Source organism: Lithobates pipiens, unplaced genomic scaffold (genome assembly GCF_037356315.1).
Source record: "Lithobates pipiens isolate NorthernLeopardFrog02 unplaced genomic scaffold, aLitPip1_a1.2 Scaffold_19, whole genome shotgun sequence".
NCBI classification, from domain to species: domain Eukaryota; kingdom Metazoa; phylum Chordata; class Amphibia; order Anura; family Ranidae; genus Lithobates; species Lithobates pipiens.
The window spans coordinates 267,413,602-267,485,690 of NW_027507764.1; positions in this window are offsets into that span (position 1 = coordinate 267,413,602).

Here is a 72,089-nt window from a genome sequence, read left to right on the forward strand (position 1 = left end):
TCTGATGACAGTGAAATGATGACTTGCCCTGTGTGAGCTCCCTCCCTGTTCATGAGCCCTGAGATAGTATCTGAGCAGCAGGACCTCTGAGCAGTGTTTTTTTTTTTTTAAATGCCTGCAGCCTTAAACATCTTCTAGGATTTAGATTGAGCCACAACTCTGTCCTTGGAAGGACTCTGTAAACTAGGTGAGGTCTGGGTAAAGCCAGAAGAGATGTGTGGTGCACATATTATTGAAGACTCTTCACAAATAGTAGCTACATCAATTGGCTAAAGCCACAAGACAGTAAGAGTTTGACACTCTGCTGCCTTCTATATAGGATATATAGCCCTTTGCCCCGGTTGTAAAACTGTAACCTCAGAAAAATGGGTAAAACAAACTGAGAAATTACCACACTTCAAAGAGATCCTCCCTGGGCCCAGGGATTAGCTTTTTTTTTAGAACGAATGCAAAAAGAGAGCTCAAAAAAGGAGAAACAGCTACTCAAGTGTGTGTATAATACAAAGGACATAAAAGGGCCTGATATACACGATTCCTCTCAAAGCTCTAGCTTTTTTATTTTTTTCAGAAATATCCGAATTGTTGTGATAACATATTAAATAACTACCTTAAGGATGTATTAGATTTCCTTCAAAGAAAAGGCAATAGCTACTCAAAAAATAAATAAATTATTGTTTTCCTTTATATCAAAGCTCTTTAAATAGAAGCTGTAGACAAAAACAATCAGGGCATCCCTGCTCAAGTAGCTAAAAAATATTGGGTTACTATGCTTAGAAATAGAGATAAACAAAACCAAAAAAGTTTGATTTGCAGGGAGTTTGATTAACCCGGGGAAAAAAATCCTCTAAACCCGAATATAGCACCAACTCCTATTAAAGTATATAGGAAAAAAATTGGACACTGCCATAAGGGAAATGTACCAATGCAAAAAAACAAAATACCATTTAGTAGGGACAATCTTTTGATATAGCTTAAAAGACAACATTAAAAATACATAAATCCTTTAAATATTTGAATGCTTTGGGGTTGCAGAGCAGTACAATATACACCTTTTAAAAGTGATTTTTTTACAGACAACGGGCAGCGATTTGCTCTTTCGCAGAGGTAGCACTATTAATATGACAGATGCCCACTGGCTTATGTTTGTCAGCAATCCAGGTGATCTGTTATTTAGGCAGTGACACTACCGCCACTAAATGTCTGATACTTATCAGCAAGATTGATGAAAGAATAAGTATCAATGAAAAATCCATGGCCCACCTAATTTTTCTCTAAACTTGAATTCACAAGATTTGGAAAACCTATAATTTGTTTTGTTTTATTTTTTACCCCACGTGGAGTACTGATACCAAGGCACTGGAAACAATAACAGATTCCAATAATAAAGAAATGTATTCAAGGACATAATATGCCTAAAGAAATTGAAAGGTTTATTCTATATGTATATAATAAGTATGCCCTTGAATTGAATTATAAATAATGGACAATTGTTCTTTATTTGGAGGAACATTAAGGAAAATTGTTGCCCATACTTACCATAATTTTTCCTTTCCTGGATCCTCCCCATGTCAGCCAACTATGGATCAGCTCCACCCCCCCTCTGACTCCTCTAGGACCACCTTTTTTCTAGCCCATAAAGGGCGGCTGTCTGACCAGCTCAATGTTCAAATACCCTTCCTCGAGACAGAAGATAGGGTGGGAATCCCCAGCTGACATGAGGAGGATCCAGGAAAGGAAAATTACAGTAAGTATGGGCAACAATTTTCCTTATTCCTGGATCTCCCTATGTCAGCCTACTATGGGATGTACCAAGCAACCTTCGCTAAATGAGGGAAAGAACAAAATAACTCAGAGATAACACTGCTGCTAAACAAATTTAATGGCCAACAGCCGCAAAAATAACAGAAGTACCAAACGTTTCTGCAGGAGAGAGGGCTACATTTAGCCTATAATGCTGGATAAAAGTGTTGGGTGCGCTCTAACTAGCTGCTCTGCACACTACCTCGGGTGATACCTTTGCATAAGCTGCCCATGATGCTGCCATACCCCTGGTTGAATGTGCTCTAATCTCTGCAGGAGAGGAAAGGCCCAGGGACTCGTAGGCGATCTGGATGGTCTTCACATCCAGGATGAGACAATTTTAGGCAGAGCCGCCATGCCCTTTTTAGGTCCCACAGGAAGGATGAATAGATAGTCTTGCTTGCGAAACTTCTCAGTCCGCTTCAAGTAAGCTGAAATAGAGGAGACCAAGTCTAGACTGTCTCTCAATTCATGTGAAAAGCAGTAGAGACGTTTGGTAGAAAGCTAGGAACCGATCTGAGAATAATCTCGTCAGGGAAAAAAAATCACACAAAAAGGCTCTTTGGATGAAAAGGCACATTATTCGGAAACTCTCCTGGCGGAGGCTATGGCCGTCAAGAACATTGTCCTCAATGCTAAATGAAATAAAGAACAGGATGATGTCGGGTCAAAGGAGGAGCCAACAAGGCTTTTAAAACCAGAGTCAGGTCCCATTTGGGAAAGTTAGACTTCAGGGGAGGTCTAATTTTAATGGCTACCTTCAGGAAACAGACCACGTCAGGATGTAATGCCCACCTGGAATTCGTCATCGCTGAAAGGGCAGAAATCTAGACCTTCAGAGAATTATAAGCCAGGCCATCATCCAGTCCCTGCTGGAGTAATTCCAAGATGTTTGAGACTCAAAGAGATCGGGCTCCTCCAGGTCGAGGTTGTAGATTTTTTATGAGACTGTAACAAGGTTCTCAACACTCGCTCTGAGAAGCCTAAATCCGACAGAGATCTCCTCTCAATTTCCATGCCTTTAGTCTCAGCTTCCTGGGGTTTAGGTGACATATTCCGTTCTGGAGCAGGAGATCCCTACAAGGTGGTAGTGGGATTGGTTGACACATCTTCATTATCCACACCAACGGAAACCATAGCCTTCTGGGCCAAAACGATAGAATTGCTATGGCTTTGACCCTCTCCCTGTAAATCTTCAATAAGGTCTTGAGGATTAAAGGAAGTGGAGGGAACACATACACCAGGGGGGATTCCCATGGTTTTGACAGAGCATCTTGGCCGTAAGCTTGTGGATAGTATGTTCTGGAGAAGAAGCAAGTAAGCTGGGTGTTCCTCACTGATGCTATGAGGTCTATTACAGGCAACCCCCAAACTCTGAAGATCCTTCGCAGGAATTTCGGATTCAAGGCCCATTCGCCGGGATCCAAAAAGCTCGGACTTAAATGGTCTGCTAAGGTATTCTCTGGCCCTGGGAGATAGGCTGCCATCGGGGAAATTAGATTTTTCTCTGCCCACTGGAATATCTGGCATGCGACTCAAAGTAGGACCCGGCTCTTGGTCCTCCCCTGGCGGGACACGTACACGACAGTGGTCTTGTTGTCGGACAATATTTTGACAGCTCGATCTTTCAAGAGTGGTCGGAAGGCTAGAAGAGCGCACCGTACGGCCTCCAATTCTATTAAGTTTGATGTTTGTGAGATGTGGGAGGGCCACCGACCCTGAGCTTGCTGGCCCAGGCAGTGGGCTCCCCAACCCAGGAGACTGGCATCAGTAGTCAGTACCACTGGCTCCGGAGGCGGAAGGGATATGCCCCAGGCAAGGTTGCGTGAGACTGTCCACCAAAGCAGGGATTGACTTATTGACATCGGAATATGTATGCTCTGACAATCCCATTGGAGAAGGAAATTGCATTGGAAAGTTCTTCTTCTCTACCTGGCCCATGGGACTACCGGGATCATGGCTGATAATACCCTGAGATAGCGCATTCATTCTCTCGCTGCAAGGAATGAAATTGGTCATTACTCTCCTGGTTTGGATCTGAATGTCCCAAATTTTCCTCTGAGGGAGAGAGACTTGACCCCTATTTGTGTCGAACTTCACCCCCAAGTATTCTAAAACCTGGGTTGGCTGCATTTGGCTTTTCCAATAGTTGATTAGCCAGCCGAACTGAGCCAGTGTTTCACAGATGAGGGCCACATTGTCAGGTCACCTAGAGCCCAGGTAAAAGATGCACACCGTAGGGCTTAGGAGTGCACCGCAAGGTTGTGGACCCTACGGCTGACTGCTGCGGACAGGGGTCAAGGTGATAGGAAGGCAGGGCCGCCAGAACACCAAGATGGATCCCCCCGAGGTTAGAGCGTAAGATTCCCTGGGGCGTGGAGCCAGCAGGTGTTCACCAGAGCCTCGAGTGGTGAGGATGGACTTGGCTGCAACTGGCTCCAGGTCGCGACCCCCAGGGTACCCCAGCTCACCCCCACAGTAGGCAACAGGAGGGTAGGGATGGTGAGGGACAAAGCCAATGTCGGGGTCGCAAGCAGACAAGAATAGTCAGGGACACGCCAAAAGGTCAGGATCACAGGCAAACAGGGATAGTCAGGACACGCCAAAGTCGGTAACGGAAACACACACAAAGGTTGATCAGCAGGATTGGCTAGCAGTGCACAGGTTAATATAGAGTAGTCTGATAGGAGCTAGGGTGGAGCCATGCCAGAGGATGGATTATAAAAGCAGTCAGGTGAGGCTCGGCTGGTCTCTAGAAATGAACACATGGAGACAGGTAAGAAGACGAACTCTATTGCATAACCATGACAGTACCCCCCTCTTACGAGGCCTCCCCCTTCCCCGCCTGGGACCAGGTTTAGAGGGGAACTTCAAATGAAATTTCCTCAACAGACGAGGTGCAAAGACCTCGGAAGCCGAAATCCACGTCCTCTCCTCAGGACCAAAATCTTTCCAGTGCACAAGGTACTGGAGAATGCCTCTACAGAGTCGGGAATCCAAAATTTGGCTAACCTCATACTCCTGATCATCCTCAGAGACCGGTGCTACGGTAGAGGGAGGACGAGAGAACTTATTGAGGACTAAAGGCTTCAGAAGGGCAACATGGAAGGAGTTAGAGATTTTGAGGCTTTTAGGAATCTGGAGCTTGAAAAAAAAACGGATTCAGTTTAGAAATTATGGTGTATGGACCAATGAATCTTGGGGCAAATTTGAGAGAAGGAACCCGGAGTTGGATGTTCCTGGTGGAGAGCCAGACTTTGTCTCCTGGCTGAAGAGAAGGTGGCTTACACCTGCGACGGTCATCAAAACTCTTGAATTTGTTGGCAGCTTTCTGGAGGGAATCATGAACCTCAGCCCACATGGAATTGAATGATTCCTGATCAGTAGCCAAAGCTGGAATGTCAGAAGAACAAGTCATAGGAAGAGGAAGCTGAGGATGTCTTCCATAAACAGTGACAAAGGGTGTTTTCTGAGAACTGACGTTAACATGATTATTGTGGGAGAACTCAGCCCACGGTAATAGTGATGCCCAATCATCATGATGGGCAGAGACAAAGGTACGGAGAAAGACCTCCAACTCCTGATTAACTCTCTCAGTCTGGCCATTGGATTGGGGATGATAAGAAGAGGTAAAATCCAAGGTAATGTCGAGGGATTTGCAAAAGGCTCTCCAAAAATGAGAAGTAAACTGCACACCCCTGTCCGAAACGACATGAGAAGGAACACCATGAAGGCGGAAAATCTCTCGTACAAAAATGGGAACCAAGGCAGGGGCAGAAGGGAGACCGGTAAGAGGAACAAAATGAGCCATCTTGGAGAACCGATCGATTACTACCCAAATGGCCGTATTATTCTCCGACAGTGGAAGATCAGTGATAAAATCCATGGCGATATGAGACCAGGGCTCCTTAGGAATGGATAAGGGCATGAGAAGACCAGCAGGGGCTAGAGTGGAAGATTTAGACTGAGCACAGACGTGACAAGCCTTAACATAGTCTTTAACATCTGAGCGGAGATTAGGCCACCAGTAGTGACGACTGATGAGCAGGAAGGATTGGAGGAACCCAGAATGACCTGCCACCTTGGAATCATGTCCCCAACGAAGGATCTTAGTTCTTAGCTCCGTGGGAACAAAGGTCTTACCAGGAGGAATTTTTGATTCCAGGGTGGTAGAATGGGCAACAATGCATGAGGTAGGAATGATCGGCTCAGGATCAGGGTTGGACTCCTCGTCCAAAGTGTCAAATGACCTAGAGAGCGCATCAGCTCGACCGTTGCAGGAACCAGGTTTGTACGTAATCGTGAATTTAAAACGAGAAAAGAAGAGATTCCACCTGGCCTGTCTGGGGTTCAGACGTTTAGCATTCTGTAGGTACTGTAGATTCTTATGATCAGTAAAGATCGTTATGGAGTGAGGGGAACCTTCCAAGAGATGACACCACTCCTCCAACGCCAATTTAATTGTGAGGAGTTCACGATCACCAATGGCATAATTTCTCTCTGCCTGAGAATTTTTTTTGGAGAAGAACGCACATGGTTGACGTTTCTTCTCAAAGTCCTGAAGAAGCACAGCTCCCACCCCCATCGAAGAAGCGTCTACTTCAATAAAAAATGGGTCCTCAGGATTTGGTCTCCTCAAGAGGGGTCCAGAGACAAAGGCCTGTTTCAGATCGTGAAATGCAGAGACAGCCTCGGGAGGCCAGTCTTTGGCATTCGCACCCTTCTTGGTCAAAGCGATAATAGGCACAGCAATGGAAGAGTAATTCCTTATGAACTGCCTATAATAATTTGTGAAGCCAAGAAAGCGCTGTGTGGCCTTGAGGCTAGCGGGAAGGGACCAGTTGGTAATGGCTGAGACCTTTCCGGGATCCATGCGAAGACCCGCACTAGAAACAAAACATCCCAGAAACAGGACCTCGGAACATTCAAAAAAACATTTCTCCATCTTGGCATAGAGATTGTTCTCTCTAAGGCGCTGAAGTACGGTGCGTACATGGTTTCTGTGAGCAGGCAGATTTTCGGAAAATATGAGAATATCATTCAGATAGATGACAACAAACTGGTACAGTAGATCCCTGAATATTTCATCTACAAAGTTCTGGAACACAGCTGGAGCATTACACAAACCAAAAGGCATAACCAGGTATTCGTAATGCCCGTCCCTAGTGTTAAACACGGTCTTCCATTTGTCACCTTCCCGTATTCGAATGAGATTGTATGCATCTCTGAGATCCAACTTAGTGAAAATGGAAGCCCCCTTCAACCTGTCAAATAGCTCAGATATTAGAGGTAAGGGGTAACGGTTTTTAATAGTCACAGCGTTTAAACCTCTATAGTCGATGCAGGGTCTGAGGGTACTATCCTTTTTGGCAACTAAAAAGAACCCTGCTCCTGCAGGCGATGAGGATTTCCGGATGAAACCTCTCTCCAGATTCTCGGCGACATACTCAGACATGGCCTGGGTCTCTGGAATGGACAAAGGGTAGGTACGACCCCTGGGCAGGGTTGCTCCAGGGACAAGGTCAATAGCACAGTCAAAAGATCTGTGGGGAGGAAGCACCTCAGCAGACTTCTTGCAGAACACATCTCGGAAATCGCTGTATGCAGCGGGAAGATTGGACGATACAGATGTGGTAGCAAGGGGAAGTTTCCTCTTGGGGGTCACCTTGGGAAGACAGGATGAGAAACACGAAGGGCCCCAAGCCAGGATCTGCCCCGAGACCCAGTCCACATGTGGCGAGTGGAGCTGTAGCCAAGGAAGGCCCAATACAATGGGGGTAGAGGCCTTGGGTAGGATGAGGAAGGAGATCCACTCCTGGTGGAGTATCCCTACCGACATCCTAATAGGTAGCGTCTGGAAATGGATAGGGCCCCCTGGGAGCACAGTGCCATCAATAGCCGAGACTACCAGTGGAGTAGCGAGGGGAGAGTTCTCCAGTCCATAAAATTGCCAGCAGCCCCAGAGGCCAGATATGCTAGGACCGATTGGGGAGAAGTGCCTACATGGAGGAACACCGGAAGAAGGAAACGAGAAGGTGATGTTTCTGGGTCCAATACTCCACCTTCCCAATGTATTAGACCCGGACGGAGCGAGCAGGAGTCATGAAAATGACCCTTGCCCCCACAATAAAGACACAAGCCCAGAGTTCTGTGTCTAGCACGTTCTTCGGGGGTTAGTCTGGTCCGGCCCAGCTGCATGGGTTCCTCAGCAGACAGAGGATGTTCCACAGGGCGATGGGGAAAAAGCTCAGGCTGACTAGGACCTAGGGGGTGCTGGTGTCTTTTTTCTAAGGACCTCTCCTGGAAACAAATGTCAATCTGATTGCATAAGGAAATTACATCGTCCAGACCGGCGGGGATAGCTCTTCCTGCTAATTCGTCCTTCACTCGGTCAGAGAGGCCATGTAAAAAGGTTGCGACCAGGGCCTCATTGTTCCAGCTCAATTCCGCTATAAGGATACGGAACTGAAGTGCATATTGTCCCACTGAACAAGATTCTTGGCAAAGGCGTAAAAGGGCACTAGCCGCAGAAGAAACCCGAGCTGGCTCCTCGAAGATGTTACGAAAGAGCTTCAAGAAGTTGGGCAGGCTGGAAACCACTGGATCATTTTTCTCCCACAGGGGAGCAGCCCAGGCTAAAGCATCACCGGAGAGGAGGGAAATTATATAGGCTACCTTTGCCCGATCAGACAGAAAGTTTTGAGGCTGGAGCTCAAAATGAATGGTGCATTGGCTGAGGAAGCCCCTGCAGGTCTTGGAGTCCCCAGAGAAACGAGACGGAGCTGGCAGTACTAATGAATGTGTGGATGCGACTGGTGCGATAGGTGCAGTCGCAGACTGTACTTGAGGCTGCAGGTTCGGGGTCCCCAAGGAAGCCTGTAGCTGCTCGAAGCGGGAAGCCAGATCTTGAAGGAATCGCATCACCTGAGTCTGATTAGATTCCTGGGTTTCAAGTCTCTGAACTATGCCCTGCAAAGGATCGACTGCAGGAAGCGGCACGTCAGCCGGGTCCATGGATGATCAAACTGTCAGGTCACCTAGAGCCCAGGTGACAGATGCACACCGTAGGGCTTAGGAGTGCACCGCAAGGTTGTGGACCCTACGGCTGACTGCTGCGGACAGGGGTCAAGGTGATAGGAAGGCAGGGCCGCTAGAACACCAAGATGGATCCCACCGAGGTTAGAGCGTAAGATTCCCTGGAGCGCAGAGTCTAAGAGCCAGCAGGTGTTCACCAGAGCCTTGAGTGGTGAGGATAGACTTGGCTGCAACTGGCTCCAGGTCGCGACCCCCAGGGTCCCCCAGCTCACACCCACAGTAGGCACCAGGAGGATAGGGATGGTGAGGGACAAAGCCAAGGTCGGGGCCACAAGCAGACAAGAATAGTCGGGGACACGCCAAAAGGTCAGGATCACAGGCAAACAGGGATAGTCAGGACACGCCAAAGTCGGTAATGGAAAACAGTAGAAGAGCACACGGCAGGTAACAGGAAGCTAACACACAAAGGTTGATCAGCAGGATTGGCTAGCAGTGCACAGATTAATATAGAGTAGTCTGATAGGAGCTAGGGTGGAGCCATGCCAGAGGATGGATTATAAAAGCAGTCAGGTGAGGCTCGGCTGGTCTCTAGAAATGAACACATGGAGACAGGTAAGCAGACGAACTTTATTGCATAACCATGACACACATGTTAAAGGAGAAGATGTTCTGAAGAGGCTAGCAGTAACAGATCATCCAAATAATGAAAGATTTGAACGTCTCTGAGTCTGAGGGTCGCGATGTCGGCTGAGAGCACTTTCAAAAATGTTCTGGGTGCTGTGCAAAGGCCAAATGGGAGGCACCAAAAGTGAGAGCCTTCCACCGCAAACCTGAGGAAATGATGATGAGCTGGATGGATGGGAACATGTAAATAGGCGTCCGCTAGGTCAATGGAGGCCATCCAGTCTCCCTCTTTCACCACGGATATGATTGTCTCCGACTCCATCTTGAAAGGCAGGACCCTCATATAAGAATTTAGAGCCTTCAGATCTAACACTGGTCTGAAACCTGCCAAAGCTTGCGTTACAAGGAACAATGGGGAATAGACTCCTAGACCCCGCTCTCGCCTTGGTACCGGGATAATAGCTCTCACTGTCAGCAATCCGTCTATATAATTTTGCAAACAGTGCCTCTTCTCCAAAGAAGCTGGAACTTGGGTTTCCATAAACAGAGACTGCGGAGATCTTGACCCAAACGAGACGACAGCTATCTCGAATTATGACCAAAATCTGAATTTCATCTGCCCAAACCCCCTCAAACTGAGGGAGCCTCACTCCCACATGAGGGTCTTGGGTGGAGAAGCCTTAAAAAGGTCTTATTGGAGGCCTTTGAGGATTGGCCAGGTTTGGACTTGGAAGCCTTCAGAAAGGATGAACCAGCTGATCTCCATTGCCTGGAGAATGGCCTGCCAGGCCTGTAGGAACTTGCTTCCTTCAAATTTACCCTGGACCTTCTTGCTGGGCGAAAGGGCTGTCGCTGTCTTCTCCTTTCTTGTGGAAGTAAGCCCAATTTACCCCCGGATACCACGTTGGATCTCTGACTCCAAGGGTTTACTGAAGAGTAGTTTACCATCGAATGGCACCAAAGATAGGCTATATTTTGAAGAATTGTCTGCCGACCAGTGTCTTAACCACAGCGCTCTTCAGGCTGTCACAGCGTGGGCCATGATTTTCACCGTCATTCTGGCCTGGTCAAAGACCGCTTCTGCCAGGAACTTGACAGCTGTTTTAATGAATTGCAGGGGCGAGGAACTGCCAGCTCCAAGCTCCTCAGAGGAACAACCATCCAATTCTGCTACCCAAGTTTTGAGGGCTGCTGCTACAGAAGTGAGGGCCAACGCCAGCCTGCACACCGCCCCTGCTACTGAATACAATCACTTTAAATCTGTGTCCACTCTCCAATCCATGGGAAAAAAAGAGTCTGAATCTTCTAATGGAAGAGTGATATGGCGGGCCAAATGCTGCAGAGAGGCATCCACCCTGGGGGTAGTGTCCCATAACTGAGCATCCTTTAAACTGAATGGATACAACTTTGAAAATCTGTTGTTGATGTTAAGCTTCCTTTCCAGCCTAGCCCATTCCCCCTCCAGTATTTCTTGGATCTTCAGTCTCCTCCTGACACTGCAATGCATCCTTCACTGCTTCCACCAAGAGGGGAATTTAAGCAAAATCTAAAGTGTGTTATTCAGGGGTCACCTCGGCCTCTGAGGAATTGGATTCGGACTCTCTGCCTGCCTCCAGATCCGAATCTGCCGAAGAAGATGCTGAATTTTTCTTGGATGCACCTCTTAGCCCTTCTCTGACTGCAGATTTAACATAGGACTTCACTTCACAAGCTTCAGATGCGTTATCTCGTGCAGCTTCTTTAAGACAAGAGGTGCACACCAAGGGCTTCAGCCACACAACAGCCTGCTTCCTCCAATTGGCTTGGGGAGGAAGACCTGGATGAAGAGGAAGACTGCCCCATGTGCTTGTGACTGGATCTGGAAGAAAGCATAGGTAAAAAATTTCCATGGGTTCTTCAGTGCAAACAGGCAGAGAACACAGGCAAGAATATGGACTTGGAAGGCAATGGTGAGTATCAATGCACAGTGTACAGCGGTATCAGGTAACAGAATCAAGCCTGCAATATCAGTAGGGAGACAGCCTACCTTTTAGGCAGAGCAGCAGATGCCGAGCTGGAGCGCTGAGAGAAATGCAGGGAAGCCCAGAGTGGGGAGAATCACCTCTTAAGACTAATCAGTGGTGTGAGACAGCGCAGAATGCCCAGGCGGTTGCTAGGCAACCAAAAGAGGAGGGAAGCCGGCGTGACGTCACCTGCCCGGCTCAGCGCCACTCTGAGGTACACGAGGGGTGCACTGCAGAGCCCAGAAGACTGCTAGACACCAGGGAAAGAAGGTAACAAGCTGCATACCTGTGTGCAAACAGTGCCTGACAAAACAACAGCCCCACAACCTGCCTGCTTCTTAGCTGCCAAATACACCACACCGTTCTTTAAACTGTTTAGCATATGTCCCTGCACCATGGGAACCCACCTCCTTGGGATATTTACAGCCCATATGGGGGGGCTTTCTGTGTCGGGAGAGGCTGAACCCGAACAAGAACCACATAAAGTCAACCCATATTCTTCACTCACATTTAAAGTGGTTGTAAACACTTACAAACCACTTTGACCTACAGGTAAGCCTAGATTAAGGCTTACCTGTAGGTCCAAGCAATATCTCCTAAACCTATATGGTTTAGGAGATATTTGCCCGAAAACGGGCACCGCTGTCTACGGCGCATGCGCCGTAGACAGCGGCGCGCAGGCGCACTGAGCGCAGCATTCTCAGTGACGGAGCTGCCGTGCGTGTCGGCTCCCGTGCGCATGCGCGGGAGTGATGTCATCGCGGCTTCGACCAACAAGATGGATGCGGCGGACTACAGGGGACAGCGGCGACTTCGCTGGCTCCTGTGTCAGGTAAGTGACACATAATGGGCTACTATGCGATGCATATTAGTCCATTATGCTTTGCCTTTGCAGGGAATGAAAGAGGAAGTAAACTCATCAGGGTTTACTTCCTCTTTAAGTATTATATATATATATATATATATATTTTTTTTTTAAAGGTGTCTAGATCGAGGATGAAAAAAGAACAATGAGCTGGTCCGATAGCCACCCTTTATGGGCTAGAAAAAGGTGGTCCTGGAGGGGTCAGAGGGGGCGGAGCTGACCCGCTACATATCCCTGGCACTGGGGAGAAAGGGGGGTTGCTGATTGGGACAGGGCTTTTTTTCATTTTGTCCCTTTTTTGTTGCTTTGGAAAATTAGGGGGCATTTATTTTATTTATGCATGTATTTATGTCTAGTTGTAAACTAGCAATATATACATGGCAAAAAACAGAAGTTAAGCTTACATTTCTTCCCAATTTCTTTATACTTTAAGAAACATTCTTACAATTTTGGAAATGTTTTTACATAGTACAGTATTTTTCTATCAATTAATACAATCCATTACCCAATTTGGTAATCACTTTAATGTTTCACCAAATCATAGTTTTTTATGCCATAGTCAATCATTGTATTTTACAGTATACAGTATATTATCTTTTAATAAAAATATGTTCATATTGAATGTTTCTAATTTATGGAATATTTCTATTAAACTACTTACTCACAATTTCTCTAACTGCCAAAATAACTGACAAAATGATTATGTCTTTATTATTTTAATTGAAAGGGAAAGAAAATATTTGAATGTCAGTAAAATCTTCTTGCTTCCAAATTACCAGTTTATTTTGGAATCTGTTTACTCTCACAGAATAAGAGCATATGATGTAAATGTATTTATTCTGACCTATTGTAGAATCTGGCAAAATGGTTGACTGAAATGGATGCTAAATTTAATATTTTAGGTGAATCTCCACTGAGACAGAAAATTAGCTTTCCGTTTTAGCTATAAATATTTGACTTTTTGGTGGAAATATTCTCTGAATGGCTCAGTCTTTCATAGCAAGTTTACATAATCTGTTTTCATTCCCAATCAGTTCCTTTAGGATCAATTATATTTCATATTTAATACTTGCATAATATTGCCTATTTTTTTCCAATCCCATATGTGTAAATGAGAAAACTAGAATTTGTGAGGGGATGTAATTTAGCTTGTTGAAATATTTAACATATCAATTAAATAGATAAGAGAAGTTACATGGATAAATCTAAAGCATACTTCTCTTGAAAGTTAGATATACCACTCCAGGATGAAATCTAGGATTGCCATTAGTTTAAATATTAAAACCTGGGGGACAGGTAGCAGGTAGCTGGGATGAGCAGTCTTTTAGACACAGATACAAAATCCAGTGAGATAGTAACAAACAGTGCAGTGTTTATTTTTGATGCATACAAGTCTATTTACCGGTGCTGTACAGTGTTCCAGAAAACAAATAGGAACATAAATAGCCAAACAAAACCTAGCCGTGTCTCAGCACTAACTATACAATATTTACGGGTCTTAACTACAAAGCAAGCCTACAGCTTGTCAGCTTCCACATACACAGCTTAAAAGCTTTTACCAACCTTCTACTCTCCTAGACAGAAGTTATCTGAGGTTCCCAGGCCAAGAGATTCCCAGGCCCAGGCTGTCTGTCTCAGGCTGTCTGTCTCAGGTGGGCCTGAGGGGAGAGGACCAAGATCCGAACTGGACCATGGCTCAGAGATCCCTGAATGTGTATGAGAGGAACCTGGGAGAGGTATAAACCCCTGAACAGGACTTTTCCTGGCTCTCTGGGACGCTCTGCTAGATATCCTCCCCCTTGTTTCAACCCCAGGGTTGGAACACCTGTGGCCCAGGAGTGAACACGGGACATGGCATCTACATTCCCCATCTCAACACCTGTGTTTTACAGTGAAGGAATAATCCTGCAGAGCCAGAAACCACTGGTTTACCCATCTATTAGTCTCCTTCTTTTGGGTCATCCATTTCAGGGGAGCATGGTGGGTTATTAAGTCAAACTGGCGTCCTAACAAATAGTACCTTAGCATGTCTAAGGCCCACTTTATGGCTAAACTTTCCTTTTCACTGACTGCATACTTTTTCTCATGGTCATTGAGCTTTCTGGTTAGGTACACCACAGGGTGTTCATCCCCGTTGGGTACCTGTGACAATACTGCCCCGATACCTACATCAGACGCAGCTGTCTGAACCAAAAAGTCTTTGGAAAAATTGGGGAGTACAGTACTGGCTGTGTACAAAGAGCCTTCTTCAGGAATTGGAGAGATTCCTCTGCTACTGGGGACGATTTCAGCATTACGGAGTCTTTCCCTTTTGTAAGGTCTGTAATTGGGGCAGCTATAGTTGCAAAATTTGGGATAAACCTTCTATAATACCTTTCAATCCCAAGAAATGCCCTGACCTGCTTATTGTTTGCAGGATGTAGCCACGCCTGATTGGCTTCTATTTTATTCACTTGAGGTTTTAGGACACCACGGCCAATAGTGTAGCCCAAATACTTGGCTTCCTCTAAACCAATGGCACATTTTTTTGGATTTGCCGTAAAACCTTCTTTGAAGAGGCAATCAAGGACAGCCTGGACATGGGGCAGATGAGACTTCATAGTTACATAGTAGGTGAAGTTGAAAAAAGACACAAGTCCATCAAGTTTAACCTATGTGTGTGATTATATATCAGTATTACATTTTATATCCCTGTATGTAGTGGTCGTTCAGGTGCTTATCTAATAGTTTCTTGAAACTATCAATGCCCCTCGCTGAGACCACCACCTGTGGAAGGGAATTCCACATATTTGCCGCTCTTCCAGTCAGTGCTATGTACCACTATGTCATCTAGATAGGCTGCTGTATACTGTTGGTGGGGGTCTTAGGGTCCTGTCCATGGCCCTCTGAAATGTTGCAGGGGCATTTTGCAACCCAAAGGGTATTTTTTTCATATTAAAAGGAACCCTCCGGGGTCACAAATGCAGTCTTCTCTTTGGCGCTACCAGTAAGGAGTATTTGACAATAACCTTTTGTCAAGTTCAAAGTGGTCAGATAGCGGGCCTTGCCAAGTCAGTCTATAAGTTTGTGTACCCTGAGCATTGGGTACGTGTCAAACTTTGTCACTGTATTAAGTTTCCTGAAGTCGTTACAGAACCTCCAAGTGCCATCCAGTTTTCGGACTAAAATGATGGGGCTAGACCAGTCACTATTGGATTCTTCAATGAAATCTAGCTCCAACATCCTTCATCACTGATGTCCTTTATTCTATCTTCAGGAATTTGGTATGTTTGAGCTTGACAACGACCCCAAGTTCAGTAACAATATCATGCTGAACTGCTGAAGTCGTGCCAGCTAACCCTGAAAATTTCTCTTGATTCCTTATCAGGAACTCTCTAACTTCCTGCTTTTGGCAATAGACAGGGTATCTGGAATCGTGACTTCGGGGATCAGAGGGGACTCAGTACCCTTAGGCATTACCAGAAGGGACCTCGCAGTTAATGCCAGTCTATCCTTCCAGGGTTTTAACAGGTTTATGTGGTAAATCTGTTTGAGCTTCCTTTTACCTGGTTGATATACTTTGTAATTGACCTCCCAACTCTTTCAATTACTTTGAAGGGACCCTGCCACTTAGCCAGGAACTTGCTCCCAACAGTGGGAACTAACACCAGGACCCTGTCACCAGGTGAGAAAACATGGAATTGGGCCACCCTGTTGTATATTCTATGTTGGGCCGCTTGGGCCTGCAGTAAGTGTTCTTTTACCATTGGCATGATTGCTGCAATCCTGTCCTGCATTTAAGCGATATGCTCAATGACACTTTTGTGGGGTGTCTGTCCCCCCCTTCCATGTTTTTTGCCATTGTCTAAGAGTCCCAGAGTATGTGTCCCATAAAGCAACTCAAATAGAGAGTACCCCATAGAGGACTAAGGAACCTCCCTGATGGCAAAGCATTCCACCAAGCCATCAGTTTGAGGCTAGTACACAGAGGTTTGCAACTGCATCAGTAAAGGACTTCGGAAGTTGGGTAGTGGGGCTGACATTTGACACACAGGACAGGATTGACAATACTTCTCAATATCTTTCTGTATCTCTGGCCAGTAAAACCTGTGCTACACCCTTTCTGTGGTTTTCTCAACCCCAGAAATTACCTCCTCGAAAGTGCCCATGGGCAAGTTCCAACACCACCCATCTGTATGGCTTAGGGACCACCAACTGTTCAACAATTTAATCACTCTTTTTACATACATGATACAGTAAATCCTCATTGCTGCTGAAATAATGAAAACAGGGCCTGTCCCCTGGTTCGCACATTAAGGTCAGAAAACTCTAGTGTAGCCTGTAGCCTGTAGACTGTAGAGTCAGCAGATGGCTGTCCACCTGCACTGGTTGTGGGGACTTCCTCAGGCTCCTCCAGTTTTCCTGCCATAACTGAGAGAGGAAGACCTGGGGGAACACTGAGAGAAGGCTCCTGAACCCACATTGTCAGTGGTGACGAGGAGTTCTGGCTCTGCTACTGAGTCAGTTACTGTGACGGGACAATCCCAGAGTTCAAAAAACTTAGGGAAGTACCTACCAATGAGTGGGGCACAAGTCTGACCAGATGGGTCACTGTACCTAAGTCAGTTTTAAAGATAACAGTGCCTATAGGATACTCCCGGGTATCCCCATGTACACAGATCACAGCAACTTTTTTTTGTATGAAAATTCAAAGTTTCAACCATCTCAGATTTAACCAAAGTCACTAGATTTCCAGAGTCCAGCATGCTATAATAGGCTTATCATTAACAGTCATTTGGCACATGTGTTTTCCTACACTTGGTGCTGCAGCGCATGAAACAGCAGCAAGCATAGACTGCCTTCTATAAGATACATCTCACTGCATAGGTTCATCTGTCAATGGACAGTTTGCTGCAACATGTCCCTGTTCCTGGCAACGGAAGCACCTGATATTGCCCCAGTTTGGTTTGCTGACAGGCAGTGGCCTACCTTGTTTGGGACGCCAAACTTCATTTCTGGCACAAAAAAATCCTCCCCCCATCTCCTTGCCATGCTTACCACCCACTTCTCCTGGAGCAGTCTTACCAGTTTCCTAGGGAGACCGTGGCTTTGGGTGGAAAGTCCATATGGCTCTGGGGGTGGTGACCCAGTGGTTTCAGGCCAACCTTCCCTCTCAGTGGTGCATTCAAATGTTAGCAGAAAAGCTTCTGAATCATCATCTGCAGTGATCTTGGAAAGAACTCAACCCACATGGATGATTGAGGGCTTGTCTCCAACATCATCAATTTTAGCAGGTGACCACTGTGCTAGCATCTCTACAACCTTAGCCATGGTTTTCCTATCCTCTTTTTCCTCAGTGGGTAGCTGTTCAAACAGCCTCTGCGATTGCTCCTGTAAAATAGCGTTAGTTTACTGTTCTGCGGCATTGCATAACACCATTTGTTTGAAGATTTCCTCCATGTTTAGTCACTTTAGGTAATGGCCCTTTAAGTAGCAACTTATTACTGCTGGTCGCAGCCTCTATCATATGTAACCTGGGGACAGATAGCAGGTATAAAGCTCCCTGGGATAAGCAGTCTTTCAGGCACAGATACCAAATCCAGTGAGGTAGCGACAAACAGTGCAGTTTTTATTTGTGATATATACAAGTCTATATACAGGTGCTGTAAATTATTCCAGAAAACAAATAGGAACAAAAATAGCCAAACAAAACCTAGCCATGTCTCGGCATTAACTATACAATATTTACAGGTCCTAACTACCAGGCCAAGCAAGCCTACAGCTTGTCAGTTTCCACATACACAGCTTAATAGCTTTTACCAAACTTTTGCTCTCCTAGACAGAAGTTGTCTGAGGTTCCCAGGCCAAGAGCACTGGCTGTCTGTCTGGTGAGTTTAAATTGGCCTGGGGTAGAGGACCAAGATCCGAACTGGACCTTGGATCAGAGATCCCTAACTTGGGAGACGTATAAACCCTGAACAGGACTTTTGCCAGCTCTCTCTGGGACACTCTGCTACAAGATGTATACAATATCTACATCTACATTATAGATAACAGTACCTATCCAGTATTATTGGCCTTCTTCCTGTTCTGTTATGGAATAAGTTGAGCGATCTGTTTCACCAGCAGGTGGCAGAAATATTTCACTGGGCACTACCCTAGCAGGTTTGGTCTTCTACAGCACCATTGACAGTGTGTATATTGTGCTTCAGACATTACTAGAGTGTGACTCTTGGATTTGTCTAAATGGTGACAGATAGGTAGCCCAGACAGAATTAGAGCACAGAACCAAGTTATAAAGCTGAGATGATGTCAAGACAAGATTGTGCTTTCTTCTCTGGGATCTCGTCAGAGAAAAAGCCTCATCCTGGGAACATGGAAGGTATATATATTAGTAAACTTTTACCTTTACCAAAGCAAAATTGTATAATAGGGATTTCATCAAGGCATCAAAATGATGTACAAAAACACCTACAATAAATTATACAACATTCTCTTATATATTGTTTAAACACCAATTTTAAAAGAAGGAAGGGTAGAAATATACAGAATTCTCTATCTCAATTAGCAACAGATATAAGTATGACAACATTAAATACCATACACTAAATATATTGATTACCCCTGCCCAGTTATTGCTAAAAATAGCTCACAACACTTAAGAGTAAATAAAGTAATTAATTCCTACACTAAACTTTAATTCCTGCACTAAAACTAGAGTATATGGGAGAGGTTGCAGTGTGGTGGCACCAGCACCAGTGCCTAAGGCCCAATTTTTCTGCCCCTGTTTAACAGGGGCGTTTAATTACAATTTTGGATGCAATGCTTTGCAGCAGGGCTAATTCCTGCAATAAAACTAGAGTATATGGGAGAGGTTGCAGTGTGGTGGCACCAGCACCAGTGCTCAAGGCCCAATTTTTCTGCCCCTGTTTAACATGGACATGTAATTAATTCCTACACTAAACTTTAATTCCTGCACTAAAACTAGAGTATATGGGAGAGGTTGTAGTGTGGTGGCACCAGCACCAGTGCCTAAGGCCCAATTTTTCTGCCCCTGTTTAACAGGGGCGTTTAATTACAATTTTTGATGCAATGCTTTGCAGCAGGGCTAATTCCTGCACTAAAACTAGAGTATATGGGAGAGGTTGTAGTGTGGTGGCACCAGCACCAGTGCCTAAGGCCCAATTTTTCTGCCCCTGTTTAACAGGGGCGTTTAATTACAATTTTTGATGCAATGCTTTGCAGCAGGGCTAATTCCTGCACTAAAACTAGAGTATATGGGAGAGGTTGCAGTGTGGTGGCACCAGCACCAGTGCCTAAGGCCCAATTTTTTTGCCCCTGTTTAACAGGGGCGTTTAATTACAATTTTTGATGCAATGCTTTGCAGCAGGGCTAATTCCTGCAATAAAACTAGAGTATATGGGAGAGGTTGCAGTGTGGTGGCACCAGCACCAGTGCCTAAGGCCCAATTTTTCTGCCCCTGTTTAACAGGGGCGTTTAATTACAATTTTTGATGCAATACTTTGCAGCAGGGCTAATTCCTGCAATAAAACTAGAGTATATGGGAGAGGTTGCAGTGTGGTGGCACCAGCACCAGTGCCTAAGGCCCAATTTTTCTGCCCCTGTTTAACAGGGGCGTTTAATTACAATTTTTGATGCAATGCTTTGCAGCAGGGCTAATTCCTGCAATAAAACTAGAGTATATGGGAGAGGTTGCAGTGTGGTGGCACCAGCACCAGTGCCCAAGGCCCAATTTTTCTGCCCCTGTTTAACATGGACATGTAATTACAATTCTTGATATAATATTTCACAGGAGGGCCCGTTCCTGTGCCCACCCAGAGTAACTGTGAGGACTTATAGTGTTGTGGCACCAGCACCACAACCACCAAAGGTAAATTTTTCTACCACTGTTCAACAATGGCATGTAATTACAATTCTTGATATAATCGTTCACAGCAGGGCGCTCCAGCGCCCACCAAGAGTCACTTTCAGGGCTTACAATGTTGTGGCAAAACCAACACCTTGTTCCGCCATTTCTGCAGAGCATATAAGGCAGGCCCCTACTTTCAAACATCCAACTTACAAACATCTCTTACTTGCAAACGGAAGGAGACAACAGCAAGTGAGATGAAAAAAGATGTACGACAAAACAAATTATACAGGGGTGATAACCCTTCCCTATGTTTTCCAAAAAGCTTAAAAATAGTTTTTTTGACTGGAGCTACACTTTAAAAATGTACCAGTTGAAAATTACAAACAGATTCAACTTAACACAACAAACCTACACAGTCCCTGTCTTGTTTGCACCGCCTGTATACTGCTGTTCTGAGTATATAGGGCCTGGGGGCCACACGCATTTCCTTTTTTTAATATGGGTACGGGGTTTCCTTAATATGCGTACAAGACCCAAAGGGGCTGGTAATGGGCAGGGAGGGATACCCATGCCATTTTTCTCAATGATTTTCAACCATATTGCAGGAACCAGATATAACATTAAAACCGCAAGCAGCTTTAAATGACGTTATTTCCGTTAAATGTCATTTTGTGCAGGGACTGTTCTAAACACGGGAAACACGTGGCACTTCACAGGCATACTACAGACACCCCCCAGGCACCATATTTAAAAGAATATTTCACTTTTTTTTTCCACTTTAACCACTTCCCGACCAGCGCACGACGATGTACGTCGACAGCATGGCACGGGCAGGCATATTGGCGTACATGTACGTCCAACATTCGTTGCCGCCGTGCCATCGGGAGCGTGCCGCCGGCGGCGCGCTCCCGCGCTGGTCGGGACCTCCGTGAGTCCGGTCGCGGGACCCGCGGACTCGATCGCCGCGGGCATCCCCGCGATCGTCTCACGGAGCGGCGGAATGGAGGAAATGCTGTATAAACAAAATTTTCTCATTCTGCCTAGCAACTAGTGACGCTGATCTCTGCTCCATGTGATTGGAGCAGAGATCAGTGTACACTAAATGAAAGCCCAACCCCCCCACAGTTAGTAACACACCCCTAGGAACACTTAACCCCTACACTGCCACCCACAGGTTAACCCTTTCACTGCCAGTGTCATTTACACAGGAATCACTGCATTTATATAGCAGTGATTACTGTATAAATGACAATGGTCCCAAAAATGTGTCAAAAATGTCCGATGGGTCCCCGACAATGTCGCAGTCACAATAAAAATCGCAGATCGCCGCCATTACTAGTAAAAAAAAAAATAATAAAAAATTATTAATAAAAATGCTATAAAACTATCCCTATTTTGTAAACGCTATAACTTTTGCGCAAACCAATCAATAATCGCTTATTGCGATTTTTTTTACCAAAAATATGTAGAAGAATACGTATCGGCCTAAATTGAGGGAAAAAAATGTTTTTTTTATATATTTTTGGGGGATATTTATTATAACAAAAAGTAAAAAATAATGCGTTTTTTTCAAAATTGTCGCTCTATTTTTGTTTATAGCGCAAAAAATAAAAACCGCAGGGGTGATCAAATACCACCAAAAGAAAGCTCTATTTGTGGGGAAAAAAGGACGTCAATTTTGTTTGGGAGCCACGTCGCACGACCGCGCAATTGTCAGTTAAAGCGACGCAGTGCCGAATCGCAAAAAGTGGTCGGGTCTTTGACAAGCAAATTGGTCCGGTCTGAAAGTGGTTAATCGTCATTAAAATCAGTGCTCCCGCCAAAACGGCCATTTTTAAAAACATTTTAGGCATTGACCCATGTCCCTGGGGCAGGAGCCAGGTCCCCAAACCCTTTTAGGACAGTATCTTGCATATTAGCCGTTAAAATTAGCACTTTTAATTTCGAACGTTCGAGTCCCATAGACTTCAATGGGGTTCTAACGTTCGTACGAATTTGGGGTCCGTTCAAAAGTTCTGTTGCGAACCGAACCGGGGGGTGTTCGGCTCATCCCTACTACAGACCAACGCCCCCTCTGATGTAACAGAAACCTGCGTTACATCAGAGGGGGCGGGGTCACCCATACGTCAGCGCTGGGATCCCGGCAGTGGAGACAGAAGACGGATGCATGGATGGACTGCGCTGGACTAAAAATCACCCATCGCTGGATCAGATCAGCCATCGCTGGACCTCGGAGGGATGATCATCCATTGCTGGATAGCAAGAGTGGATTATCACCGCTGGAATCTTTTTTTTATTTAAAAAAAAGGAATGTTTCAAAAGTATGTTTGTCTTATTTAGCCATTTTTTACACTTTCTTTGTGAAATGGTAGGGGTACTTTTGTACCCCCTTACCATTTCAAACAGGGGGGGGCCCGAGATCTGGGTGTCCCCTTGTTAAAGGGGGCTTCCAGATTCTGATAAGCCCCCCACCCGCAGACCCCCACAACCACCGGCCAGGGTTGTGGGGATGAGGCCCTTGTCCCCATCAACATGGGGACATGGTGCTTTGAGGGGTCACAGACCCCCAAAGCATCCTCTCAATATTGAGGGCATGTGGCCTGGTACGGTTCAGGAGGGGGGGGGGCGCTCTCTCGTCCCCCCTCTTTTCCTGCGGCCAGCCAGGTTGCGTGCTCGGATAAAGGGTCTGGTATGGATTTTTAGGGGGACCCCCACGTAAAAAAATTTTTATTTGACACGGGGTTCCCCTTAATATCGGTATGGATATTTAGCGGGACCCCCACGTCAATTTTTATTTAAAATTTGATGCGGGGTTCCCCTTAATATCCATACCAGACCTGAAGGGCCTGGTAATTGAATTTAGGGGCACCCCATGCTTTTTTTTTATCAATGAATGAATTGCTGGCTCCATAATACAGAGAACACTCATTGAGTGTTCTCTGTATTACGGGAGCCGACAATTCAAAGTGATTTTAAAAGACTTTTTTTCCCTGCGAAATTACACTTTGTGCAGGGACAGTTCTAAGCACGGGAAACATGCGCCCCTTCACAGGCATACTATAGACACCCCCCAGGTACGAAATTTAAAGGAATATTACACTTTTATTGTTTCACTTTAATCATTATTTAAATCACTGCTCCTGAAAAAACTGCAGTTTTTAAAACTTTTTTTTGCATTGATCCATGTCCCCTGGGGCAGGGCCCAGGTCCCCAAACACTTTCTAGGACCGTAACTTGCATATTAGCCTTTAAAATTAGCACTTTAGATTTTGAACGTTCGAGTCCCATAGACTTTAATAGGGTTCTAAAGTTCACACGAAGTTTAGGTCTGTTCGCAGTTTCTGGTGCGAACCGAACAGGGGGGTGTTCGGCTCATCCTTAGTGTTGAGTTATTCCCTTTTGCACTCAACACAGAGGACAAGGGGGCATTCTTTGCATATAGAGGAAAAGAGATTTCATCTCCAAATACGGAAAGGTTTCTTCACAGTTATGCATTGTACACATGGTCGGGCATTCCGACCACAAAATCCGTCAGATTTTTTATGATGGATTTTGTCATAAACTGGTGTTGCATACACATGGTCAGACAAAGTTGTCAGAAAATCCGATCGTTCGGAACGTGATGACGTTCGTTTGTTGCGACGGGACTACGTTGAGGCTAGTAACCAATGGCTTTGGTCTCGTAATTTGATCTGAGCATGCGTGGCACTTTGTCCGATTGGAATTCTCTACAAACGATCGGAAAAAGTCAGATCAGATTTTTTTGTCAGAAAATTTGAGATCCTGCTCTCAAAGTCCGATAGAGCCCACACACAATCGGATTTTCCGACAATATAATCCGATCGGACATATTCCGTCTGAATTTTCGACCGTGTATACAGGGCATAAGAGCTGTGAAAATGTGGAATAGACTCCCACCAGAGGTGGTTTTGGCCATCTCAGTAGATTGCGTTAAGAAAGGCCTGGATACTTTCCTAAATGTACGTAATACAACTGGGTACTAACATAATTATAGGTAAAGTTGATCCAGGAAAAATCCCTGCCTCTTGGGGGATCAGGAAGGAATTTTATCCCCTGCTGTAGCAAATTGGCGCATGCTCTGCTGGAGTTTTTTGCCTTCCTCTGGATCAACTGTGGGTATATAATTGTGTATATTGGATTGTACAATATTTATTTTTATTTTTTTATGGTTGAACTGGATGGACTTGTGTTTTTTGTTCAACTAGACTAACTATGTATCTATGTAACTATGATGGACACGGGTAGCCTGCATGGTGGACATGGGCAGGCTGCATTTGTGTACATGGGCAGGCTGCATTGGTGGGCACTCACAGAATGCATTGGTGGATATTGGCAGGCTGCATTGGTGTACACATACAGGCTGCATTGGTGGACACAGGTGAGGCTGCATTGATGGACATAGGTAAGGCTGCATTGATGGACACAGGCAAGGCTGCATTGGTGGACACAGGTGAGGCTGCATTAATGAGCACAGATGAGGCTGAATTGATGGGCATGGATAAAGTTGTTACTTTTAGAACTTAATTCTGCAGAAAACATTTAAGTGTAATTTCATGAGACAATTTATGAGGGAGTATTAATGAGTGGAATTAAGGGCAGGGAAGGGCAGGGTAAGGGTTGGGTGGGGCAACTGGAGGCAAGTAACCCTTGAGGCCTGGCTAGTAGCTCAGGACTTGAATTTTTGAGCCCTGTTCTATGAGGCATAATGAATCTTTTGAACATGTAATTTTTTTCCACAAATTTTTGGATGTGGAAAGAAAATGAAAACACATTTTTTTTACACAAACTTGTCCATTTATATAATATATAATATATTTCTAACACATAGCATGTACATACCGAAAATTACACCCCAAAATAATTTCTGCTACTCCTACCAAGTATAGTGATACCACATGTGTGAGAGTTTTCCCACAGCCTGGCCACATACAGAGGCCCAGCATGCAGGGAGCACCGAAATCTAATTTGACCACCTATTACACTTTTGTGAGCACTGTAGTGGCACTGTTGGGCACTGCAGTGGCATGGATGTGGCACGGATGAGCACTGATGTGGCACGGATGTGGCACAGATGAGAACTAATGTGGCATGGATGTGGCACAAATGAGCACTGATGTGGCATGGATGTGGAACGAATGAGTACTGATGTGGCATAAATGTGGCATGGATGAGCACTTATGTGGCATTGATGTGGCATGGATGTGGCACGGCTGAGCACTGATGTGGCATGGATGTGGCACTGAAGATGATCACTGATGTGGCATGGATGTGGCATGGATGAGCACTGATGTGGTATGGATGTGGCATGGATGAGCACTGATGTGACATGGAAGCACATGAATGAGTCATGGATGGGGATGGATGATCCATGAATGGGGATAGATGAGCCATGGATGAGGATGGATGAGCCATGAATGGGGATGGATGAGCCATGAATGAGGATGAATGAGCTATGAATGAGGATGGATAAGCACAGATCAGCACTGTGGGCTCCTTAGCTCCAGCCAACAAGCACTGCTGCACCCGACTCCCTCCTCGCCTCACACACTGTACTAATCAGTGTGAGGAGAGGGGAGGAGCTGAACCAAACATGCTCTGGGTTTGTTGACAACTGATCACTCTGTCATTGGTTGGAATGATCACGTGGTAAAGGGCCACTGTCATTGACCCTTTACCGCGATCCATGACGCACCGGGTCCTGTGTACCCTGCGAGCATGGACAGTCCGTGTGCGCGCCCCAGGGGTATGCGGGAGTGCCATTTTGGGAGTCTCATATGAAGTCATTTGGCTATGGCCCAGTCGGTAAGTGATTAAAACATTATATAACCACACCGCAGCGACAGTAAAGATCCCAGTGGCTGTGCATCCATAAAGGGTGCAGGAGCGCCGCCCCCTCTCCTGTCACTCTCTAATCCCCATAGATAGATTCATGCATTGCATGAATCTATCTATGATTGCTGCTGCCACCCCCTATTCAGGTGTCCGGCCCCTTTTCGGTCACCGGGCACCTGAATTACAACGGTGGGGGTGTTTTTTGGAAGCACCTGATTAGAGCCAGGGACTCTAATAGGTGTCCAAAAAAGTGAGAAGTGGGCACAATGTTGTGTGTTCCTTGTCACTCAGCTGTATGTTAGCAAACCAAAGGAATTCGCTTTGCTAACATTGTACCGCCCCTCAGCCAATCAGGTGCACAGGTCTGTGTTACCTGTGCCCTGATTGGCTGAAACGACAGGTACTGTGATTGGACGCCTATCAGGCATACAATCATAGCAGAGGATGAGAGGAGGAGCAGGCCAGAGAGGACAGCGGGGAAGAAATGGAGGACACCGGACACCGCTGCCGCCTTCACCCGAGACAAGGTAAGTGCCAGGCGGGGGGCACAGTGGCAGCACTTGGGGCACAGAGATCAGCAGCATGTGAAATAGGAGATGTATTTATGGTCTTCTTTGCAGAGACGGCTTTATTTTGAAGCCACTGAGTCACAAGGAAAGCTTGCTCTCAGGCTCTATGCAGTTGATGGTTTTTCACTTTATTTTAAATTATTCAGAATGCAACAGGAATACACAAAGTGAGTGGCACAGAATTTACTGAGAAACATAAAGAAAGTAAATGTGCAATGTACCTGTATCTGCTTTACACTGTATCTGAGCAATTTGAAGGACTTAAAAAAAGAAGGATTGCTTGAGTGATTTTCATGAAGGATAAATTGTGAAACCTGCTGTTCATTATGGGCAACAGCTCACACTTTTTTCTGTTTTTTTATTTATTTTAATTTATAAATAGCCCCGTTACATTTTAATCAATAGTTTTTATTAAAGATTAAAATTTTATCAAGACAAATGACAGAAATTATGACTAAATAACAGATCAGTTACAGTATTTAGATACATAGATAATAGTATCCAAAAATAATAAAAAATATATTATAAAGAAAACCATATTAATTATTTCAATTATAATAGGGATAATAAAGATAACGATCGAGAGGTTATTAATACATCCATTGTGGAGACAATACACAAAAGTAATATAAATATTATCTTCATATATTTATATACTGCCAATTCAAGTAATTCAAAGATGATGAACCTAAATATATTCCCGAACACCCCTATGGGTGCTAAACTGAGTTTGGGACAGTAATAGTAACCTGTCATTTAATAGATACAAAACAAAGATTAACCAGTCGCCGACCGCCGCACGACGATGTACGTCGACAGAATGGCACGGGCAGGCATATGGGCGTACATGTACGTCCCTGCCTTCCCGCGGGTGGGGGGCCCGATCGGGCCCCCCCGGTGCCAGCGGCGGTCGGAATCCGTTCAGGAGCGATCCGGGGTGAGTGGGCGGCCATTCGTTCATGGCCACCCCCTCGCGAACGCTCCTGACGAATGGAAGTGCAGCGTGACATCACTTCCTCTCCTGTAATGTAAACACAGGCAGAGGAAGTGATGTAATCTCTCCTCCGTGTCGGTATTTTTCGTTCCCGGCACCGAGGACAGAGGATCGGTGAGTTGCACCAACACTACACTACACAGTAGAACATGCCAGGCACACTCTCACCCCCCCTTCACCCCCCGATCACCCCCCCAATCACCCCTGCACCCCCAGTCACAGTGACACCAATTGCATTTTTTTTTTTTTTGCATTGGTGTCATTTGTGACTGTAATAACTGTTAGGGCAGTTAGGGTTAGCCCCCTTTAGTTCTAGGGTACCCCCCTAACCCCCCCAATAAAGGTTTAACCCCGTGATCACCCCACGTCGCCAGTGTCACTAAGGCTGGGTTCACATTGCAGCGGTTTATGAGAACGGATGTGATTCGCACCGCACTGCAGTGCAAATCACATCCGATCTCTGTGCGATTCGAGTTCAGCCATACAGATAGTATGGCTGAATTCGCATTGCACCCGCCGCACCCGCCGCAAACTCGCACAGGACCCTTTTTTTGGTCCGCAGCAGAATCGGATTGTATGGGTGTTCACACCATGCGATCCGATTCCTGTCCGAGTTTGCAGATCGCACTGCGATATGCGAACTGATCTGGGGGTGTCATTAACATTTCACTGACACTCCCAGCAGTTCGCATAGGGCAGTGTGATGCGGGAACCCGCCGCGGATTCGTGGCGTTCCCGCATCGCTCCAGTGTGAACCCAGCCTAATAAGCGATCGTTTTTCTGATCGCTGTATTAGTGTCACAGGTGACGCTAGTTAGGCAGGTAGGTATTTAGGTTCGTCGCAGCTTTTTATAGCGCCAGGGACCCCCATATACTACCGCATAAAGCCCCCTGATTGCCCCCTAGTTAACCCTTTCACCAGTGATCACCATATAACTGTTACAGGTGACGCTGGTTGGTTAGTTATTTTTTATAGTTTCAGGGCACCCGCCATTTATTACCTAATAAAGGTTTAACCCCCTGATCACCCGGCGGGTGATATAAGTTTGAGGGTCAGATAAGGTCTGCGTCGCCCCAGGCAGCGTCAGGTTAGTGCCAGTACCGCTAACACCCACGCACAAAGCATACACCTCCCTTAGTAATATAGTATCTGATCAGATCTATATTAGCGTCGCCAGCAGTTTAGGTTTCCCAAAACGCATTGTTAGCGGGATCAGCCCAGATACCTGCTAGCACCTGCGTTTAGCCCCTCCGCCAAGCCCAGCCCAGCCCACCCAAGTGCAGTATCGATCGATCACTGTCACTTACAAAACACAACACACATAACTGCAGCGTTCGCAGAGTCAGGCCTGATCCCTGCGATCGCTAACAGTTTTTTTTGGAGCATTTTGATACAGTCGCTGACAGCCTAGGTGCTTTTTTACCTGTGAGTCTCACTAGTGTACCCCTAAATTTAGGGGTGTCTACTTTCCAAAATGGGGTCATTTGGCGGGGGTTTGTGCCATCTTGGCATTTTATGGCCTTCAAAACTGCGATAGGTAGTGAGGAGTAAAATCAAAAATTTACACCCTTAGAAATCCTGAAGGCAGTGCTTGGTTTTCAGGGACCCGTACGCGGCTAGGCTCCCAAAAAATCCCACACATGTGGTATCCCCGTACTCAGGAGAAGCAGCAGAATTTATTTTGGGGTGTCATTTCACATATGCCCATGGCGTGTGTGAGCAATATATCATTTAGTGACAACTTTGTGAAAAAAAAAAAAGTTTGTACTATTCCCGCAACTTGTGGCAAAATATAAAATATTCCATGGACTCAATATGCCTCTCAGCAAATAGCTTGGGGTGTCTACTTTCTAAAATGGGGTCATATGTGGGGGTTTTGTGCCATCTTGGCATTTTATGGCCTTCAAAACTGTAATAGGTAGTGAGGAGTGAAGTCAAAAATTTACGCCCTTAGAAAGCCTTAAGGCGGTGCTTGGGTTTCGGGGCCCCGTACGTGGCTAGGCTCCCAAAAAGTCCCACATATGTGGTATCACCGTACTCAGGAGAAGCAGCAGAATTTATTTTGGGGTGTCATTTCACATATGACCATAGCATGTGTGAGCAATATATCATTTAGTGACAACTTTGTGAAAAAAATAAATAAATAAATAAAAGTTTGTAATTTTCCCGCAACTTGTGGCAAAATATAAAATATTCCATGGACTCAACATGCCTCTCAGCAAATAGCTTGGGGTGTCTACTTTCTAAAATGGGGTCATTTGTGGGTGTTTTATGCCATCTTGGCATTTTATGGCCTTCAAAACTGTGATAGGTAGTGAGGAGTGAAATTACAAATGTATGCCCTTAGAAATCCTGAAGGCGGTGCTTGGTTTTCGGGGCCCAGTACGCGGCTAGGCTTCCAAAAAGTCGACCACATGTGGTATCCCCGTACTCAGGAGAAGCAGCAGAATGTATTTTGGGGTACAATTCCACATATAACCACGGCATGTGTGAGCAATATATCATTTAGTGACAACTTTGTGTAAAAAAAAAAAAAAAAATTTTTGTCATTATTCAATCGCTTGAGGTAAAAAAATAAAATATTCAATGGGCTCAACATGCCTCTTATCAATTTCCTTAGGGTGTCTACTTTCCAAAATGGAGTCATTTGGGGGGGTTTGTACTGCCCTGCCATTTTAGCACCTCAAGAAATGAGATAGGCAGCCATAAACTAAAAGCTGCGTAAATTCCAGAAAACGTACCTTAGTTTGTAGATGTGACAACTTTTGCGCAAACCAATAAATATACAGTTATTGACTTTTTTTTTACCAAAGACATGTGGCTGAATACATTTTGGCCTAAATGTATGACTAAAATTGAGTTTATTGGACTTTTCTAATAACAAAAAGTAGAAAATATCATTTTTTTTCAATATTTGCGGTCTTTTTACGTTTATATCGCAAAAAATTTAAATCGCAGAGTCAGTCAAATACCTTTAAAAGAAAGCTCTATTTTTGGGAAAAAAAGGACGCAAATTTTGTTTGGGTACAACATTGCATGACCACGCAATTACCAGTTAAAGCAGCGCAGTGCCAAATTGTAAAAAGACCTCTGGTCATTGACCAGCAAAATGCTCCGGTCTGAAAGTGGTTAAAATATTAGAGCGGGGTAAGTAATTTTTTAATTCAAGTTATCTAGGAACAAAGAACTTGTGCAATGTTTTGGGGACTAGCCCATTTTAACCATAGCTGCCATATTTTATGAGTATGTTCTTTTTTGTGAGGCCGAAGAGCTAGAATTGATTCATAAATGTAATGAGTCAATTCTATCACTTCTTTTATGGAAGGAGGATCAGGATTTTTCCAGTTCCTCGTTATACTGATCCTGGTTGACAGCAAAATACGTGTAAACACATTTCTAAACTGGATAGGATATCGATCAAGATCAATGGATAATAGAGCCAGTGAAAGATTTGGAGGAATGACTGTTTTGGTAATTTCAGACATAACTTGAAAGATTTTTCCCAATACTTCCCAAGTTTAGGGCATGTCCAAAATGTATGTAACATATCACCTTTTTTGCCGCACAATCTCCAACATTTGTCGTCAAATGTGTCATTGAATTTAGATATTTTCTCAGGAGTAATATACCAGCGTTGAGTCAATTTAATGGATACTTCCCATAATGTAGAGCAGCATGTGGCTTTATATGTGGTGTTACAAGCTTTTTCCCATTGGTCAACTGTATAGGTGTATACTAAGTCTTCTTCCCATCTAATTAAAGGGATAGTCTTTGTAAACACACTTTTTTGTTGAAGAAGATTATAGAAAAGAGAGATCCTTTTTGTTGATGTATGGGGATCTTAAGGAAGGACCAAGCCGACTGGGGAACATTATAGGTCCATGATGGGAGGTTGGAAACGCAATTCTTAGTTCGGATATAAAGGAATAAATATAAATTTGGCAATTGAAATTTCTTTTGAAGTGTAGAAAATAGTTTGATCACCCCATTATCAAGTCGATCAGATAGATATTTAATTCCCTTCTCTATCCATGGTGTAAATGAGGTTGTCTTCATGAAATTATGTAGAGTATTTACCGGAATTTGGACTTTGGTAGGAAGAGGGTGTGAGGAAGTTAGATGCAGAAATCGAACCCAGGATTTAAGTGTTGCTAATATTGTTGGGGAGTGGGGATGAGCTTCGTGTTCGAGTCGAACATACGTTCGACTCGAACATCGGCTGTTCGCCCGTTCGGCGAAATCCAAACGTTATGGGCCGTTCGCGACAAATTCGTGTAGCGCTCACGGCCCACAATGCATTGCGATGGCACAGTGCATTGCCGGCTCATGATTGGCCAAGCATGCACTGTGACTTCACATGCTTGGCCAATCACAGCGCCGGCAGCGAGGAGAGCCATGATTGGCTACAGGCAGGATGCCTTTGGCCAATCATAGCTCAGGCTGTGTAGTACACGCCCCACACTATATAAGGCCGCCAGTGCGGCGGCCTTGTGTAGTGTGTTGGCGTCTGTAGCAGTTAGTGGGTGTTCTGAGTACCTTCAACACAGTTTACACCGATCGTTATCGGTCGATTTTTCGTTCTTGCTCTTCTGTAGTGGTTGTTGTCTGCGTGCCCTGACCGCAGTATACACCGCTATATTCACCTATATAGCTAGCGATATATCTATCTTTTATAATAGAGCTTGCAGTCAGTGTTAGGAGATTGCGAGTGCTGTCTGCGTGCTCTGAACCCAGTATACACCGCTATATCCACCTATATAGCTAACTATCTTGCTTGTTTTAAATAGAGCTGTCAGTCAGTGTTAGGAGATTGTGCGTGCTGTCTGCATGCTCTGAACCCAGTATACACCGCTATATCCACCTATATAGCTAACTATCTTGCTCGTTTTAAATAGAGCTTGCAGTCAGTGGTAGGAGATTGTGCGTGCTGTCTGCGTGCTCTGAACTCAGTATACACTGCTATATCCACCTATATAGCTAACTATCTTGCTCGTTTTAAATAGAGCTTGCAGTCAGCGTTAGGAGATTGTGCGTGCTGTCTGCATGCTCTGAACCCAGTATACACCGCTATATCCACCTACAGTGGTGTGAAAAAGTGTTTCCCCCCTTCCTCATTTCCTGTTCCTTTGCATGTTTGTCACACTTAAGTGTTTCGGAACATCAAACCAATTTAAACAATAGTCAAGGACAACACAAGTAAACACAAAATGCAATTTGTAAATGAAGATGTTTATTATTAAAGGTGAAAAAAAATCCAAACCATCATGGCCCTGTGTGAAAAAGTGATTGCCCCCCTTGTTAAAACATACTATAACTGTGGTTGTCCACACCTGAGTTCAATTTCTCTAGCCACACCCAGGCCTGATTATTGCCACACCTGTTCACAATCAAGGCATCACTTAAATAGGAGCTGCTTGACACAGTAAGGTCCACCAGAAGAGCCTGAAAAGCTACACATCATGCCGAGACCCAAAGAAATTCAGGAACAATTGAGAAAGAAAGTAATTGAGATCTGTCAGTCTGGAAAGGGTTATAAAGCCATTTCCAAAGCTTTGGGAATCCAGCGAACCACAGTGAGAGCCATTATCCACAAATGGCGAAGACATGGAACAGTGGTGAACCTTCCCAGGAGTGGCCGGCCGCCCAAAATTACCCCAAGAGCGCAGCGACGACTCATCCAAGAGGTCACAAAAGACCCCACAACAACGTCCAAGGAACTGCAGGCCTCACTTGCCTCAGTTAAGGTCAGCGTTCATGCCTCCACCATCAGGAAAAGACTGGGAAAAAATGGCCTGCAAGGCAGACTTCCAAGGAGAAAACCACTGCTGAGCAAAAAGAACATCAAAGCTCGTCTCAATTTCTCCACAACACATCTTGATGATCCCCAAGACTTTTGGGACAACATTCTGTGGACCGATGAGACAAAAGTGGAACTCTTTGGAAGGTGTGTGTCCAAGTATATCTGGCGTAGAAGGAACACTGCATTTCATAAAAAGAACATTATACCAACAGTAAAATATGGTGGTGGTAGTGTGATGGTCTGGGGCTGTTTTGCTGCTTCAGGACCTGGAAGACTTGCCGTGATAAAAGGAACTATGAATTCTGCTGTCTACCAAGAGATCCTGAAGGAGAATGTCCGACCATCTGTTCGTGTACTCAAGCTGAAACGAACTTGGGTTCTGCAGCAGGACAATGATCCTAAACACACCAGCAAGTCCACCACCAAATGGCTGAAGAAAAACAAAATGAAGACTTTGGAGTGGGCTAGCCAAAGTCCTGACCTGAATCCTATTGAGATGTTGTGGTATGACCTTAAAAAGGCCGTTCATGCTCGAAAACCCTCTAATGTAACTGAATTAGGACAATTCTTCAAAGATGAGTGGGCCAAAATTCCTCCAGGACGCTGTAAAAGCCTCATTGCACATTATCGCAAACGCTTGGTTGCAGTTGTTGCTGCTAAGGGTGGCCCAACCAGTTATTAGGTTTAGGGGGCAATCACTTTTTCACACAGGGCCATGATGGTTTGGATTTTTTTTCACCTTTAATAATAAACACCTTCATTTACAAACTGCATTTTGTGTTAACTTGTGTTGTCCTTGACTATTGTTTAAATTGGTTTGATGTTCCAAAACACTTAAGTGTGACAAACATGCAAAGGAACAGGAAATGAGGAAGGGGGCAAACACTTTTTCACACCACTGTATATAGCTAACTATCTTGCTCGTTTTAAATAGAGCTTGCAGTCAGCGGTAGGAGATTGTGCGTGCTGTCTGCATGCTCTGAACCCAGTATACACCACTATATCCACCTATATAGCTAACTATCTTGCTCGTTTTAAATACAGCTTGCAGTCAGCGGTAGGAGATTGTGCGTGCTGTCACCTATATAGCTAACTATCTTGCTCATTTTAAATAGAGCTGGCAGTCAGCGATAGGAGATTGTGCGTGCTGTCTGCGTGCTCTGAACCCAGTATACACCGCTATATCCACCTACATAGCTCTTCTCTATTTGAGGCCAGCAAGGAGAGGCAGACAGGTGCGAGCCGATAAAAGAGGGCAAGCAGGCTCTGTGTCTAGAGACAACAATGCTGGTCGTGGACGCGGTGCATCGTCATCATCAGCACGTGGCCTCATCCTCTCTCACCCAGGCTCAGGGTACTAGCAAAGCAGCTGCCAACGCATCGTCTTCCCTCCTCTCAATGTTATCATCAGTGACTCCTTCCCTAGACCCACCACGTCCTCCTGAGGAGTCTCCTGAACTCTTTGAGCACAGTGTTGGGTACATGCTCCAGGAGGATGCCCAGTGTTTTGTAGGCTCTGATGATGATACTCAGCTAGAGGAAGGCAGTAGCATGAATGCAGAGAGAGGGGATGCTCAAGAAGGACAGCAATCTGGCAGTCATGTTCCACAAGCTGCAGCATACTGCCAGGTTTTCTCCAGCGATGAAGAGGGAGGGGATGATGAGGGCACTGACTCCACGTGGGTGCCTGGTAGGAGAGAGGAGGAGGAGGAGGAGGCACATGTCCAACGAGGCAAGATGCCCTCCAGGGGCCAGCTTAGGGGCAGCAAACCGACTGAATCACACCACAGAGCTCCGCCTGTGCAGGGCGCTGCCTCTGCACGTTATTCTAAAGGTTCTTTGGTGTGGGCCTTTTTTGAGACGAGTGCATCAGATTGCACCGCTGCTATTTGCAACATATGTCTCAAGCGTATCTCGCGTGGCCAAAACATCAGCCGCTTGGGCACCACATACTTGACCAGACATATGTTGACCTGCCATGCAGCTCGTTGGCAAGCGTACCTCAAAGACCCACACCAAAGAACAAAGCGGACCTCTCCTTGCTCCTCATCAGCTGGGATCTCCATCCCGACTAGACCTTCAGTCCTCTCTGAAACCTGCTCTGAGAGGAATGAAGGTGTAGAATTAGGTGTGTCACAGCCAAGTGCCTCCGGGCACTCTGCTAGCAGTACACCCACGTCAGATTATAGCAGGCAAATGTCCCTGCCCCAGCTGCTGGACCGGCGAAAGAAGTTCACTCCCAGCCATCCACATGCCTAGCGGTTGAATGCTAGCTTGGCTAAATTGCTAGCACTTCAACTGCTGCCTTTTCAGTTGGTAGACTCGGCCCCCTTCCGTGAGTTTGTACAATGTGCGGTTCCTTAGTGGCAGGTCCCCAAACGCCACTTTTTCTCACGGAAGGAGATTCCGGCTCTCTACCGGCATGTGAAAGGCAATGTCCTTGCCTCGCTGGACAGGGCGGTCAGCAGTAAGGTGCATATAACCGCTGACTCATGGTCCAGCAGGCATGGACAGGGACGTTACCTGTCTTTCACGGCCCATTGGGTCACTCTTCTGGCAGCTGGGAAGGATGCAGGACAAGGTGCAGTAGTGTTGGAGGTTGTTCCGCCACCCCGCCTCCAAAATGCTACTATTGGTTGTGACACACCTCTCTCCTCCACCCCCTCCTCTTCTTCTTCCTCCATGGCCTCTTCCAGTGCTCTGTCCTCAGAACCAGCGGTGCTCCGTAGGCGTTCCAGGGGCTACGCAAGTACGCAGGCAAAATGATGCCATGCCGTGCTTGCGCTGGTTTGTTTGGGGGACAGGAGCCACACTGGGGCGGATGTTTTGTCAGCTCTGCAGGGGCAGGCCGAGAGGTGGTTGACGCCATGCCAACTTAAGGTAGGAATGGTGGTTTGTGACAATGGCACCAACCTCCTCTCCGCCATCCGACAGGGACAACTGACCCATGTGCCCTGTGAAGCTAACGTCCTTAACCTGGTGGTGCAGCGGTTCTTGGGCAGGTACCCGGGCTTACAGGATGTCCTGAAGCAGGCCAGGAAAGTCTGTGTGCATTTCCGCCGATCATTTAATGCCTGTGCTCGGCTGGCTGAGCTCCAAAAGGAGTTGAACCTGCCCAAGAACCGCCTTATATGTTACATGCCCACCAGGTGGAACTCAACGTTGGCCATGCTGCAGCAGCTGCACACGCAGCAGAGGGCCATCAATGAGTACCTGTGTGACTACGGCACCAGGACAGGGTCAGGGGAGCTCGGTTTTTCTCACCACGCCAGTGGGGCATGATCAGGGATGCATGCACTGTCCTGTCACCGTTTGAGGAGGCCACAAGGATGGTGAGCAGTGACAGTCCACCTCTTGGAGCATACGCTGCGTGGAATAATGGACAGGGCACTTGAGGCAGAACAGAGGCAGGAAGAGGAGGACTTCCTTGCCTCTCAAGGCCCCCTTTATCCAGACAGTGTTCCTGCTGTGCCACCCATTACACAGGAAGAGGATGAGGAGGAGGAGGAGGAGGAGGATGATTGTGTCAGCATAGAGGTGGAGGCTGGCACTCAGCATCAGCAGCAAGAGCAGCAGTCTTGTAGGGATGATTTACAGTCCCAAGAAACCCGTGGACTTGTACGTGGCTGGGAGGAGGTAGCTGCGGATCATGTTGTCCTTAGTGACCCAGAAGACTCCGGACTGAATGCCTCAGCTAACCTACGCTGCATGGCCTCCCTGATCCTGCAAAGCCTGCGGAAGGATCCTCGTATTCTTCGGATCAAGGAGAGGGACCATTACTGGCTGGCCACTCTCCTTGATCCACGGTACAAGGGTAAGGTTGCCGACCTTATCTTGTCATCGCAGAGAGAGCAGAGGATGAGACATCTCCGGGAGGCCTTGCAAAAAGGTCTGTGCAACGCGTTCCCAGAGACTGGGAGATTACAAACTCCTGGTCCTGGACAATGTGTTGCTGAGGCATCGGTCAGAAGGAGCGGTGGAGAAGGTGGCCGTCTGACCGATGCTTTCAGACAATTTTTTAGTCTGCAGCCCCAAGGTATGATCGGTTCCAGAAACCATTGCCAGCATCTGATTTACATGGTGCAGGAATACCTAGTGGCAAGGTTAGACTTGGACACCTTTCCCACCGAAAATCCTCCGGCTTACTGGGTCTTGAGGATGGATCACTGGCCAGAGCTTGCACAGTATGCAATTGAGCTACTGGCCTGTCCTGCATCCAGCGTTTTTTCGGAACGCACCTTCAGTGCTGCTGGTGGGTTTGTTACCGATCACAGGGTGCGCCTGTCCACCGAATCAGTTGATCGACTGACCTTCATCAAGATGAATCAGTCTTGGATCACCCACAGCTACCAAGCACCTGAAGCTGATGTAACCGAATAATTTTTTTTTAAATATCACATCCCTTCAAGACTGTCTATGCTGATGCTGAGTGACTGTCCTGTTATGTTGATTGTATATCCTATTCCTCCTCCGCTGATATGTTGGAAGAACATTTCTGGTTCTGGGTGATGCCATCAGCCCAATTTTTCTGTCCCTGTTTAACAGGGGGTTTAATTACAATTTTTGATGAAATGCTTTGCAGCAGGCCTAATTCCTGCACTACAACTAGAGTATATGGGAGAGGTTGCAGTGTGTTGGCACCAGTGCATAAGGCCCAATTTTTCTGCCCCTGTTTAACAGGGGCGTTTAATTACAAATTTTTGATGCAATGCTTTGCAACAGGGCTAATTCCTGCACTAAAAATAGAGTATATGGGAGAGGTTGCAGTGTCGTGACACCAGCACCAGTGCCTAAGGCCCAATTTTTCTGCCCCTTTTTAACAGGGGCATTTAATTACAATTTTTAATGCAATGCTTTGCAGCAGGGCTAATTCCTGCACTAAAAATAGAGTATATATGAGAGGTTGCAGTGTCGTGGCACCAGCACCAGTGCCTAAGGCCCAATTTTTCTGCCCCTGTTTAACAGGGGCGTTTAATTAAAATTTTTGATGCAATGCTTTGCAGCAGGGCTAATTCCTGCACTAAAACTAGAGTATATGGGAGAGGTTGCAGTGTCGTGGCACCAGTACCAGTGCCTAAAGCCCAATTTTTCTGCCCCTGTTTAAGAGGGACGTTTAATTACAATTTTTGATGCAATGCTTTGCAGCAGGGCTAATTCCTGCACTAAAACTAGAGTATATGGGAGAGGTTGCAGTGTCGCGGCACCAGCACCAGTGCCTAAGGCCCAATTTTTCTGCCCCTGTTTAACAGGGACATGTAATTACAATTCTTGATATATTATTTCACAGGAGGGCCCGTTCCTGTGCCCACCCAGAGTAACTGTGAGGACTTATAGTGTTGTGGTACCAGCACCACAACCACCAAAGGTCAATTTTTCTACCACTGTTCAACAATGGCATGTAATTACAATTCTTGATATAATCGTTCACAGCAGGGCGCTTCAGCGCCCACCAAGAGTCACTTTGAGGGCTTACAATGTTGTGGCAAATCCAACACCTTGTTCCGCCATTTCTGCAAAGCATATAGGGCAGGCCCCTACTTTCAAACATCCAACTTACAAACATCTCTTACTTGCAAACGGAAGGAGACAACAGCAAGTGAGATGAAAAAAGACGGACGGCAAAACAAATTATACAGGGGTGATAACCCTTCCCTATGTTTTCCAAAAAGCTTAAAAATAGTTTTTTTGACTGGAGCTACACTTTAAAATGTACCAGTTGAAAATTACAAACAGATTCAACTTAACACAACAAACCTACACAGTCCCTGACTTGTTTGCACCGCCTGTATACTGCTGTTCTGAGTATATAGGGCCTGGGGGACACACGTATTTCCTTTTTTTAATATGGGTACGGGGTTCCCCTTAATATGCGTACAAAACCCAAAGGGGCTGGTAATGGGCAGGGAGGGCTACCCATGCCATTTTTCTCAATGATTTTCAACCATATTGCAGGAACCAGAAATAACATTAAAACCGCAAGCAGTTTTAAATGACGTTATTTCCGTTAAATGTCATTTTGTGCAGGGACTGTTCTAAACACGGGAAACACATGGCACTTCACAGGCATACTACAGACACCCCCCAGGCACGATATTTAAAGGAATATTTCACTTTTTTTCACTTTAATCATCATTAAAATCAGTGCTCCCGCCAAAACGGCCGTTTTTAAAACTTTTTTTGCATTGACCCATGTCCCCTGGGGCAGGAGCCAGGTCCCCAAACCCTTTTTAGGACAGTATCTTGCATATTAGCCGTTAAAATTAGCACTTTTAATTTCGAACGTTCGAGTCCCATAGACTTCAATGGGGTTCTAACGTTCGTACGAATTTGGGGTCTGTTCGAAAGTTCTGGTGGGAACTGAACTGGGGGGTGTTCGGCTCATCCCTATTGAGGAGATGCGAGAAGGTATCTTGGCTCCAAGTGCCATGGAAGGAATCCATATTGATAGATTATTTCCTGGGACCTTAGCAGTTTCCATCTTCCCCCAAATTGTAGATGGAGGAGATAGAAACCATTCCTTAGACTGTGTGAGAACCGAGGCTAAATAATAATCTTGGAAATCCACATACCCTGTTCCCCCAGCTTGACGTTTCTTCACTAAGTTTGAATGAGCACATCTAGATTTTTTACCCTGCCAGATGAATCTAGAAAACAGAGTCTGAAGGGGTTGGAATTGGAATCGGGAGAGTTCTAAAAAAGTATAACATTTGTGGAAGGTGAAGCATTTTAAATGCTGCCAAACGTCCCATCCATGAAAATTCATGGGATGCTAGTTTAGTGAGATGTTCTTGTAATGCATTATGAAGTGGAATATAATTATATTGGAACAGTGTTTTACATGAATTTGATAATTGAATACCCAAATATTTAATTGTACTTTCAGTCCATGTATAAGGGAATTTTAATTTAAGATGTTTAGTAGTATTTTCATCTATCCCCAAGTTCAATATACAAGATTTATTCGCGTTAAGCCTGTAATAAGAAACTTTGCTGAACATATTTAGTGTTTCCTGAATTTCCGGTAAGGATTTCACAGGATCAGTAATCATAAGAACAACATCATCTGCAAAAAGGTTGATTTTTTTGTTGGACCTAATACTCTCAGATAGGGGTTCAATAACAAGGTTAAAAATTAGGGGGGATAAGGGGCATCCTTGTCGTGTACCATTTGTTATTGGGAATGGAGGTGTTAAAGAATCCATAGTATACACTCAAGCCGAGGGGACAGAGTACAGGGCTTATATTGCTTTGTTGATTTGACCTGTTAAGCCAAATTTAGTCAGAACTGATGACAGGTATCCCCAATGAACTCTATCAAAAGCTTTTTCAGCATCAAGCGACAGAAACAGGGATGGCGATTTGGTGACTTCTACATGGTGTATTATATTTATAATTCTTCTAGTAGCATCCGATGCTTGTCTTCCTTTGGTGAAACCCGATTGGTCTCTATGGATAAGATAGGGTAACAAACTATCTAGTCTTTTGGCTATAAGTTTCGCATACATTTTAACATCTAAATTGAGTAAGGAAATTGGTCTAAATTTTTTAGGTGAAGATGGTTCCTTATCTGGTTTTGGAAGAGTTACAACAAGAGCATTCAGCATTTCATTGGGAAATGATGAAGAATTGGCTGCTAAATTATAAATGTCACATAGTATAGATGCTAGAGTACATTTTTTAAAATATTCCCCTGTAAAGCCATCTGGACCAGGTGATTTCAAGTTAGGAAGAATAAGGATAGTTTGTAGAATTTCAGGGATAGTAAAGGGAGAATTGAGAAATTCTAATTGTTGTGGGGAAATAGATGGAAGTTTGACACTCTCCAAAAAAGGGGCCAATCTCCTCCTGAGAAGGTTGATGGGTATCGCCATCGTTCTTATGTTATATAAATCATTATAATATGAGCTAAATGCTTCAGCTATTGAAGAAGGCTTAAGCAATTTTTAATTAGTGTGAGGATGGTAGAGGAATGGAATTTTAGTCTTAGATCGATAACCGTATAGCCATTGTTTTCCCTGCTTTGTTCCCTGTTGCATAAGTGGTAGCTCTGAATTTTTTTTAGGATTTCTCATGTGTCTCTAGAAGTAGGGTTCTTAATTCATTACGTAACTGGAAAATTTGTGTTTTAATGAAAGGAGAAGGATCATTTTTATTGTGTTCCTCAGCTTTGGCTATCTCCTTAGTAAGTTCATCCATTCTCTGAGTTCTCTTTCTTTTAGCTTTAGAACCTAATTGCATAAACACCCCCCTTATAACAGCTTTATGAGCATTCCATAATATCATTGGGTCAGATATAGACATCAAATTAATTGAAAAGAATTCAGTAAGGTGTTGTTGGAGTGTTGTGGAGTAATTTTCATTTTGGAGAATATAGTTATAAGCTCTCCATATATATGAATTTGGTTGGGATGATGTGGTTGTTATAGACATGCTAATGGGAGCGTGATCCAACCACGTGGCCTTATATGTATATGGGAGGATGAAATCTTGTCAAGCAGCCATTTATCTGTCAAGAATAAGTCAATTCTGGAGTAGGAATTGTGCCGTGGTGACAAATATGTGTAATCCCTTTCATTAGCATGTCCACATCTCCACACATCAAATAAGTCGTTCGAAGTTATGAACTTAGCAAGGGTAGAAACATAGCGTTTGGACTTAGCAGAAGAATCCATATCATTGTTTGGAATCAAATTGAAATCTCCACATATCAGGAGGTGTCCTTTTTGAACTTTCTTCGCCTCCTCTATAGTTTTTTTTTAATGAAATGCATTTGCCTCATATTCGGAGCATAAATAGATACAAGGGTGTATTGAATATTGTTAATGGTACAAATCAAAAAAATATAGCAACCTTCAGGGTCAGTGATACAATTATCTAATTGAAATGTAATAGTATCTCTAATAGCTATTAACACCCCTCTTTGTTTTTTGGAGAATTTTGTTTGAAAAATATGAGGAAAATGTTTATGTTGACATTTGGGAGATGCATCTTTAGCAAAATGTGTCTCTTGAACACATAATATGTCACAATTAAAGGATAAGGCAGACCTCCACATAGAGGTTCGTTTCGCTGGGTGATTCAGTCCCTTTGCATTTAGGGACAATATTTTGAAAGATATATTAATATATATCGAAATTAGATGTTACTATAATTCTATATATTCCTAAAAGAATATTCTCTAGTTTCTATAACGCTTAAACTAAATATCTAAGTATGTGTTATATGATCAGTTCACAGTTACTATTAAATCATGCACACAACAATGTAGATTTTTTTTTTCAAACCTATGAAAAAACTAGTTATTACTCTAGTAGTAGTTATTTGGCAATATATATTGCAATAGGAAAAAAGAAAAAAAAATATATATATATATTAATTAATAAAAAAAAATAAAAAAAAAGGAGAGAAGAAAAAAAAAAAAAAAGAGTAAAGAAAAAAATATTTTCCAAGAGTCAGCAGTAATCCTCTCAAAGGAATGCGACCAAGATAGGGGGTGAAGTTCAAGTAGTAAGGTATTGAGCATCAAACCAGACCGTATATGTCAGTAATGCATATGAGTTAACAGGCAGGAGTAGTTCATTTGTATTTAATTCTATTTTGTTCACATTTTTGTTCAAAGTGGAACAAATTTGTTTTTTCCTTCAAGGCAGGGGTGTTACGTGGAAGATCAACTATAATACCCCATGTTTGGAGTAATTGCATGCCATCTTCAATGGTAGATATAGAAAAATGTTTCCCGTTGTAAGTGGTCAAGATAGTGGCTGGATGTCTCCATTTGTATGTGATCTTATGATTAGATAATGCCTTTGTTACAGTTATGAGCTGTCTTCTCATTTGTAGTGTAAATTGCGAGAGATCGGCGAATAATTGTATATCTGAGTATGGTGGTGGCAGAGTAGTTAGCTCCCTCGTTTTGGAGAGAATTTGCTCTTTAGCTTGATAAAAATGAATTTGCAGAATAAAATCTCTGGGAATTAATTCTTCTAGATGTTTTGGTTTGGGAATTCTATGAATACGATCGATTGTAAGTTCAATCGGCGATAATTCTGGCAATAATATAGAAAATAGTGTATTTGCATAGTTACGTAAGTCCATAGGTAGAACTGACTCTGGTATTCCTCTCATTTTAATGTTGTTTCGACGTGAGTGGTCCTCGAGATCTGCCAATTTCATCTTGACCCACATGGAATCATCTTTTTGTTCTGTACATGCATCCACTAGCTCATTCACTGTTTCAGTGCATTCCTCCATTTTGTTTTCAACATATTGCAGTCTACCATCCATATGTTTCATATCAAGAGAGAATTTATGAATCATGGAGGATAGATTAGATATAATAGATGATTGTAATGACACAAGAATGTATTTCATTGTGATATCTAGTACTGGCTGACCTGATGTTGGAAAAGCAGCTATAGATGTCTGTAATGAGGACATAGCATTATCACTGTGCAGAGCTGTGTTCACAGTATCAGCTGCCTGACAAAAAAAAAATTGTAAGTTGTTTGGGAATTCTATGTAAGTTTGGTTTGGGAATTCTATGAAAACGATTGATTGTAAGTTCAATCGGTGATAATTCTGGCAATAATGTAGAAAATAGTGTATTTGCATAGTTACGTAAGTCCATAGGTAGTACTGACTTTGGTATTCCTCTCATTTTAATGTTGTTTCGACGTGAGTGGTCCTCGAGATCTGCCAATTTCATCATTTTCATTTCAATTTCTGCCAATTTGTAAGTTTGGTTTGGGAATTCTATGAATACGATCGATTGTAAGTTCAATCGGCGATAATTCTGGCAATAATGTAGAAAATAGTGTATTTGCACAGTTACGTAAGTCCATAGGTAGAACTGACTCTGGTATTCCTCTCATTTTAATGTTGTTTCGACGTGAGTGGTCCTCAAGATCTGCCAATTTCATCATTTTCATTTCAATTTCTGCCAATTTGAATCCAATCTGAATCCAGCTCCATCCACGATTTTGCGGGTCCCTGAGATGTTGGGGATAGTTGAGAGGAGCCATTAGAATATGAGGATGATAATTCCTCATCCATTTCAGGGGGATGGCTATCAGAATGGTTTGTGTGAGTTTTATTATTTTTCCTCACAGCTCCGGCGGCGCCATCTTGGATTTTAATCAGCTCACTGCTCTGTTTAAATGTAAATGATGACAGCTTTTTTGGTCCCCTTTCTTGTCCTTTTTTGCGAGACATTATTGCCCCTACTGTCCCAGGAGTACTGCAGAGTATTTAGGTATGTTTTTAGAGGAGAATACCTGCCTGTTTTTTGCTGTTAAATGGCTGGCTGTGGAGAGCTCTAGGCTTAAGCAGCCATCTTCTTCAGCGTGCAAGCCACGCCCCCCTGCCCCGTTACATTTTAAGGTCTCTGTTGGTTACAGGAAATAAAGCTTGCCTCATACTACATATTACTTATATGTCTTATTATATTTACTCTGTATGGGCAAAGTGGCTGCGTTTGATGGCACAGTGGCTGCGTTTGATGGGCAAAGTGGCTGCGTTTGATGGGCACAGTGGCTGTATTTTAATGGGTGCAGTGGCTGTGTTTGGTACAGTGGCTGCGTTTGATGGGCACAGTGAGGCTGCAATTGATGGTGGGTTTTTTTTTCAGAATTTTTCACTTTGTATGCGCCTCTCCAAAAATTTTGAGCACCAGCCACCACTGCTCTATCCACACCCTTTGAAATGTTTAACGAAACAAGGATGGGGTTTCCCTTTTTACCCCTGCTATTCGTTCTGTCATTAGAACCCCTACTGGTAACCATCCAAAACAGTATATACTGTATATAGGATGTGTAAAGATTGGAGATGAGGAGCATAAAGTAGGGAGCAAACATGGATTATGTTTTGCACTACATCTCCAATCCTAGATAACACTACCAAACCTAATGACTCTTCTGAAACACTATGGAGAGTTTTCAAATTCAAAAATCAACCCCTCAAAGTCAGAGATTTTGAATATAAATTTGAGCAAGAACAAGCTTTACAATGGGAATTTCCATTTACATGGAGAAAAACAGAACCAAAATATTTAGGAATAAAATGAACACCATCCCTGGAAAAAAAATTAACAAGCAAACTACAGTATATCCCACTATTAAATGAGATAAACATGGAAATGAAAAAAATAACAGCAAGACCTCTCTCTTTGATAGGATGTATAAATATTATGAAGATGGTGATATTACCAAAAAACATGTACAAATTTCAAATGTTTGGCAATTTTTATACCCCAGACATATTTTAAAACATTAAAGGCAATGATATTAAGGTATATATGGCAGAGCAAGAAACCGAGAATTCAGTTCTCGGTATTGTTTAAAGATAAAATGCAAGGGGGTTGAGCTGCACCATACTCTAAAAAAATATTACAACACTGTATTGCTAGCACGAATGATAGAGTGGGCAAGAAATACCAGTGAAAAAAGATGGGTGAACATTGGTAACACAACACGGAATGTATTAAGGGTTTGGGATTCAATTCACAAGCAAGCAAAATGGGAGTATAACTCTCCATTAATACAGGTTACGGAGATAAATTATTTTCCACCTGAATAGAGAGCACTATGTGGGGAGTGAATAAGAGATGAGAATGCACAGTTGAAAGACATAATGAAAAAAGGAAAGATTTGTACACTTCAGGAATTGAGGTACAAGAAGGAAATATTGGTGATAGATGAATGGCGATACTTTTACTTAAGGCATTTTGTTACAAAATTTCCACAGCCAATAAGGTCTGAGGAGGACTTACTGCCATTTGAGCGTCTGTGTAATTCACGGACAAACACGGGACATAGTGTTTTCCAGTTCTACAAGATACTTGCAACAATGGCTGAACATAAAATACCGCCATGCATAGAAAAATGGGGAAAAAAACTAGGAACAGCAATTAGCAAAAATTTTGAGAATGGTACATAACTCAGCAGTAGATATTAATACTATAAAAATGTATTAAAAATGCCTGGCAAGATGATATATAACATCAGATAAAACTCATAAATATCAAGCAGGGAAATCACCATTTTGTTGGCGAGGATGTAAATTGGTGGAACTATGGCCCATCTATGGTGGAATATGGAGGGAAGTGTTGCAACAGGTACAGGAGATTACAGACATAGAAATACCTGATGACCCGTGAGTTTGTTTATTTCATGGTGTAAAAAGTCCAATAAAATATTATAAGAATACAGGGACACCACACTTGATGAATGCAACAAAAAGGTTGATTACCACAATATTGGAAAGAACCAGAGAGCCCTACAATAAGGCATTGAGTTAAAAGAGTGGAAAACACATACAAAATAAAACACAATGTAATTGGGAAGATAAGATTGAAAAATGTACTAATACTTGGAAAAGTTGGATAGAGTTTAAGAATACAAGGAAATATACCAAAATATGGGGAGATGAGGAGGTGGGGGAAGGAGACAGAGAGGAGGAAGAGGGAAAGGGAATATAATTAAGTAGAGGGTGAAGGGGAGAGAATGGGTATTAAGTAATTGTAAAAATGTTAGTAATATTTTATGTTTGTATTTGATATATTGGAAAATAAATAAAGCTATAATTAAAACAAATACTTTTTATGTTACGGTTTAGCCACCTGGGTTTAACCTTCCCTTTCGTATATTTATCAGCCATTGGAATGTACTGTGTGATGCCTTTGTTTAATATGTTCTAAAGCATTTCAATTTTTCCCCCATGTTCAATGTTCCCAGGATTTTGTCACAATTGATGTCTTGTAGTATTGAGCACAGTTCAGAAAAGTTAACTCGTTTGAAATGGAGTGTTCTTGTGTTATCCTTGTGCCTCTTTTTCCTATGATTTATGCTAAATGCTATCATCCTGTGATCGTTATATCCCAAGTTGTCTTGTATTTACACATCTGAGATCATTTGTACTATATAGATCTAGCAATGCATTCTTTCTTGTCAGGAAATACACCAATTGGTACATGAAGTTGTCCTGTAAGGCATTTAAGAAAAGACAGGCCTTTTGGGTGAGCTGCCCCCTCTGCTCAGTCAATATTGCGATAGTTAAAGTCCTCCATCACGGCAATATTCCCTTGCCATTCCAAGTTGTGATAGGGGGTCCAGCTCCTCCTTCAGGTTGGGGGGCCTATAACATACCCCCACAATGAGGATTTACTGCCAACAGTGAACAACTGCCTATTTCTTTAATCACTCTTTTGGTGTTGGGCTTTGTGTATGAAATAACTTTTTTGTCACATATTTTTAAGCAAATATTTTTTATTATATATGTAGCGCTGCTTTTTTTGCCTACTAATGCTTTAACATGTAAGTCTATGACAGTGTTACTCTTTGATATTTGGCGCCATCTAGCGGCCAATAACAGGAAATGGACTTGAATGATTTTCATTTTCCTAGCACAAGAAAGATAACAGGAAGTGACTGTTCTGTTTACATTCTGCATGACCTATTTACCAAGGATGCCAGATGACCTAACCATGATCACTCTGTACTGAACTGCATGCTGGGTCTCTTTCTGGATGCACATTCTGCCTGTAAGGACCGGTGAGGAGGTCTCCAGAGAGCGCGACCTACAGCCTCTGCAGAATGACTTTGCCATTCGTCTGATCGCTGGAGAGACTGAGTGACTGGATCAGGAAGGATCAGAGGGACCGGTTCATCTTGCGGGGCAGAGTAACGGAACCAGCCGGCTAGAAGCAAGACAGAGTGCACCGGAGCAGAGCTGTTACATTTTCTCAGATCCAGTTTGGTGAGAGGGCTGCCCACAGCTTATTACGCACTTTCATAAACCTAGATCCTAACACAGGGTTGCAGGGACCTGTAGTCCCATGGAGGCGAATCTAATAAAGACTGAGTGTAAGCAGACCTCAAGCCTATCCTTTACTCCACTTAAGCACCGTGTTATTCCTAAGTAATTATTTTAGAGATAATTACAAGAGGATCACACTACGGGAACAGTTTCAGTATTCATTTCAAGTTAACCCTTATTGTTCCACTATTGGATTACAAAATTTGTTACAGACACCGATAGCTAGCAGAAGAAAGAAGATCAAAGACTGCAATTTATATTGCAAGGCCTTGCACCTTTATTAAAGTAGGAGGAGCTCCTTTGTAGTTGTGTTGCATCGTAAGTTACTATTTGCATTACCGTACGCAGTTTTGGGTGTGCTGGAAGGGGGAAGGTACCCAGCCAGGCATTTGCATCCTGAGCATCAGTCCCAATTGGAGGCCCATTCCTAAAGTTTATTCAAATAACAACTTGTTTGTACTTATTGTTGTGAGTATTCACTGTACTGTTGCACTATGTTGGTCGAGCAGTGCAGTTGCTGTAACCCCTTGTATATCCTTATTTCTTCAGTAAACTTAATCTGTTATTTTAATCATAAACAGTGAGTTGGTGTTAACTCTAGGTGATCGGGATGGGCAGTGGGAAAGCGAACAACTTTGCAGCTTCCAAGGGAGTAGTGTGCTTCATATAATAAATTTTAAGGCAAATTTTCAATTTTTAATTGTCATTTTTAATACTGTACCCAAAAAAAATTATGCAATTTTTCCCCCAAAAAAGAGCTTTCTTTTGGTGGTTTTTGATCACCTATGCAGTTTTTATTTTTTGCGCTATGAACAAAAAAAGACAGACAATTTTGAAAAAAAAAATGTTCTTTTTATTTTCTGCTATAAAATATATCCAATAAAAAAATGAAAAAATATAATTTCTTTATCACTTTTTAGCCCAATATGTATTCTACTACAAATTTTGGTAAAAAAAATCCCAATAAGCGTATATTGATTGGTTTGTGCAAAAGTTATAGCGTTTACACACTATGGAATATTTAAATTTTTTTTTTTTTTTTTTTGTACTGGTATTGGCAGAGATCAGCAACTTATAGCGGGGCTGTGATATTGAGGCAGACATTCGAACACTAACTGATCCTTTTTGGGAACCAGTGACACTAATCCTGTTATCAGTGCCAAAAATATGCACGGTCACTGTACTAATGACACTGGCTGGGAAGGAGTTAACATCAGGGACGATTAAAGGATTAACTGTGTGCCTCACCAGCATTTTTCTAAACTGTGAGAGGTGCTTTTACTAGGGGAAGACATGGATCCTAGTCTCTTTTTTATATATTCTTTATTTTCAAGATTGTTATAACTCATTTACAAAAGATTCCATCTATACATCAAAATTTTATATCAAATACTTCCTTTTCCCCCAAAATATCTGTATCTTGGGGCACTCCCACCACAGATGTGCAAAAGTTCCCACCACCGAACAACCTCTCCAACACGTTGAGGGGTTCTCTCTACTAATTTTTTTTCCTTGCTATGGGGTTATATACCAACTTGCTAAGAATTTTTATGTCATCTCTTTTGTTTGTGAATCTTTGGCTACCGAATAAGTTTGTCTCATTATCCTATTTCTCTGTTCATCATTGCTTAAGGGGCCTATTTCTCTTTCCCATTTCTCTAAATAGGCAGGGTATTTGTGATCTGCTGCATCTATCAGAATTTTGTATATTTTTTAAATCCTTTTTTTAAGGCTTTGACGGCTCGCTAGTAGCTTCTCCAGAGGTCTAAGTTGCTCCTTTCCCCTCAAAGGCTGTTACAAGGACTGGGGAAAATAGTGTGATTGTCAATATCTCCATTTATCTAGTGTGTTGTGTCCCCACTTCCCTATGATTTCCTCATATGTGCATAGTCTATTTCCTTCCATAACCTCCTGTAATCTAATATTATCTTTCTTGGCCCACCTGTGGACCTTCCTCTTGTCCTGGTCTAAAAAATGTGTTATCTAATAACGGGATTAGTGGTGAATTGTGTTCCCAGTTATGTCTCTTATTTATTGTGTCCCAAACCCGAAGTGAACTTTTTGTCAATATACTTGTGTTAATCCCCAATTCTCTACATCTTGCCGGTATCCATATTAACTCTCCTATTTTCTTTTTACTTAAATTAAATTCTAATTCCACCCAGTCCTTGCCCTTTTCATTAAGAATCCAATCCGTAATTCGTGATATCACTATAGCCTCATGATACTTTTTAAAGTCCGGTACTGCCAGACCTCCTCTGTCCTTACCTCTGGTCATAATACTAAAAGCAACCCTCGCTGCTTTTTTTCTCCAGATAAATCTTATGATCATAGTTTTTCGTTTATTTAGGTACGTTTGTGGTAGTAAAATAGGGACCATTTGACATGTATATGTAAAAATTGGTAAAATAAACATCTTAACTACGTTTATTCTCCCCATCCATGAAAGAGCTTTATATTGGATCCTACCCAAATGCTGTTTAATTTTGTTCAGGAGAGGGATATAATTAACCTCAAACAGGTCTCCCACATTTGCTGTCAATTTTATTCCCAGATAACCTAATTCCTTCGGGCACCACCTAAAGGGTAATTTAATTTGGAGTGCGCTCTGTTCTTCTACCGGTACATTTAAGTTTAATATTTCAGATTTGGTCATACTCACTTTGAAATTAGAGAATTTCCCGAATTCTCGGGAAATTCTTCATTATCCCCGAAATAGAAATCCTAGGATTAGAGATATAGAGCAGAAGGTCATCTGCGAAAGCGGCAGTCTTATACTCTCTCCCCTCCACCCATATTCCCTGAATAACTTGATTTTTCCTGATAGCCGCCAAGAGGGGTTCTAACGTCATTATAAACAGAAGTGGGGAAGCAGGCAACCCTGTCTTGTCCCATTGAAAAGTTCAAGGGGGCAAGACAGGGTGCGTTAATTCTTATTCTGGCTTTAGGGTGGCAATAGAGAGCTTCTATCCATCCCCTCATCCTCTCTCCTAATCCATAGTGTTTCAATGTTTCATAAAGGAACCCCCAACTGACCCTGTCGAATGCTTTTTCAGCATCTATAGACATAAGTACAGTGGGGGCACCCTGCCTAATAGCGTCCTCTATTAGCATAGTGGTCTTCAATACGTTATCCCTCCCCTCTCTCACTTGGATAAATCCCACCTGATTGTTCTGTAACCACTCTGGCACATAAGGCCTTAATCACTCCGCAATAATTTTTGCAAACAACTTAATATCTGAATTTAATAGGAATTCTATAGCTTTCAACTGCCATAGGGTCCTTTGCTTCTTTCAGGATCAAGGCTATATGCACCAGCAGTGTCTCTTCTCGAAACTTTTCACCCTTCCCCACTGCATTAAAATAATCACACAATTTTGGCACTAACTGTTTTCGGAATTTCTTATAGTATGAAATCGGGAACCCGTCGGGACCAGGGCAACCTCCCACAGCTGTATTTTTAATTGCTCTCTCAACTTCCTCATTTGAGATTGGGGCTTCTAATGCTTCCATTTATTCTTGCATAGTCCTGTGTAGATCTAATCCCTTCAGGTAATCCCTTATTTCATCTTGGGCCCTACTCTCGCCACTGTCCAGATGTCCTATATTATAAAGGGCGCTATAAAATGCATGAAATGTATTCACTGTATTCTCCGGCATAGTTTGTACTTCTCCTTCCCTATCTCTCACTTTTGAGATGAAAGTTCTACTCTTTTTTTCCTTCACCCTCCTTGCCAACCATTTACTTGATTTTTTTCCCCATTGATATCTTTCCTTTTCAAGAATATGGTAAGCAGCCCTCCTCTCCTGCTCTAGACATTCCTCTAACTCCCTATTCTTCATTATTAGATCCTGTCTCTCCTGGATCCCCCTTGGTCTCCTACTCAGCTCCAGCTTCTGGATTTCCTCATACAGTAGGGTTTTCCTTCTTTCCCTATCCCTCTTTTTTCCTGCTCCAATCCCAATTAAACCCCCCCCCCCCTATTACTACTTTATGTGTTTCCCATAATATTGGGCTAGAGATTCCCGGGGTACCATTCAATCTGAAGAATTGTTCCACCTCCTGCTCAATTCTGCTTACTGATTCCCCATCCTGTAACAATAATTCGTTCAGCCTCCAGTTTATTCCCGGTCCACAAACTTCCTTTATTTCCAGCTGAATTTTTACTGGTGCATGATCTGATAGTGTTATTGTTTTTATTTCCACTTTCTTAAGTGCCGACAGGAACTGTTGTTCCAGAAAAATATAATCTAGAAAAGGAGCCGTGGACCTGGGAAAGCAGGTACAGTCCCTATCCCTTGGATGGAGGGCCCTCCAGGTGTCTTGTAGCTGATAGGTAGCTAAAGCCCTTAAGAACGTTCTCCGCTTATGTTCAGAGGTCCGATTCCCTCCCCCTTTAGTGTCTATTTTAGGATCCATACTCCAGTTGAAGTCACCCGCTAATATCAATTTACTCTCCTTAAAATCTTCTATTTTATTTAACAGTTTCTTTAGAAATGTATCCGCGTTCTCATTCGGAGCATAAACATTCACAATTGTACATTTCATGTTAAACAATATGCCCTTTATACACAGGTACCTTCCCTCTGGGTCCACTAGTCGCTCCTCTAAATCAAATCTCGTTCTACTAAATCTTATCGCTATACCCCTAGAATAGGAGGAAGGGGAATCCCCATAGATCCACTCCGGGAAGTTAACCAAATTTAATCTAACCCCTGAGGTGCATGTTATATGTGTCTCCTGAAGGCAGACTATATTTGCTTCCAAATATTGCAGTTCATCATTTATCCTATGTCTTTTCCTTTTTGTATTTAATCCCCTTACATTATAGGTAACTACATTAATTACTACCATATCTCTCTTCTATAGCTTGATTAATTCCCTCTCTTTTTGGAGCGTCCAGTGAACTCAGTGGCATCTGTTCTACTAAACCTGTGGAAGGAGCGAGTGAGAGCCCAAAAAAGAAAAATAGAAATAAAAATTCCCCCTGAACAGATTGTCTCGCAAGACTGGGCAGGACTCCCTCTTTCCCGTTATCGCTATGGTTCCGGTTGACCATTATTTGTGGTCGTCTCTCACCCAATAGTGTCCCTGGGTCTCACACCCACGTCCATCTAAACGATCGCAGAATTCTTGAAGGTCTTCCGGGAAGCGCAGAACGCCCCTCTTTCTTGCCTATCAGGCATGCCGGGAACCCCCACTGGTATGGGATGTCGGCTGCCACCATCAATTCTGTAAGCGGTTTTAACCATCTCCTTCTTCTTAGTGTCTCCATTTCTTCGCCCCTCTACTTTCTTCTCCCTTCTGTCTACTAGGTCCGGACCAAAGTAATTTTTCAGGTCTAGGGCTCCCGGTTTCCTCTTCTCTTATACTGGAATTTGCAGCCATGTATTTCTGAATTCCTACAGGGCTTGCAACTGGAGTGATCGGTTTATTTGTTTTACCTGCTTTCCCTCTCATATTGGCAGGAAAGGACACCCCTAATAAACCAGAATGTTACCAAATCTATAATCCCGGTAGGTCAGCCTCCCAACTTGCGCCCCTCTAACCCAATTCTGATCAATTATAGTGTATCCCCCCCCCCCCCCTGCCATTTATATCCCTTGCCTCTAATAATCCCACCACAATCTTAGTACAGACTTAGTAAACAATATCCAATACTCTACTAGTAAGATTTCACCAATTTTTTATTTTTTATTTGAAAAGTCTATTGTTATTCCATTATAGGCAGCCCACCTTGCTTTAACTCTTCAGGCATTGTCCATATTCATACCAAAATAAACACTAGAGCTTAACACCAGAGTATAATGGGCGAAAGTTTCTTGAGGGGCCACATTAATTTCCAGCTTACTCCAGTAGTACTGATTGTTACTACTAAGGTTTTTAAGAAATGGCTATCATCCGGTATCGCCAATCCTCTACTTATCCAACCTCCGGATCTGAAGCAAAACCAGAAAGCTCCTCTGCCACAAAGGGGCCACACGAGTCACTCAGAGATGTCAGAACTTCACCTTGGAAACATACTTTGGTTATTACCTTTTAGACTCTCCCAACCTTTCACATCAGATCAGAATATTTCTCCAGTAGCCACTATCCACTTTGCTCCCTTCTCCCCTTCAACTTTACTTCCGTATTTTACTGTCTCTAGTCCTTTAAGAGGAGGCACCAAAGTGAGCAATAATGTTTCCACAATGATTCAACACCGGTAATTCTTTCAGCAGCAGTTGCAAAAAACATTCACTCAGTCCAAATGGTAGGGGGGGAAGCCATCCATACCTTATCCCCACTCAACTGCACTAACTTGTTTCCAGGGGGGGCAGGGGGATGTAGCTCCCTAATTTCCCAAGTTCTTCCCCCCTATATGGCGCTCCTCCATTCATCGCTGTAGGCTGTCAAGCTTACCCCCACCAGCTCCGCCGGATCAGTATCCCTCTTCCTCTTTTTCTATGCCTCTATCCTCCACCAAGCCTTCTCAGCTGGCGGGGGTTTACTGGCGGAATGGCATATGGAAGAGGGCGATGGAAAAGCGATGGAGGGTCAGGGATGGCCGGTCAGCCAGTCAGCTGGCGTGTGCTGGAGCCGAGGCTGGCGTACCATGCTAGCGTCTTCCACCCGGCGGACCAGTCAGGTGATGAGCCAGCGTAGCTGTCATAGGAGCACAGCCTCAGAGAGGGAGAAGGCGGAGGGAGAGCGCAAGGTCATCGGGAGGTTCGGGCTCCAGGAACCGCCTCCTACGTCATGGTGCTCCCGCCCCCAGTGATTGCCACCTCCTCACTCTCTAATGCTCTGGTTGAATGGATCCTAGTCTCTACTTTGCAGAGACACAGGATCAATGCCTTCCCTTCTGTCGAAACACCAATCTGCCTTGTTAACATAGACAGACCACCATTCTGTATCTCTGCTCAATGATTGACGGGTGCCAGCAGACACTGAGTTTGAGGTAACTGCCATTGGGCTGATCACGTGTGTGTGTGTGTGTGTGTGTGTGTGTGTGTGTGTGTGTGTGTGTGTGTGTGTGTGTGTGTGTGTGTGTGTGTGTGTGTGTGTGTGTGTGTGTGTGTGTGTGTGTGTGTGTGTGTGTGTGTGTGTGTGTGTGTGTGTGTGTGTGTGTGTGTGTGTGTGTGTGTGTGTGTAAGAGCTGTACCTTCTATATACCATGACATATTAAAACAGTTAATCCTCTTTGAAGATTTATTTTTGGACCATTTGTCCTCCCTAAATATATGTTTATTTATCTAGGGCATCACGCCACCATCCACTCCCTGTTATATTTGTCTGGGGAGGACAGTTATTTTTATCTTTTTCTTAATAGAAGCCATTTTTGAGTATCCTGAACTCTATTTCTGACAAGCTATATTGTACAGACTTGCCTTTAGCATCAAGTTATAAACAGCTCTGTTATATAACAGTTAAAAATGTTAGCCTTGCAAAAACAAAACAATTTAGCTTGGCATCAACGCATTTGGGGGACTATCCATACAATTCTTACCCGTTGACTGTCTGCTAAAGGAAAACAACAAGTTGTGTCCTGGGTAAAAGATGATGAGGATTAATGAAAGTCCAAGCAATCTAACCACAAATGCACATGTTCTTCCAAAATAATGCACACTGCAGCACCTTGACTAGTAGAGAGATTTGATGAGAGTTAAGAATTGTGTCAATTTGCTAATCTACACTTTAAACCCCTACATGCAGTGGTGGCTGATGCTCAAAATGTTTTGGGGGGCGAAAACAAGCTGAAAACGCTTTGAAAAAATAAACATCGATTGCAGCCACTGTGCCATCAAATGCAGCCACGGTGCCATCAAACACAGCCTATGTGCCAAACAATGCCACTGTGCCCATCAAACGCTGCCACTGTGCCATCAAACGCAGCCACTGTGCCCACCAATCGCTGCCACTGTGCCCATCAAACGCAGCCACTGTGCCATCAAACGCAGCTACTGTGCCCAATGCTGCCACTGTGCATATCAAACGCTGCCACTGTGCCAAACGCTGCCAGTGTGCTCATGAAATGCTGCCAGTGTGCCCATCAAACATGCCAGTGTGCCCAACTGCCCATACAATGCTTCCAGTGTGCCCAACTGCCCATCATTTGCTGCCAGTGTGCCCATAAAATGCTGCCAGTGTGCCCAACTGCCCATCATATGCTGCCAGTGTGCCCAAACACTGCCAGAGTGCCCATCAAATGCTGACAGTATGCCCATAAAATTCTGCCAGTGTGCCCATTAAATGCTGCCAGTGTGCCCCCTGCCCACTCGGCGACGAGTGGGGTCTTTCATGTGTCTCCTGCCTCATCTCCCGCCTCATCTCCTATCTTCTTCTCCTGATAGGTGTCCAATAGCGGTGCCTGTTGTTTCAGTCAATCAGGTGACAGGTAACAGACCCGAGCACCTGATTGGCAGAGAGGCGGTTTAGTGCTAGGAAAGCGAATAGTCATTCGCTTTCCTAACACAGCTGAGTGAACTGCGAGCGCCAAGCATGGTGCTCCCAGTTCACCTATTTTGCAGCCTATTAGAGCCTTACTTACCAGTTCCGCTTGAGCCGTGCATTCCATGGAGCTTCTGACGTCATTTCCAGCTTACCACTGACACAGGGAAATGGAAAGTGTCTAAACTTGGAGATCAAAGCACCTCTGAGTTAAGTGATACTATGGGCAGGCAGAAGTTGTCCAGCACGATGGACTGGGCCACAAGCCAACTCAAAAGCCTGCAAATGAAGCGCCTCGTCTGCAATCTCATGATTCCATTGACATGGCACTTTCCATAGTGCATTGTGTCCGGCGCCCAAACACAGTGCACTTAAAGGACATTTTTTTAAGGGCTTTTTTTTGCATTTTTTTGTGACTGCTGGGGGAGGCAGGGTCAGCACCTGTGTGGCCCCTATGGATGGGCCTCCACTGCCTACATGATTCAGTTATTGCTAATGATGTTTGGTTGATAATATTGTACAGCCCACACCAATTGTAAAGAACCTGCCCACCAGGGGGTCTATTTATAAAACATAAGGAATAATGCCCATAATGTTTGCAATATGTGTTTAATAGTTTCTTTAACGTGAATTGGGATTAAAGGGGTTGTAAACCCTGGTGTTTTTTCACATTAATGCATACAAAAAAACTTCTGGCAGTGACCGCCCTCCCATCAAACATGCCAGTGTGCCCAACTGCCCATACAATGCTTCCAGTGTGCCCAACTGCCCATCATTTGCTGCCAGTGTGCCCATAAAATGCTGCCAGTGTGCCCAACTGCCCATCATATGCTGCCAGTGTGCCCAAACACTGCCAGAGTGCCCATCAAATGCTGACAGTATGCCCATAAAATTCTGCCAGTGTGCCCATTAAATGCTGCCAGTGTGCCCCCTGCCCACTCGGCGACGAGTGGGGTCTTTCATGTGTCTCCTGCCTCATCTGCCGCCTCATCTCCTATCTTCTTCTCCTGATAGGTGTCCAATAGCGGTGCCTGTTGTTTCAGTCAATCAAGTGACAGGTAACAGACCCGAGCATCTGATTGGCAGAGAGGCGGTTTAGTGCTAGGAAAGCGAATAGTCATTCGCTTTCCTAACACAGCTGAGTGAACTGCGAGCGCCAAGCATGGCGCTCCCAGTTCACCTATTTTGCAGCCTATTAGAGCCTTACTTACCAGTTCCGCTTGAGCCGTGCGTTCCATGGAGCTTCTGACGTCATTTCCAGCTTACCACTGACACAGGGAAACGGAAAGTGTCTAAACTTGGAGATCAAAGCACCTCTGAGTTAAGTGATACTATGGGCAGGCAGAAGTTGTCCAGCACGATGGACTGGGCCACAAGCCAACTCAAAAGCCTGCAAATAAAGCGCCTCGTCTGCAATCTCGTGATTGCATTGACATGGCACTTTTCATAGTGCATTGTGTCCGGCGCCCAAACACAGTGCACTTAACCACTTGCCGACCGCCGCACGACGATATACGTCAACAGAATGGCACGGGCAGGCATATGGGCGTACCTTTACGTCCCTGCCTTCCCGCGGGTGGGGGGCCCGATCGGGCCCCCCGGTGCCTGCGGCGGTCGGTATTCATTCGGGAGTGATCCGGGATGAGGGGGCGGCCATTCATTCATGGCCACCCCCTCGCGATCGCTCCCGACCAATGGAAATGCTCCGTGACATCACTTCATCTCCTGTAATGTAAACACAGGCAGAGGAAGTGATGTAATCTCTCCTCCGTGTCGGTATTTTTCGTTCCGGCACCGAGGAGAGAGGATCGGTGAGTTGCACCAACACGACACTACACAGTAGAACATGCCAGGCACACTCACACCCCCCTTCACCCCCCGATCACCCCCCCCAATTACCCCTGCCCCCCCAGTCACAGTGACACCAATTGCATTTTTTTGTTTTTTTTTGCATTGGTGTCATTTGTGACTGTAATAACTGTTAGGGCAGTTAGGGTTAGCCCCCTTTAGTTCTAATGTACCCCCCTAACCCCCCCAATAAAGGTTTAACCCCGTGATCACCCCCCGTCGCCAGTGTCACTAAGGCTGGGTTCACATTGCAGCGGTTTATGAGAACGGATGTGATTCGCACCGCACTGCAGTGCAAATCACATCCGATCTCTGTGCGATTCGAGTTCAGCCATACAGATAGTATGGCTGAATTCGCACCGCACCCGCCGCACCCGCCGCACCCGCCGCAAATTCGCACGGGACCCTTTTTTTGGTACGCAGCAGAATCGGATCGCATGGGTGTTCACACCATGCGATCCGAGTTTGCAGATCGCACTGCGATATGCGAACTGATCTGGGGGTGTCATTAACATTTCACTGACACTCCCAGCAGTTCGCATAGGGCAGTGTGAACTGCCGCCGGGAGGCATGCGATGCGGGAACCCGCCGCGGATTCGTGGCGTTCCTGCATCGCTCCAGTGTGAACCCAGCCTAATAAGCGATCATTTTTCTGATCGCTGTATTAGTGTCACAGGTGACGCTAGTTAGGCAGGTAGGTATTTAGGTTCGCCGCAGCTTTTTATAGTGCCAGGGACCCCCATATACTACCGCATAAAGCCCCCTGATTGCCCCCTAGTTAACCCTTTCACCAGTGATCACCATATAACTGTTACAGGTGACGCTGGTTGGTTAGTTATTTTTTTAAAGTTTCAGGGCACCCGCCATTTATTACCTAGTCTCACTAGTGTACCCCTAAATTTAGGGGTGTCTACTTTCCAAAATGGGGTCATTTGGGGGGGGGGGTTTGTGCCATCTTGGCATTTTATGGCCTTCAAAACTGTAACGCCCTTAGAAAGCCTGAAGGCGGTGCTTGGTTTTCGGGGCCCCGTACGCTGATAGGCTCCCAAAAAGTCCCACATATGTGGTATCCCCGTACTCAGGAGAAGCAGCAGAATTTATTTTGGGGTGTCATTTCACATATGCCCATGGCATGCGTGAGCAATATATCATTTAGTGACAACTTTGTGAAAAAAATAAATAAAAAATAAAAGTTTGAAATTTTCCCGCAACTTGTGGCAAAATATAAAATATTCCATGGACTCAACATGCCTCTCAGCAAATAGCTTGGGGTGTCTACTTTCTAAAATGGGGTCATTTGTGGGGGTTTTGTGCCATCTTGGCATTTTATGGCCTTCAAAACTGTAATAGGTAGTGAGGAGTGAAGTCAAAAATTTTCGCCCTTAGAAAGCCTGAAGGCGGTGCTTGGTTTTCGGGGCCCCGTACGCGGCTAGGCTCCCAAAAAGTCCCACATATGTGGTATCCCCGTACTCAGGAGAAGCAGCAGAACTTATTTTGGGGTGTCATTTCACATATTAGAAAAAATGTAAACTGCGCTAGGATAAATATACATTGACAAAACTAACAAAAATAGGCAGCAGCAATAAATGTGATATGGCACCCAACAGTAATAAAGAATATACAAAGCCGCGCCAACCCTCCCCTACATATATAATATAAATTCAAATTAAAAAATAAAGACTAGTACAATTAAGCAATAGACTTCAAAAAATGTGGAGATGACCAAAAAAAAGCCAAAAATGGCATAAAATAAAAATAAAAAGTCCAATTTAAGAAAAGTTCACAGGTGAATCCAAATAACGGACATAAGTGTTCTTAAATGACAGCACCACAGTGGTTCAACACTTTCCAAGGCGCTTGAGATACCCGTCACCATATATTGAATGCGCTTACCAGAAAATATATGGAATGAGACATAAATAAATGATAAATGGATGACGTCCAGGTTAACCTTCCTCAGCTGGGTCAGCACTCCATCTCTTAGCGGTGTTTCCAAGATAATAATCTGTTCAGTGGTCTCAATATGAAGCACTCAGAGGCCTGTCACCATTTTAGTAGAACTATAGGCAAACATTTTTTGGATAGAGGGTTATTTTTTGCCATTTCGTCATTTCACATATGCCCATAGCATGTGTGAGCAATATATCATTTAGTGACAACTTTGTGAAAAAAAAATAAAAATAAATAAAAGTTTGTAATTTTCCCGCAACTTGTGCCAAATATAAAATATTCCATGGACTCAACATGCCTCTCAGCAAATAGCTTGGGGTGTCTACTTTCTAAAATGGGGTCATTTGTGGGGGTTTTGTGCCATATTGGCATTTTATGGCCTTCAAAACTGTGATAGGTAGTGAGGAGTGAAATTACAAATGTATGCCCTTAGAAATCCTGAAGGCGGTGCTTGGCTTTCGGGGCCCCGTACGCGGCTAGGCTTCCAAAAAGTCGACCATATGTGGTATCCCCGTACTCAGGAGAAGCAGCAGAATGTATTTTGGGGTACAATTCCACATATAACCATGGCATGTGTGAGCAATATATCATTTAGTGACAACTTTGTGTAAAAAAAAAAATATATATTTTTTTTGTCATTATTCAATCGCTTGAGGCAAAAAAATAAAATATTCAATGGGCTCAACATGCCTCTTATCAATTTCCTTAGGGTATCTACTTTCCAAAATGGGGTCATTTGGGGGGGGGGGGTTTGTACTGCCCTGCCATTTTAGCACCTCAAGAAATGAGATAGGCAGTCATAAACTAAAAGCTGCGTAAATTCCAGAAAACGTACCTTAGTTTGTAGATGTGACAACTTTTGCGCAAACCAATAAATATACAGTTATTGACTTTTTTTTACCAAAGACATGTGGCTGAATACATTTTGGCCTAAATGTATGACTAAAATTGAGTTTATTGGATTTTTCTAATAACAAAAAGTAGAAAATATCATTTTTTTTCAAAATTTGCGGTCTTTTTACGTTTATATCGCAAAAAATAAAAATCACAGAGTCAGTCAAATACCTTTAAAAGAAAGCTCTATTTTTGGGAAAAAAAGGACGCAAATTCTGTTTGGGTACAACATTGCATGACCGTGCAATTACCAGTTAAAGCAGCGCAGTGCCAAATTGTAAAAAGACCTCTGGTCATTGACCAGCAAAATGGTCCGGTCTGAAAGTGGTTAAAGGACATTTTTTTAAGGGCTTTTTTTGCATTTTCTTGTGACTGCTGGGGGAGGCAGGGTCAGCACCTGTGTGGCCCCTATGGATGGGCCTCCACTGCCTACATGATTCAGTTATTGCTAATGATGTTTGGTTGATTAATATTGTACAGCCCACACCAATTGTAAAGAACCTGCCCACCAGGGGGTCTATTTATAAAACATAAGGAATAATGCCCATAATGTTTGCAATATGTGTTTAATAGTTTCTTTAACGTGAATTGGGATTAAAGGGGTTGTAAACCCTGGTGTTTTTTCACATTAATGCATACAAAAAAACTTCTGGCAGTGACCGCCCCCCCCAGCCCCCCCTTTTACTTACCTGAGCCCCTCCATCCCCTCGGCAGAGATGCGCTCTCCCTCTCTGCACGGGGTCCTGGCTCTTGATTGGATAGATTGATTGCAGCGCAGCCATTGGCTCCCACTGCTGTCAATCAAATTCAATGATGTGGGTGCTGGGGGGGGGGTCGAGTCCGGCATTTGTGTCTATGTACGCAAATGCTGGACTCGGGAGCAGGCCCGCAAGGTAACCCCTTGAGAGAGCACTTCTCCTATGGGGCTATCTGATGTGAGGAAGAACCATGACACTACCTGCATGGAGTTTGCATGTTCTCCCTGTGCCTGCGTGGATTTACTCTGGGTACTCCAACTTCTTCCTACACTCCAATGACATGCTGGTAGTTTAATTGGCTCCTGTCTAAATTGGCCCTAGTATATGTTTGTGAGTTAGGGACCTTAGATTGTAATCTCCTTGAGGGCAGGGAGTGATGTGAATGTACATATATGTATATATATATATATATATATATATATATATATATATATATATATATATGTAAAGCGCTGCATGTCAACTTGTGCGTCTGTACCAAGGTCAAACATTCCAGGTTGTGTAAAGACTAATTTGGGTGATTTCTGCTATCATTATTATTAAACTGAGCCAAGCGTTGTGGTAAAAAATTGCTTCATATGATCACTATGCCTAAAGTGGTATTAAAGCTCCTTTGAAAGCTGCTTGCCCTGGGGGGGCACCACTGCATACTCGTTCATGAGCTTCTGTACATAAGACACATAGAGCCACAGCTTTTCCCTGCCCCTGCTCTTTCCTCATTGACTCACTGACTTTGATTGATAGCAGTGGGAGACAATTGAAGGGAGAGTTCAAGGATAGTCGAGGCTATCTTGAACATAGCTGTATCGGAGGGAGCTCAGGTAAGGTCTGTGTGAGCTGGGGGGGGGGGGGGGGGGGGGGCACGCTGCAGACAGAACATAGAATGCATGAAGGTAAAAATACATCAGCCTTTAGAACAACTTTCAATAAAAGACAGTTTTTTGGCATGATCAGCCATATTATCAATATCAATGCCAAGAATTTTTATAAGTAAAATTTATCCCTAATGCATTTCCACATTGGCAGAATGCCTGACATGCACATTGCATGAAATATACAACGCTAACTATCTGACAGTTGATGTCATAACGTGGGGCCCATGATTTCCCATTGGGGAAAGTGACACGGTAATAATCCAATCACATATAAAGGTACCCCTGTGTCTCAAATGAAGGGTATCCATGGAATTTTGCTTTCAAAATTAGTATGTGTCAATTTGTCACATAGTGCTCTGCAACACCTGTATGAAATCTGAGGTCTCTCACCAATATATTTGACCACCACTGGGTCCTCCCTCAATAGATGCCAGTGCTGTTGCACAATATTTTTCACTTGTACATGATGTTGCGAATATCATGTTATGAAACATGTAATATTCGCATTTGAAGGTTTTTTATGTTCATGAATGAGCGACTCATGTAATCTTAATGTGACTCATAAGCCTTAATATACAGCAGATCAAAACAAGAATTATAAATATAGACTACACAATCGAATTGTACAGCATACATATTTACAATACACCCATGTGTACCTGGAGTGCCTGCTCGGCTCATGGCTTGTAAGAAAACAATAAATGACTATTACATTTCTACTTAATAACATTATGTATATGTCATATGTGAGGATGATACACAGAGCCCCGCATTATTTTCTCTCCAGGTTTTATGGAAACAGGCTTTCTGTCTTTTCACTGATACTGCTTCATTGCATTATCTCATTCACTACTCCAACCCAGTGTCCCAACGTGGAGAGGAGGACTACCAATATCCTGGCATACAGGTCCTCGCCACATTAAGGAGGTGTCTTACCAATGATTGGGGATATCTACAAGAGGGCTGAGATGTAACAAACATGCAGCTGGGTCCTGATCAATGGAGAGACCAGAGATATTTTTAAACAAAGCATCCACCTCTTGCCAATAGGGGCAAATTCTGGGGCATGTCCAGAAAATATGGAAGAGCGTTTCCCTTTCTTCTCTGCAGCTCCAGCATTAGAGAACATTCAGTGCAGCTTCTCTGGAGATCTATACCATCTAGCCAAAAGCTTGTAGCCTGTTTCCTGCAGTTTCAAAGAGATAGAAGGTTTACTGTATGTATGAAATAATAGATACAATCTCTGATCAGCTGAAAATCTTATATTCAAATCTTTTTCCTTTTCCCGTGCAATCTAAAAATTATGAGCCCTGTGGTAGTGAAATAAGAAGTGCCCTAGTTGTATTGCCTGCCATGTTGGTAAAGATGGTGTAAGCATGGATTGTATATCCCTTATGGATTTCCAACCATTTGAGTCTCAAAAATACCGCAATTGTAACTTACCTACCTTTAAGTATCAATCCATGGGAAGGCCTTGAGTGTAATAGAGGATATATGTTGCTTCAGAGATACCCAGCTCTTTATCTGACCATGATTGCACCAGTCCAGTATCCATAGTAAATGCACAGATTGAGAGTACCATATGGGGTCTGGAAATCCCATGCCCCCTGTACAATTAGACATAGTGAGCATTTCTGCTCTATTCTTTGGTGGATGACCCGCCTACAAAAATTGCACAAACTTGCGCTTAATTTATTGCAGGAAATTATTCGGTACTGTCACTGGTAGGGTCTGAAAAAGATACAGCACTCGAGGGAGTACATTCATTTTTAAAATACAGTTTTTACCAAACCACGTGTGAGAGAGTTGTCGCCAGCACCCAAGATCACTTTTTCATGTACACAGGATGTTTGAAAACCTCTTCTGCTGGAACTTGACAGCTAGTAACCGACAGTTAAAAATGGCAGTTTAGACACTTTTACATGCCGCATTTAAAGCCAATGGTGCACTATTGGGTAATTTCACTCTGGCAAATGGTACCCGTCAGGGTTGCTGCCTTTCACCACTTTTTTAATACTTACCTTGGAACCATTGTTACTTAGTATTAGAACCAGTCCAGAACTAAATATATCAAATTTAACAAGAGAATTAGATCTGTAAGCACAAATTTCAAATTATAAAATTAATTATGCAAAATCAGAAGTAATGAATCTTACAGTCCCTGAAACTAGAGTGTCTATATAGTACATATTACTATTATGAGGTGACACTGTCTATCATTTAGGTTCTAAGCAAAATAACATTTAATTTTCACTTTCATTACAATGAATGTATTAATACAAATACACTTGTTTAATTGGTTGCATACTATATTCCAGGGTCTTGCAGTCCTGTGAAGAAAAATCTTCACTTTGGAGTGATATAAGTGGTGATGTTTTCCTATTTCAGTAAATAGCTTACAATTACCTTTAGCTTGTTTCTGGTTGGCACACTGAACTTACTTAGAGGAAGTGGTGGGGGCCAAAAATGTTCCTGGCCAGGGCCACACATGCACTTTGCACTCTCATTTGATTCCAATAGCTACTGGGCATGAGCTTCTGCATGGAAACTTAATGGGAGTGAATGAGAATGCTCCATCTAGTGGCCAAATGTGGTTTCTTCCATTGTAAATCAATGATTTACATCAGCACAAGAGTATACTTGCATTTGTTTTTTTGCCCCATTCATGTGAAACTAATGTACTTTCACTGTGTAAAAGGGCTATGCAATTTCAAACCCCTGTGTCTCTGAAGATTAACTTTTTTACTTTCAATAAATTTTTATTGAATATTTCACATAAGGAAAAGAGAGACGTAGGTGTAATTGGTAATACATGTTAACATACAATCCAAAACAAAGGGTCATACACGGGAACTCTGGTGCAATATGAGATATAACTAACGATCATCTGTGTTTATACCACAGCCATAGTTTAAGGGGGTAGCTGGACCCCCCCTCCTCCTCAAGACGCCCTCATAGGTAGATTAACTTTTTTAATGAAAAATGATCTGCAATTCTTAAATGCATCAAAAGTAAATGCTAACTCCACCTATTGAATCATGTAACACTCACATTTAGGATATAACGAGGCACAAATTGAAACCCCTCATCCCCAAAACACCCCCATGACAACATGTCACTTCTTAAATTCATGCAGCTGTGTGTGTGTGAATTTATTAAACCACAAGTCCAGTCTACCACAGTAGCAGATTGAATTGTAGTTCTCAATGGGACACACATTTGGTAATTACTACACTCGTAGTTCATTGACATTTCCTACAGCTCTGTACCTGTACCTATGGACACAGAGCTAGAGGAAGAATCTGCAGAAGCCTGGCATTGCACCTATGATCCACTCATCATGGTTGCAATGCTTTGCTGGCAGATTTGCAAAAAAATAATACATGCACATTTTTTTACTGCAATTATATGTGCATGTATTTATTTTTATTTTTTTGTGAAAGGTGGACTTAGCCAATAAGCAATGGCTTCCAACTTAAAGCTCATATCAGTTTCAGAAAGTTTAACTACATGTCTAAAATGTGATTTGAACATTACAAAATAACACATGTTTTAGTTACAGCTCTTTGGTTTTTAAAATGTACTTTGTATTATCCACAGACTAGACAAGCATCATAGTCTGTTTATATATACAGGTGTGTGTGTGTAAAAGGGGTTATGAGAGATGTTGTGTGAGTTTAACAGTCTATAAAATGGTCCTGTCCCCATCTGTTTAACCAGCAATCAATATCAATTCTACAAACAAAAACTAGGCTGTATAAACCCTGTCCAATGTCCACTTTAAATATACAAATTGGATCAGGAAACACTTAAATTTTTTGAAATAACTGGAACATGACTGGGCATCTTCACAGTGATCAATGATCACAGCCCAGTAAAAAAATAAATAAAATCTCTAATTTTAAACATGCATGTTAAAAATTTGTGACATCCACACCTAACCGAGAGTGAATGGCTACTATTGTAGTTTAGCTTTATGATGATTCCATCTGTCAGTGTTGTATTGTCCCTCCTCTGTAACAAACATCTGCTGATGAATAGGCACATATATTTTTGTCCATAAAATATTACTTTCTTAGAAAAATTGTCCCTATATTTAAATCAGGTACAACTTCAATACAGGAAATAACAATACCAAAATGAAATGAAATAATGAAAACATGTGTATAACAGGTTAGATAATCTATTTATAACCTGGCTTGACACAATACTGTTTAATAGATTGTTTCAATCGAAAGCTTCACGTGGCATCTAATTATAGGATCTGTGGATAAGATGGTGCACAGTGTTAGCTATTTTTATGTTATAAAGATCAAAAGAAAGAAAAAGTGGAAAAACATAAAGCGCTGGAATAAACTACAATGAAATAGGAAAAAGGCATATATTCAGAACTTTATTTTAAATATGTATATTTTACTCAGAGTTCTTTTTTAGACTAGCAGAAAAGCAGCATTGTGTTCAGCATCTGCACATAAATAAAAGACGGGATAATATTTGATTTAAAAAATACAAGTAAACGATAAGTGCCATTATTGAGACCATGTGAAGGCAAAGGAACAAAGCATATTTTCATTGCTAATCATTTTAACATCAAAGTTTTAAAAGTACATTTGCCTATTCAGAGGAAATGCCATCACACTTCTGACGATCACATCTGCCACTAATATCATCCGGCATGTGGTCAGCTCTCTGTTCTTACTTTTATCTCTCAACCAAAATTTCATGTCATGATTTTAACATCTGATGTTGAATTCAGGTCACTACAAAATAAGTACAACCTTTCTTTCTGTTCCACTTTCATGAAACATTCATGGTCTGTGTTGGAACACCAGAGTTTATGGAAGAAATCTGGAAAATATTAATTCTATATAAAAAGGATCAGTGATTGAAAAGTCACTCATGTAAATAATTATATTTTTATATAAGACTAACAGAGCATTTTCAAAAGGGTGCCATAATAAAGTTCAGAGTAGTAAGGGGTCACTAAATTACTTATTTTACCTATATCTTTAAGAAATGTTGACTGGAAAGGGGGTAGCAATAAATCATGCTGTCAAATATGTTTATATATTGTACAGTATTTGGGAAACCAATGCAATTTTAAGTGTAATTATGAGTTCTAATGAATACTACTAGTTTATACTCAAGATGTAATTGAAGAAAGCCATTATCACATTTTTCTATGTAATCAGTATTACAGATTTAAAAAAAATACCTCTTTATAGTGAACCATTGGAAAGACTATGGCTACTGAAGTATTTACACTTCTTTAACAAGAAGTTAAAAACAAACCCTCTTTTATTCCTGTAGCTGTAGGCACTGTTCATCCTCAAATTTCACAGCAGAATCATTGGCGTCTTTTAAAAGAAAAGTTCAGGATTTGAACAAAAAAAACTATTATTCTCACCTAGATGGATGCAGCCTAGATCCAATGCTGCATCTGTCCCCTGCCAGCTCTGTAGTGAGAACTGAATGATCAAACACCGCTGATTGCTCAGTTCTCCCCCTCTGCTCTGAGCAGAATGCCGTGACTGAAAATTAACAGCTCTCTGCACTCTCCTCCAGTGCTCACTGGAGCGGTGGGTTTAGGGAGGGGTCAGGAATGGCTGGCTGATGCTCTCAGCGGCTTGCTGAGAGGCTGAGCCACCTGTCAATCCATACTCCTGGGAGGATACAGCCTTTATGGTCGGGATCTTTACACAGAGCCTGGACCGGCGATGCAATGGAGGTTCATCTCTTCACTCATTACTTATTCACTCATCACTCATGCATTTATTTATTCACTTTTCCCTTTTCACTCACCACCATTAAGAAGTGTTTGCCATCTATAGCCTAGAAAGCTATACCATGTTTTTTGGCTTTCACATTTACTAAAGTATAAAAAGTACAAACTTTATACAAAAGATAAACATAGAATCCCAAAGAAAATCTGCTTGTTGTGTTTGAAATTATTTAATCCCAAGTGTGAGCAAAATAGAGTCTTGAGGTCAAAGTTTGCCTGTGTATGTGTGGAACATACACATATATCATTAGTCTTCTGGGTTGAATGACTTTGGGAATAATTCAATCTCTAAAACTAAGCACATTATATGTCAGACAGGGATTACAGGACATCACTGGAAATGAGGTGAGTAATATAGATAGAGCTTAATTTTAAAAACTGTCTGGGGCATTTCTGTAAAACACATTTTTTTGCCAAGAGTTAGGCTTTAACATTTTCGCTGCCAGGCCCTGTGCTTCACTTTTAAACTTAGCTGGCTGAACATTTTTTTGCAATTTTTCCATTGCTTTTTTATTTTTCACTTACAGCTTTCAGAGTTTGTTAAATACCCCCCCAAACCATATATTTTCTGAAAGCACATGACCTGTAGAATAAAAATAAGGTGCTACTGATTTTAACACCTTGCAATATTTGCACAAATGTTTATCAAAACAATATATTTGCTAAAAAATATTTTAAATCATTATTAGCAGATATAAACACAGCAAATTTTTACAAAATTCCGGCTAAATTCCTACTAGATATAAAAGCTTATTATGTATTAAGTTAATAAAAAACAAATATTTGTAAATTTTAAACCTTTTTGGGAAATGGTGAAAATTTAACATACACAGAAATGTAAATAACCAACCATCTCTAAAAATCTGGTGGTTTAAATTTTTCACTTACAGCTTTCATAGTTTGTAAAAGACTCCCCAAACTATACATTTTATGAAAGCCTAGGATCAGCAGAATAAAATGAATGTGCTACTGATTTTTAAGGCCCGTAATATTTGAGCAAATGTTTACCAAATCAATATTTTCGCAAAAAAATGAACTAAAATCATTATTATCAGATACACACACAGCACATTTTACAAAAATTCCTGCTAAGTTCCTTATAAATATAAAAGCTAAACCAGTATTGAGTTGATAAATAACAAATATTTCTAAATTTTAAATTGTGCCTTTTTGAGAAATAGTGAAAATTGGACATACACAACCATTTCTCTAAAATCTGGAGGTTTTCCTTTTTCAATTACAGCTTTCAGAGTATGTAAAAGGCCCCCAAACCATATATTTACTGAAAGCAAATGGCCAGTAGAATAATAAGAAGGTGCTACTGATTTTCAAGGTACCTCAATATTTGCGCAAATGTTTATCAAAAATATTTTTGATAAAAATACACTAAAATCATTATTAGTGGATGCATACATGGCAAAATTTACAAAATCCCTGCTAAATTCCTAGTGAATATAAAAGTTAAAACTGTATTGAGTTAATAAATAACATATTTGTACATTTTAAATTACACCCTTTTGTGAAACGGTGAAAACTGAAGGTACGCAATACTGTAAATAAAAACAATTTACTCAAAAAATCCGGAGGTTACCATTTTTTACTTACAGCTTTCAGAATTTGAAAAGACCCCCCAAACCATAGATTTTCTGAAAGCATATGACCTGTAGAATAAAAAAAAGTGCCAGTGATTTTTTGGGCTCCCCAATAATTGCGCAAATGTTCATCAAATCAATATTTTCACTAAAAATATACAAAAATAATTATTAGTGCACATAAACACAACTTTGAAAATTCCTGCTGAATTGCTACTAAAGCATAATTCACATGTGGCATACTAAAGTGTATGCCCATGGAGGACCATGTTTACCCAAACAGGCATCTTCGTACAGACAGTCCCACTTATGTCAATTGGGATGCAATGGGTGCACAGGCAAAGCCGATGCTCACAATCTGACATTTGTGTGGGTGCACGACCCCGAACTCAGACAGTGTGAGCTCAGGGACATGCACTCAGACCAACGTTAGCGTAATTGCTACATCCCAAATAACATGAAAGGGACTGCCTGCACAGGGATGTACAGAACACCTGTGCATCCCTGTACAGGAAAACATGGCCTTGCAAAGATGTACGCTGTGTATTCCCAGTGTGAACAAGGCCCCTTTCACATGAGTAGACCGATTGGGTCCGTCTGTCCATTTTTCAGGAGAGCTCGACTGGACTACCCATTGTTCTCTATGGAGAGATTGATGTATATGGACATGTATCGGTTTACTAGGGATGAGCCGAACACCCCCGGCAGAACATGCAAACGGACCAAACGTTTGTGCGAACATTGGAACACAGTTAAACTCTATGGGACCTGAACGTGAAAAATCAAACTGCAAATTTCAAAGGCTAATATGCAAGTTATTGTCCTAAAAGGGTGTTTCGGGACCCGGGTCCTGCCCCAGGGGATATGTATCAATGCAAAAATGTTTTAAAAATGTCAGTTTTTTTGGGAGCAATGATTTAAATAATGCTTAAAGTGAAAAAATAAAAGGGAAATATTCCTTTAAATATCGTACCTGGGGGTGACTATAGTAACCCTGTAAAGTGGCGCGTGTTTCCCGTGTTTAGAACAGTCCCGGCACAAAATGACATTTCTAAAGGAATAAAAGTAATTGACAACTGCTTGCGGCTGTAATGTAATGTTGGGTCCCAGCAATATGGAGGAAAATTGAGAAAAACTGCATGGGTACCCCACCCCCAGCCCATTAACAGGCCTTTAGGGTCTTGTATGGATATTAAGGGGAACCCCACACCCAAATTGAAAAAAGAAAAGGCGTGGGGCCCCCAGGCCCTATATACTCTGAACAGCAGTATATAGACGGTCCAAACAAGACAGGGACTGTAGGTTTGTTCTTAAGTTGAATCTGTTTGTAATTTGGAACAGGTACATTTTGTAAGTGTAGCTCCAGCCAAAAAAAAATCTATTTTTAAGCTTTTTGGATAACATAGGGAAGGGTTATCATCACCCCTGTAACATTTGTTTTGCTGTCTGTGCCCCTGTTCAGAAGATTTTCTGTCCCAATGACAATTGCATTTTTAAAATTTGGGGTTATTAGGGAGAGGAAAGAATTTCTCTTCCTAGGGGTAGATTTCCTCTCACTTCCTGTTGTTTCCCTCCATTTGTAAGTAGGAGTCCTTTGTAAATCAGATGTTTGAAAGTAGGGAACCGCCTGTATATACAATACGGCCTGCCCTATACACTCTGTGGAAAATTGGGCGTTAGGTGTTGGTGGTACCAGAACACTGTCAGTTACTCTTGGTGGGCGCTGGAACAGGCCCTGCTGTGAAATATTA